The sequence below is a fragment of the Bos javanicus genome, chromosome 25 (genome assembly GCF_032452875.1).
Source record: "Bos javanicus breed banteng chromosome 25, ARS-OSU_banteng_1.0, whole genome shotgun sequence".
NCBI lineage: Eukaryota > Metazoa > Chordata > Mammalia > Artiodactyla > Bovidae > Bos > Bos javanicus.
Genome location: NC_083892.1, coordinates 38,529,467 through 38,600,612, shown reverse-complemented (window position 1 = coordinate 38,600,612; position 71,146 = coordinate 38,529,467). Strand labels below are relative to the sequence as shown.

At 44.9% G+C, this 71,146-nt stretch overlaps 3 protein-coding genes and 1 long non-coding RNA gene across 11 annotated transcripts; 2 read left to right on the top strand and 2 right to left on the bottom strand.

Moving 5' to 3' along the window:
* The first annotated feature begins 7,215 nt into the window (after positions 1–7,215).
* On the top strand, positions 7,216–28,214 carry LOC133238773 (zinc finger protein 182-like). Of its 4 annotated transcripts, none has more exons than XM_061402245.1 (6): positions 7,216–7,564; positions 16,900–17,028; positions 19,816–19,858; positions 22,149–22,275; positions 22,697–22,792; positions 24,303–28,214. In XM_061402245.1, exons 3-6 carry the CDS (start codon positions 19,850–19,852, stop codon positions 24,884–24,886), a joined length of 816 nt encoding a protein of 271 aa, XP_061258229.1. In that variant the 5' UTR covers positions 7,216–7,564; positions 16,900–17,028; positions 19,816–19,849; the 3' UTR covers positions 24,887–28,214. The 4 variants fall into 4 exon arrangements, with proteins under 4 accessions (XP_061258229.1, XP_061258230.1, XP_061258228.1 ...); XM_061402246.1 differs by lacking the exon at positions 7,216–7,564 and adding an exon at positions 11,585–12,745; XM_061402244.1 differs by lacking the exons at positions 7,216–7,564; positions 16,900–17,028 and adding an exon at positions 17,080–18,380.
* A 2,681-nt stretch (positions 28,215–30,895) lies between these two features.
* On the bottom strand, positions 30,896–31,873 carry LOC133238312 (olfactory receptor 10AC1-like). Its single transcript, XM_061401241.1, has one exon. It carries the CDS (start codon positions 31,871–31,873, stop codon positions 30,896–30,898), a length of 978 nt encoding a protein of 325 aa, XP_061257225.1.
* Positions 31,874–39,422: 7,549 nt separating this feature from the next.
* On the top strand, positions 39,423–46,691 carry LOC133238777 (uncharacterized). Its single transcript, XR_009733625.1, has 2 exons — positions 39,423–39,882; positions 44,661–46,691. It is a non-coding gene; the product is annotated as an uncharacterized LOC133238777 (long non-coding RNA).
* An 8,559-nt stretch (positions 46,692–55,250) lies between these two features.
* RBAK (RB associated KRAB zinc finger) lies at positions 55,251–70,782 on the bottom strand. Of its 5 annotated transcripts, none has more exons than XM_061402233.1 (7): positions 70,699–70,782; positions 69,672–69,729; positions 64,171–64,297; positions 63,808–63,903; positions 56,258–63,642; positions 56,039–56,178; positions 55,251–55,572 (listed from the first exon to the last, which is right to left on the bottom strand). In XM_061402233.1, the coding sequence occupies exons 2-5, from the start codon at positions 69,684–69,686 to the stop codon at positions 61,739–61,741; spliced, it is 2,142 nt and encodes a 713-aa protein (XP_061258217.1). In that variant the 5' UTR covers positions 69,687–69,729; positions 70,699–70,782; the 3' UTR covers positions 55,251–55,572; positions 56,039–56,178; positions 56,258–61,738. The 5 variants fall into 5 exon arrangements, with proteins under 5 accessions (XP_061258217.1, XP_061258216.1, XP_061258215.1 ...); XM_061402232.1 differs by having other exon boundaries at positions 56,301–63,642; XM_061402231.1 differs by having other exon boundaries at positions 56,039–63,642.
* Between the last annotated feature and the right edge of the window lie 364 nt (positions 70,783–71,146).

The window sequence follows — 71,146 nt, the reverse complement described above, 5'->3', positions numbered from 1 at the left end:
CACTGCAGTGGTAGTAAATACATTTATAATGTTGCGCATCACTGTCACCATAACTTTTTTTAAAAACCAGCGTTCTATACCCATTCAACAATCACTCCCCATTCCCCCCCAGCCCCTGTCAACCACCATTCTACTTTCTGTCTCTAGGATTTTGACAACCCTAAGTGCATTGGAGAAGGGAATGGCAACCCACTCCACTATTCTTGCCTGGAGAATCCCAGGGACAGAGGAGCCTGTTGGGCTGCCGTCTATGGGTTCGCACAGAGTCGGACACGACTGATGTGACTTAGCAGCAGCAGCAGCAGCAAGTACCTTGTTTAAATGTGCTCATGCAGTATTTGTTTTTTTTGTGACTGATTTATTTCACTTAACACGGTGTCCTCGAGTTTTATCCATGTTGTAGTATGTGTCAGAATCTTCTTCCTTTTTACCGCTGAATAGTAGCCCATTTGTATGTTACCACGTTTTGCTTATCCAGTCATCTGTCAGTGGACACGTGGGTTACTTCCATGTTTTAACTATTGTGAACAATGCAGCTGTGAGCATGGGCATACAAATATCTCTTTGAGATCCTGCTTTCAACTCCTTTGGGTGTATGTTTACTATTCAGAAGCGGAATTGCTGGGTCATATGATAATTCTGGTTTTCATTTTTAAGGAACATACTCTTTTCCACCATTTTGACATTCCCATTAACTGTGCTCAAGAGTTGCAACTTTTCCGTATCTTTGCCAATATTGTTATTTACTGTTTTTTTAAAAAAATATTTCCCATTCTAAGGGAATGAGGTGGTATCTCACTGTAGCTTTGATATACGTTTCCTTAATGATTATGCTTTTGAACTGTGGTGTTGGAGAAGACTCTTGAGAGTCCCTTGGACTGCAAGGAGATCCAACCAGTCCATTCTGAAGGAGATCAGCCCTGGGATTTCTTTGGAAGGAATGATGCTAAAGCTGAAACTCCAGTACTTTGGCCACCTCATACAAAGAGTTGACTCATTGGAAAAGACTCTGATGCTGGGAGGGATTGGGGGCAGGAGAAGGGGAAGACAGATGATGAGATGGCTGGAGGTCATCACTGACTCGATGGACGTGAGTCTGAGTGAACTCCGGGAGTTGGTGATGGACAAGGAGGCCTGGTGTGCTTCGATTCATGGGATGGCAAAGAGTCGGACACGACTGAGCGACTGGACTGAACTGAATGATTATGATCTTCAGCATCTTTTCAGGTGCATGTTGGCTATTTGTGTATTTTCTTTGGAGAAATATCTGTTCAGTCTTTTGTCCATTTGTGAATGTATTTGTTTCTTCATTATTGAGTTTTAGGTGGTTTCTATATATTCTGGATACTAATTCCTCATAAGATATATGATTTCTATATATTTTCTCCCATTCTGTGGATTGCCTTTTTACTCCATTGCTGCTGCTGCTAAGTCACTTCAGTCGTGTCCAACTCTGTGTGACCCCATAGACGGCAGCCCACCAGGCTCCCCTGTCCCTGGGATTCTCCAGGCAAGAACACTGGAGTGGGTTGCCATTTCCTTCTCCAATGCATGAAAGTGAAAAGTGAAAGTGAAGTTGCTCAGTCATGTCTGACTCTTCGCGACCCCATGGACTGCAGCCTACCAGGTTCCTCCGTCCATGGGTTTTCCAGGCAAGAGTACTGGAATGGGGTGCCATCGCCTTCTCCGTTACTCCATTGATACTGTCTTTAAAATTTTTTTAAATTTATTTTATTAATTTTATTGTTTTATTTATTTAATAATAATACATTGGGTCTTAGTTGTGGCAGGATCTTCACTGCAGCACTGCACTTCTCTTTATTTGTGGCACCTGGATTCTGCTGCCCCAAGCCATGTGGAATTTTAGTTCCCTGATCAGGGGTCGAATCTGCAGTGGAAGGCAGATTCTTAACCACTGGACTGCCAGGAAAGTCCCTACATTAGTGTGGTTTAATTTTTGTTTCCCTAATGGTGAATTATGTTCAGCATCTTCTCCTATACTTATTGGCCTTTTTATTTCTTCTTTTGTGAAATTTTTGTTCAATTTTTTTGCCCATTATTTAAATTGAGTGCTTCATCTTCTTACAATTGTTATGAGTTTTTTTTTTCAATGAAAGTCCTTAGTATTGTGCATATTTTCTCTCAAATCTCTTGCCTTTTTGTTTACTTGATGGTGTCTTTTGAAGAATAAAAGTTATTAGTTTTCATGTATTTCTTAAAATTTCCATTCAATTCAAACATTTTGTTATTTCCCTTGTGATTTTTCAATTGACTTACAGATTATTTAGGATTGTGTTTTAAATTTCTTTATTATTTGGAATTAAATTTCTTTATTATTATTAGATATCTTTCTCTAATTGACTTCTAATTTAATTTTTTTGTGACTAGAGAACATATTCTACATGCTACCAACTCAAAAACATTTTTCAAGAATTGGCCAATGATGTTACAGGGCCAATGATGTGGTCTATTTTAGTGAATCCATGTACATTTGGAAACAAAGTGTATTCTTTTGTTCTTCGGTAGAATGTTCTGGACAAGTCAGCAAGGTCAGTGTTACAATATCCATCTTGATTTTCTGTCTCTGTTCTTCCAGTGAGAGAGAGGGGAAGTCTTGAAATTTCCAACTAAAACCTTAGGTTTGTTGACAGCATATAGCTGGGTCTTGCATTTTTATCTAACCTGACAACCTTTGTCTTTTAATTCAAGTGGTTAAGCCATTTTGATTTAATATAATTATTTATACGACTGGGTCTAAATCTGCTGTCTCATATTTGTTTTCTATTTTGGCCCTTTTATTCTTTGTTCTCTTTTTCTCCCTTCTGGATTTAACTGAGTAATTTTGAGATTTCCATTTTATCTCTACTGTTGGCTAATCAACTATTCCTCTCTGTATTAATCTTTTAATTATCTCATTAAGGTTTCTAACATGAATACTTACCTTATCATAACCCATCTTCTTATAATGTTATACCCTTAAATGAAAAATATACTTTCATTCGGAGAAGGCAATGGCGCCCCACTCCAGTACTCTTGCCTGGAAAATCCCATGGACGGAGGAGCCTGGTAGGCTGCAGTCCATGGGGTCGCAAAGAGTCGGACACGACTGAGTAACTTCACCTTGACTTTTCACTTTCATGCATTTGAGAAGGAAATGGCAACCCACTCCAGTGTTCTTGCCTGGAGAATCCCAGGGACGGGGGAACCTGTTGGGCTGCCGTCTATGGGATCGCAGAGAGTTGGACACGACTGAAGTGACTTAGCAGCAGCAGCAGCAGCAGCATACTTTCATTTCCCCCTCTCCCATCTTTTATGCTTTTTTAAAAGTCTTTATTGAATTTGTTACAATATTGCTTCTGTTTTATGTTTTGGTTTTTTGGCCACAAGGCACTTGGGATCTTAGGTCCCCAATGAGGGATCAAACTCTCACCCCCTGCCATTGGAAAGCAAAGTCTTAACAACTGGACTGCCAAAGAAGTTCCCACTTGTATGCTTTTACTTCCACATATAATTTGAACCACAATTCTACTCTTTCCATAATCGTGTCCTACAATTTCTGGCTGCCTGAGTTTCCCTGAGTTCTGATCTCTATCTTCTCCACTCAATAAGGCTCCTGAGTTCTGATTAGGTCTCCCCTCCTTGCACCTCTATTCCAGAAATTGCTTCTGGGCAGAAGTTAGGGTAGTTATAGGCCTCATTTCCTTTGTCATCTGTATCTTGGGCATCCAGTCCTGTGCTTCATGCTATCCAATGTTTGCAAACTGCTGTTTCATATATATGTGTGTGTGTGTGTTATATATAATATGCATATATTATATATATATGCTATGAACCATAAGAGGTTCTTGCCATTCAAGGGATGCCATCCAAGCACTTACAGTACCATAAGAGGTAGAAGGCTCAGCACTACTTACTTGAATCTTCTCCTGAGCAGTAATGTTTTTGAAATCATGGGGGTTTTATGGTAATTTTATTGTTTGTATTCAAATGAATACAAAGTTCTGTATAGTCAAAGCTATGGTTTTTGTCCAGTAGTCATGTATGGATGTGAGAGTCTGGACCATAAAGAAGGCTGAGTGCTGAAGAATTGATGCTTGTGAACTGTGGTGTTAGAGAACACTCTTGAGAGTCCCTTAGACTGCAAGGAGATCAAACCAGTCCATCCTAAAGGACATCAGTCCTGAATATTCATTGGAAGGACTGATGCTGGAGCTGAAGCTCCAATACTTTGGCTACCTGATGCGAAAAGTCGACTTATTGGAAAAGACCCTGTGATGCTGGGAAAAACTGAGGACAGGAGGAGAAGCCGGCGACAGAGGATGAGGTGGTTGCATGGCATCAACTGACTAAATGGGCTTGAGTCTGAGCAAACTCCGGGAGACAGTGAAGTGCAGGGAAGCTGGTGTGCTGTGGTCCACAGGGTTGCAGAATCAGACAAGACTTGGCGACTGAACAATAACAACATGCAGGTATGTATCAGTTAAAATGGTTTTGTTACTGCAACTAGAGAAAGCCTGAGTGCAGCAACCAAGAGCCGGTGTGCCATGAGGAAGATGCAGCGCAGCCCAAAAATTTTTTTAATGTTTTTGCTTAGCACAGTGATACATGTACCTGCTTGAGAAAACCCTGAGCCAGTCTAATCTCAAAGTGTTATAACAGGTGGGAAATAGAGAGTGAGTGACATGCCCAACATCACACAGGTCGTCAATGTCAGATTCTGATCTGAAACTCCAGAGATTTTTGGGAATTCCCCGGAGGTCCAGCGGTTAGAACTTGCCACTTTCACCGCCATGACCTGTGTTCAGTCCCTGGTTGGGGAAATAAGATCCTGCGAGCCACAAGGCACAGCCAACACACACACACACACACACACACTATTTAGGAAGTTTTTCATTTTTCTATTTCTAGATGATTCTTACTGTACACTTTGCCTCCATTGCTTTTTCTTCTGCTTCCTCTATCTCTTCCCACATTCAAATTTCAAAAGGAAGCATCTAGGGAAAGAATCAGATTCCACAAACACGTACTGAGTGCCTACCGTTTACTTAGCCATAATTCAGTTGTCAGTTCAGTTCGGTTGCTCAGTCGTGTCCGACTCTTTGCGACCCCATGAACCGCAGTACACCAGGCCTCCTTGTCCATCACCAACTCCCGGAGTCCACCCAAACCCATCTCCATTGTGTTGGTGATGCCATCCAACCATCTTATCCACTGTTGTCCCCTTCTCCTCCTGCCCTCAATCTTTCCCAGCATCAGGGTCTTTTCAAATGAGTCAGCTCTCCGCATCAGTTGGTCAAAGTATTGGAGTTTCAGCTTCAACATCAGTCCCTCCAATGAACACCCAGGACTGATCTCCTTTAGGATGGACTGGTTGGATCTCCCGGCGGTCCAAGGGCCTCTTAAGAGTCTTCTCCAACACCAATTCAGTTATCAATCAAATGCTATTTTTCTGACAACTTTCTTTGACAATTAGGGTTAGATCAACCTCTTTGAATTATTCCTTTATAGCCCATTTACAATTTGTAGTTATGTATGTATACAACTAGCTGTGCTCTCCTGGTGGCTCAGTGGTAAAGAATCTGCCTGCCAATGCAGGAGACTTGGATTTGATCCCTGGTGGGGAAGATCCCCTGGAGGAAGAAATGGCAAACCACTCCAGTATTCTTGCCTGGGAAATCCCATGGACAGAAGAGCCTGGCAGGCTACAGTCCATGGGGTCACAAAAGAGTTGGACATGACTTACTGACTAAACAAAACATTTGTATCAACACTCCATTATAAACAATAAAAACAATGGATATGCACAAGGATATGAAGGCTGAGTAGTAAATAATATTTTTTTAAGGTTTTGTTTTGTTTTCATTTCTGTTTTAGAAAGGGGTTAGTTAGATCAGTGAGCCCTTTTGCCACTGGGCTTCAAAGGATCAAGATTCTGTGATTCTGTGTTGCTATGGGGATGAGAGTACATGACTCAAATGCACAGCATGTTCCGTTGCTAAGGTAATTATGAGCATCTTCACCCTCTCAATCAGGGCCTGCTTTGTCACAGATATTAGCCATGGGATAAAATAAGCCTAGGGCTTCAAGTGCCATGAAACAGAAGTGAAAAATCAAAAAAACCTGTGGAAGGTTTTAGAGGAAGTGGAAAATTCCACTTGCTGGTAGACTTGGCTGGCCTCATGGTGACAGCCAGCAACATGGATGGCATCGTTACTGCTGTCTTCAGAAAGCTAGCTCCTGGGTAGAAGGGGGATTGCCATTTCACAGGTGCCTGGTGGTGTGAGGGTTAGATGGCTTGTTCAGAGACACACCAGCAAGTAGAGAGACCTACCAGCAAGTAGAGAGACCCAGAAAGCTTGAGTGCTCCAAAAAATGTCAGACTTGTGATGCAAAGAAGGGTGGAGATCGAGTCAAAGGGATCTGAGGGAAACCTCTGTACTGCTTGTTGTTCAGTCACTAAGCCACGTCTGATTCTTTGCGACCCCATTGCCATAGCACACCAGGCTTCCCTGTCATTCACCATGTCCCGGAGTTTGCTCAGACTCACGCTCATTGAGTTGGTGATGCCATCCAATCATCTTGTCCTCTGCCATCCCCTTCTCCTCCCACCCTCAGTCTTTCCCAGCATCACAGGGTCTTTTCCAATGAGTCAGCTTTTCGCATCAGGTGGCCAAAGAACCGGAGTTTCAGCTTCAGCATCAGTCCTTCCAATGAATATTCAGGACTGATTTCCTTTAGGACTGACTGGTTGCAGTCCAAGGGACTCTCAGGAGTCTTCCTCAGCACCACAGTCTGAAAGCATCAATTCTTTGGCACGCAGCCTTCTTTATGGTCCAACTCTTATGTCTGTACGTGACTACTGGAAAAATTATAGCTTTGACTATATGAACATGATATAATGGGTTAAAAAAACCTGCTGTAAGGAATTCTCTGGTGGTCCAGTGGTTAGGACTCTGCGCTTTCACTGCCTAGGGCATGAGTTCGACTCCTGGCAGGGGAACTAAGATCTCACAAGCCCTGAAGCATGGAAAACAAAACCCAGAAAACCCTGCTATAAATTGGCATTTAATAATATAATAATTCGTTGTTCAGTCACTAAGTTGTGTCTGACTCTTTGCAACCCCATGGATTGTCGCACACCAGGTTCCTCTGTCCATGGGATTTCCCAGGCAAAAATACTGGAGTGGGTTGCCATTTCCTACTCCAGGGGATCTTCCCGACCCAGGGAAGCCTGGTGGCTCAGATGATAAAGAATCTGAGTTAACTATTTTCTCTGGTTAACTAGTTTCTCCTGAGGGCAGACCTTGTTAAGAAAACCAGAATGCTCTGGTGTATTTAAAATGGCCATGTCACTCCCCTTCCCCTGCAGGAGGTATGAGGCGATTTTTCTCCTATCTTCACCTTGAGAAACTGGTCAAGCTCTGGAGGTAAAACTCACAGAAGTGTGGGGACCTCCCTGGAGACTCTGAGTTCCACACTTGTCCCCACTAAGCCTCCAGCAATTTATCAATTACGGCTCAGGTTTTCTTACCCTGGATTGGTCCACATGGAGATTTCTGCTCTGGTAAGTTGTGATTCTCTATATTCACCTGTTTTTCCAATTTTGGGGGGCAGTTGTTTGCCCTGTGACCTCATTTTTCTGATGACTCTAAGACTGTTGATTTATCAGTTTGTTTTGCTTTTTAATTGTGTGGATAGAGTGGTGACTTCTAAGCTCCTTACAGCTGCCATGTGTTTTTAAGATAAACAGTTGACTTGTTGGGAACACAAGTGGGAACACAAAGCTTGGGGGAGAATTAGTCCACCTCTGGAGATATTGAAGAAAACATTAATTTTAATGGAAGACAGGGCAGGTTTTAAAAGAAGGAATACAAATTTTATCTAGGCACCTGAGACCCACATGAATGGGATTTTGCAGAGTTTTCTTTGAAATTAAGAATAAGAGATTTAGTCATTTCAATTTTTCTAAGAGGAGATTTTATTATGGGACCTTGATTTCTCTGTTGAAGCTTAATGATAACAAGGAGTCATATTACTGAAGTCTGGGACTTTTTTTTTTATAGTGTTGGCATTGTATTAACTGTGCTGTAATTGGTTAACTGTTAAATAATGTCTCAAGACCAAAAAATCAGAACATAAACAACAGAAGTAATATTGTATGTAACAAATTCAATAAATTATTTATTAAAAAAAAGATTTACTTATTTTATTTTTTGGTCCCTTCCCCATCTATTTTAAACTACTTTCCATGGAATCTTGATGTGAGAAGGTGATAGCTTTAACAGGTTTATTCTCAAAAGAAAAAAATAATAAATCTAATGTTATCTCTTTGGGGAAAAATAAGTGATAAATCTCTGGTTGTGTTGATCAATACAAAAGAGATACTAATTCTTGGAAAACTCTCTAGAAATACATCTGGAAATTTTAAATAATTCAAAGTAATAGAAACGGTAAATAACATAGTAAAAAACTTGAATGTACTGAATTAAAAGAAGTTTGGAAGGAAAAATATATTACCGAAGTCAATTAAACAGGAAGAGAAAAACAAAAGACATAAAACCCTCAATTATCCTGTAAAAGGTTCTGTACTCAGAAGGCTTGCAAATGAGTCTTTTCAAACTTTTTTAAGGAGATGATTTCTATTGTTTATAATTCTCCCTAAAACAAACCAAAAGCTATTAATAGAAAGCTATGTAGCTGAATCTGCAAAGGACTCAAATCCCTGATGTCCAAATCTAATACAAGAATTAGAAACAAAAGGAAAAGCAATTCCATGTTACAAAAGAATAAGATTACTTTTCTCTTTTTTTTCAAAAAGAGCATGAACTGAATCTAATGATATATTTTAAAAGTTCTTATGCATTTTATTCAATAATAAAAACAGGCTGATATGAACCTTACTATTTGAACATATTAGTAAGTAGCTTAAATGATAATTAATAGGTTTTTCATAATCACATCATGACATTCCTTACCCCTAACATCCTCCTCCAATACATACATACTTACAAACACACACACACACACACACACACACACACACACACAGAGTATATGTGTCATAGAGAATATCTGTTTTAGACCAATATCATATTTGGTTTTTCAAACTCTACAGGCAATTCTAGCAACACTGTAAAATAAGTCAAGTTTATTAACACTATTATGTAATACAGGATACCCTAAAATTTTAAGATTTGGTGACTTTAGCAGTATAAATGTTAGATGCATATGAAAAGCATCATTTTATTTTTATTTTTCATTTTAGTAGTTTTATTTAACTCGGTATGTCCAAAACATTGTTCCTTCAGCATATAGTTATTATAAATATGCTAATGAGATATTTTCTATTCATATTTTTCATGCCAAGTCTTCAAAATGCATGGTATTTTACAATTAAAGCACATTTTAATTTAGACTTGGGCTTCCCAGGTGGCACTAGTGGTAAAGAATCTCCTGCTAATGCAGGAGATACAAGAGATGTGGGTTCGATCCCTGGGTCAGGAAGATCCCCTGGAGGAGGAAATGGCAACCCACTCCAGTATTCTGGACTAGCCACCTTTCAAATACTCAGTAGTCAAAGGTAGTTAGTGGCTACTAGTGCTGACCAGCACATAACTACACAATCACAAAGGAAAATTTTCTTCCAAAATGACCCTCCACCTGAAACGCATTACACTTTTCAACAGCTCTAGGAATCAGAAAGCTCTTCTTTCTGAAAAGCATCATTTTAAGTTTAAATTCTTCTTACTTTCACTTAGCAAATTTTGAATAATACATTTTAATGGAAAATAATGAGGGAAGCCACACAATACAGTAGCTAGTCAAAATACGCAGAATGTACAGAAAAGTATTTACCATTGACTGCATCTTTGAAAATAAATGAAGACCAACTAGATAAGAGCAGGCCAGGCTGTTTATTCAGAGCTTATCAGAGGAAAGGAGTATAGACTTAGATTACCATGATGTTGAATGGTTTGCCTTGGAAATGAACCGAGATCATTCTGTTGTTTTTGAGATTTCTGTGGGGACAGGACTGGAAAAGATCAGTTTTCACTCCAATCCGAGCGAATGGTAATGCCAAAGAATTTCAAAATACCATACAATTCTGCTCATTTCACATGCTAGCAAGGTAACACTCAAAATCCTTCAAGCTAAGCTTCAGCAGTATGTGAACCGAGAACTTCCAGATGTACAATCTGGGTTTAGAAAAAGCAGAGGAACCAAAGATTAAATTGCCAACATTTGTTGGATCATAGAGAAAGCAAGGGAATTCCAGTAAAACATCTACTTCTGCTTCATTGACTACACTAAAGCTGTTGACTGTATGAATCACAACAAACTGTGTAAAATTCTTAAAGAGATGAGAATACCGGATCACCTTACCTGTCTTGTGAGAAACTCGTATGCAAGTCAAGAAGTAACAGAACCGGACATAGAACAATGGACTGGCTCAAAATTGGGAAAGAAGTACAACAGGCTGCATATTGTCACCCTGCATACTATTTAACTTACATGCAGAGTACATCATGGGAAATTCTGGATTGGATGAATCATAGCTGGAATCAAGGTTGCCAGCAGAAATATCAACAACCTCAGATATGCAGATGATACCACTCTGATGGCAGAAAATGAAGCGGAACTAAAGAGCCTCTTGATGAGGGTTAAGGAGAGGGAAAAAGCTGGCTCGAAACTCAACATTCAAAAAACAAAGATCATGGCATCCAGTCCCATCACTTCATGGCAGATAGATAGGGAAACAATGGAAACAGTGACAGACTTTCTTTTCTTGGGCTACAAAATCACTGCAGATGGTGACTGCAGCCATGAAATTAAAAGACACTTGCTCCTTGGAAGAAAAGCTGTGACAAACCAGGACAGCATATTAAAAGGCAAAGACATCACTATGCTGACAAAGGTCTGTGTAGTCAAACCTATGGTTTTTCTAGTAGTCATGTATGGATATGAGAGTTGGACCATAAGGAGGGCTGAGTGCAGAACTGATGCTTTCGAACTGTGGTGCTGGAGAAGACTCTTGAGAGTCCCTTGGACTGGAGGAAGATCAAACCAGTCAACCCTAAAGGAACTCAACCTTGAATATTCATTAGAAGGACAGATGCTGAAGGTGAAACTCCAACACTTTGGACACCTGATGTGAAGAGCCAACTCATTGGAAAAGACCCTGATCTGGGAAAGATTTAAGGCAAAAGGATAAACGGGTAGCAGAGGATAAGATGGTTAGATAACAACATCAACTCAATGGACATGAATTTGTGCAAATTCCAGGAGATAATGGAGGCCAGAGGAGCCTGGCATCCTACAGTCCATGAGGTCAGAAAGAGTCAGACAGGCCTTAGGGACTGAACACCACCACCTGCAACAACAAAAGCTAGGGAAACTCAGTAATTGATGAAGTCCTGGTCATTTGGAGCTGACTTCTATAAAGTTACCGCTTAGCTTCCTGGAGGTTGGCTAGAGGTAGTGGCCTGGCTTCCTAGGCTTTTTACTGTAGTTCAAGGAGTTGATTTCTTGGGTAGATCATGGGGATGGTAGGTCAGCATTCCATTTTTTTTTTTCTGGCCCGCCATGGGACATGTGGGGTCTTACTTCCTTCACCAGGGATAGAACCTGCGCCTCCTGCATTGGCAGCAAAGAGTCTTAACCACTGGACCTGCCACGCGACATGCCTCCTCTTGCCACGCGTACCTGCCCACGCCAGCCACCCCCGTGCGCGAAGTGCCTCACTCAGGCTGACCGGAAGGGCCTTGCCGCGGAGCCTGCCGGGAGTTGTAGTTCCATCCTTGTCCGGGGTGCCTACGCAGTGCAGGGGTAGAGGGGCGGGGGTCGACTCAGATCTGCACATTTTCGGACATGGGTGGTCTTGTGATCTTCAGACTTGAGAGCACCTCGGACCTGGCCGGTTTTGAGGTCTCCGCGGCACCTCGGACTGGTGTTTCCCTCGGCTCCTGGCTGTAGAAGGGACTCACGTGACGGAATCCACGGTTGCAAAACCAGGCGGGCACTGGGAGGGGGTTCTCCGTGCGGGGTCGCTCCATCCGATGTCTTCTTAGGAGGGTCAAGGTTTCTGTCTGGTCCGAGGTAGGGGCCGCAGGCTGGCTGGGTTTCACTGCTTCTCTGATCTCCAGCAGCTCAGCCTCGTCTGAGCCCACCATCCACAGGGAGCTACTCTAGGACACAGTAGTGATAGCATTAGCTCCCAAAAGAGCTGGGGACTAGCTCTCCCTCGCACGGTCGCCCCTTTTTCCTGACGGTGGATTTGTTTCTGATGTTTAACTTGGAGTTTCTCTGCCTACCCAGATCCCTGAACTCCACTTGGGTGCCCAGACCTAAGTCTCTTCTGACACCGCTCCCCCGCCCAACTCCTGCGGACCCTACATCCAGCCGAGGGTAGGCGCTGAGCTAGGAGGGCAATTAAGGAAGGCTATGAAATGACTGTTATTTCAGAAGTCTACAGTGTCAGTCTTTAGAGTGTCTGGCCCTGGGGGAACACCGGGTCCCATCCGCGGCCAAAGACTTATGGACATGTCAGTCAGGTAGACAGATAAAGGTCCCTCTGGGTGTGAGTGCCCCGATATCTCTACTGAATGAACGGACCCACCTCCAACCCCCACCGGAGGGAGGGAGGTTCCTACTGGGGGAGGCGGGGCTAAAGACCAGACTTCAGTAGGGTCTGCTAGGTGGAAAGATGCAAAAGGGTATTCCCAGATGAGGGAACAGCATACCAAAGGTAAGAGGCTTAAGCCGAGAGGGTACTGCTAGGTTGGGTGCTATGGAGGAGCCATTGCAAAAATCTTGACTGGAATTTGATTGGATCTAATGTTTCTTTGATGGGTGTATTTTTGAGTATGAATACATTTCATGTAAAGTTTAGTGGTTTATTTGGTTTTCTGTTGCTTTGTCAATTTGAGTAATTTATATATTTTCTGGAAAGTTGTCCAATTTAATTTCAGTTTATGGCATTAATTTGTAGTACTCACCTGATTAAAAGAAAACTTCGGTATATCTGTAATTGTCTCCTTTTTCAAGTCCAAAAATTGTTTCTTTTTTGCCCACTCTTTTTTTGATCAGTCCTGCCTGCAGTTAGTCTTTTATTAGTTTAAAATACAAAACAATTATTTTATTAGTTGTAATAAATCATTTCCAAGAGTTGAATTTCGTTTTTTGTTTAATTTTTCATTTGGGCACAATTTCAGAATTAAAGTCATAATAGAATAGTACAAATAATTCCTAAATAGATTTCATCTAAATTCCCTAACATTTTGCCACGTTCGTATAGGAGGTTCCAGAGGGATTTCGGAGCCAGTTAAGGAAAAAGATGTAACCATGAATTGCAGGAGCACAATGACATTACTTATGCATGCGTATGAGGGATAAGGGGGCCTCTTTCAGCATGAGACCACCTAGAGGCTAGGGCCCAGAGGCCGTTTCCCAAAGGAGAGGAGAATAAGGGAACCCCTGGGGTATATAAAGCCACTTAGGGTTATTATATTTTTATAGCCACTCACACGAAGGAGTTTGTGTAACTCAGTGAAGCTATAAGCCATGCCGTGCAGGGCCACCCAAGACGGAGGAGTTATAGTGGAGAGTTCTGACAAAACATGGTCCAGTGGAGAAGGAAATGGCAACCCACTCCAGTATTCTTGCCTGGAAATTCCCATGGACAGAGGAGCCTGGCAGGCTACAGTCCATGGGGTCGCAAAGAGTTGGACACAGCTTAAGCAACTGAACAAGCACCACCAGAAACTGGGTGCGGTTTCACAGGGCAGGTAAAGTGTGCAGCTTCTAAATGACTACAGATGCGCTGGTATCTGGACTGTGTTTAAAACATTCACATGTGTTGATATCTGGGTTTGGGGCTGCTGGTCTTTTGAGCTAAAGATCTCGGACAGCTGTGAAGAAACAACCAACCCAGAGGCCAATCTTCAGAGGACATCTTTGGCTAATTTATATGACAATTTGCTTTATCCTGCTTTTCCTCCCTCCTCTATATATTTGTGTGTAAATACTTTAATGTGCATGTCCCCAAAACAAGGGCATTCTGTCACGTAACCACAGTATAATCAAGAAATTAGCATTGGTGTAATGCCATTGTCTAACCCATGGATCTTACATTTTACTAGTTGTCTCAGTAGTACCTTTTCTAGCTAAAGAAAGTCTAGTATCACACATTGCAACCCTCTCCCCTCTTTGGTCTCCTTTAATCTGGAGACTATTAAAGCATTGACAGTTTTGAAGAATACAGGCCAGTTATGATTGTTCCTTAATTTAAGTTTGTCTGATGTTTGTCATGATTAGATTCAGGTAATACATTTGGGGCAGGATTTTTAAAAAAATATGTGCTTGATTATTTTTCTTCTAAAATTTCTTTTCATACTTGTTAATTTCTTTTTTAAAACATCTTTTGAGTTTATTCTTTTCTGTGCTAGCTTCCTGCATTTGTATGTCATCCATTTCCATTAATTTAATGCCTGTCTTAGGGTTGTAAATTTCCTTTAAATATGTGTTTTTAAATATCCACCAATTTTGGTATGTAGTATTTTTGTAGTCATTGTTGTAAATATCTTTGCATTCTTTTTATTTTCTAATTTTATTACTTTTTTGTTTAGAGAGTAGCATTTATGCAATATTGATTTTTAAAAGGTTTGTTGAGGTTTTTTTTTTTTAGCTTGTCAATTTTATGACTATATCAGATGGCACTTTTAAAAATGTATATTCTCTAACTATTGAGTTCACTGTCTGATCCAATGTCAAGCTTTTGTGTATTCATATCGTATGCTATTTTTTTTGTATCCTAGATCTTCGTTTCTAAAAGTATATACTAAAATCTTTTTGCTGTCACGACTTGTCAGTTTCTCCTCGTTGCGTCCAGTCAGTGTTTTTGCGCATTTAACCTGCATCTTGTGCATTTGCTGGGGCGCACTGGACCCGGGATCGAGCTGGCTTCGGGTCATTGCTATATCTCATTCTGGTGGGTTGTTCTTTCTAGCTTTTTGTCTGTCTCCTAATTTTTTAAATGAATGCCAGACATTGTGTGGGGGAGACTTCTGCTGGGCTGTTTCTGTATTGGAGCTGGGAGGACAGGAGTTGTGAGTTGCGCAGAGCTGGCATTTCCTGTTGCTATGGTTATCGTGGGTCTCTGCTCTGGCTTAGAGCTGGCTGGTTACTTACTGGTTCCCCACTCCACCCACCGCCGGCCTCCCCACCTTGACTCTCTCCTCCTGCTGGTGCTCTCCGTCTGCTCCTTGTGCTGGCTGACCGGGGAGGAAGGGCAGGGTACTCTTTCCCTCTCAGTTTTAGGAGGGGCCCTGGGCCCTGGGGATGTGTCTCTCCCACGGAGGTAGTGTAATAGGGAGTTACTGGTTCTGCTCACCCATTGGTCAGCACAGCAGTGGGCCCCGCCTCCAAGCAGCCAGCTTTCAATGACGGCAGTGTTAGGGGGTGATTCAGCCAATGGTTGGTGGACTGATGCTCATCAGGTAGAGTGAGGTAAGAGTGTATTCTCGCCTTCTCCAGGGGGCCGTCCAGCTCACCCAAGCTCAGACCCGCAGGTGAACCGGGGGGCCCAGGGAATAGGCTCCAGGGCCCTCCCCAAGGCCACCCCCTAGCCAGGCCCAGGCCTTGAGGTGGCAGTGACCCTCTCCCCCATCCCCAGCTCTGACTGAATAGCGTGAGACACAGTCTTCGAGACGTGGTCCTTGCCAACTGGGCAGCTGAGGGCTTGCTGGGTCCTGGGCGCCTGGCATCTTCAGCGATGACAGCTGGGCAGGGTCTGAGGCTCTGGCCCTTAGGGGGCCACCCTCTGAGCTCTCTCTTCTCCTTAGCCAGGACTGAGACCTCGGAGGGCAAGCATTGTGCCTGGTTACCCGGCCTTTTCTTGTCAGGACAAAGAGTAACATACGTTTGTTAGAGACTTAGAGGAACATGGTTACCTGACCTCAAGGACAAAGGATGTGATGCCGAGAAGTCTGCATCAACTAACCGTGCTCCTTCCTCACCTTTCCTAGGAAAGGGCTTTGCTGAGAGCTTTTGAGGAGTTTGGGGTTTTTAAGGCATAAGCCACCCATCTCCTTGAATGACTCTTCTCCGGGGCTTCCTCAGTTCCAAACTCTTGACACTTTGGGATTGTTTGCCTCATTGTGTGTTGAGGGCATGGACTTGTGTTTCAGTAACAGTAGGAGGTGCTAATAGTCTGAGCCTAGGACCTATTTCTGCCCCTCGCCCACAGGGATAGGGTTTTCTTTTCCTGCTGCTGCTTCTTCCTGCCACATGTGGTAGGTATTACCCATGATCTGGGTGCAACAAAAGGGTTTTACTAACCCTTCCTCCAGCAACATAGGACTTTTGTTCTTCAGGAGAGAAATTTCTGGAAGGATGGGGCTTCCTGTGTTCCCACTGCCCTCCTCTGGCCCAGGGGAGTCTCCGTGTGATCTCCAGCTCCTCCCTGTGTTCCTCCTCTCTATCTGTCACAGATCACCACCAATTCAGTGATTTAGAGTAGCTCACAGTTCTGAGGCCACATGACCCGGTGGAATGGCCATGCACTCTGCTCGGGTTTCCAAAACAAAATCAAGATGCTGGACAGGCTGGCCTCTTCTCCGGGGCTTCTGGGGAGAGTCCGCTCCTGGTATGCAGAGTCAGGGGAAGTGGGTTTCTGGCCGTCTGGGCTGGAAACCCTGCCCTGCTGCCTGCTCTGGGCTGAGGTCGTCCCTCAGCATCTTCTCACACTCACACCTACCTCCAAAGCCAGAGACAATGGCCGGGCTCCTGGGGTCCTCCCTTTCATGTCTCTCCTCTCCTGCCCCCATCCATTGCCAACTCAGAGATGAAGTGTCCTGCCGATGTTTTTACATGAGTCTCACCACCTCGTTTGTTTATTTCCAGGTTTTCTTAGTGTCTTTGCAAAGGCTTAGAATCGGACTGTAGCCAAGGCGGCTTGGTCCTGTCTGCATAGTCAAGCTTGTTTCTACCACTAGAGAGTCTCGGAGGCCAGAGCTGAGCCTCCAGCTGACGGTAAGTTCTCAGCAGGAGAGCAGAGCTTTAGTGCTCAGAACATGCCCCAGGCCTCAAATGCCAGGCGTCCCAAATTAGAATAACTCTAAGAAAGGTGACCCAGGGAGCAGCCTTCTCCTTGGAAAGAGGGATCCCCCCCCTTTTTTTTTTTGAGGGATCCCCTTATTATCCCACTTGGTAGCTTAGGGCTGAAGTTGGAGGCTCACCATGTGGGGCAGCCGCTGAACCCTGAAAAGGGCCCCTAAGAGCAGCCTGGGACCCTCCTGCAGGCAGAATTGGGTGATGTCATTGCCTTAGGGGATCACCTAGGATTCGGTCTGGGGGGAAGATTTCCAGGAGGAGAGGGGGTCTCCTGCCTTAGCGTGTGAGAAGCATGAACTTGGAGGGAAGGGCCTCCCATGGTTCTGAGAGTGACAACCCACCCCCCTCCCACCCCAGCCACCAATTTCTCTCCACTTATCTGCGTTTACTTCATTGTCTGCTGTCCATCCAGCTAGATTTCTAGCTTGTCATCTGATGTCACCTCCATACCTGACTTCTCGTGACCCATAACCTTCCCTCCTAGTTGAGTCAAGGCCCAGACTTTGCTTTCTTAAATGTATTTTCCTTCTCCTGTTAAAGACGAAAGGAAATAGGCATGAGAGGGGTGTTCAGAGCCACCCAGCTCACTAGAGGCCGAGCCAGCACTAGCACCCAGGGCTCCTGTCCGGAGGAGGCCTGGCGGCGCCCTTGCTAAACACTGCCCCTCCCCACTCTCCACCCCTTCAGACTGTCTCAGGGATTTCAGCTCCTCTGGGTGCAGGACTCTGATAGGAGGTCATGGAGAGAGGACCCAGTAAGATGACACATGTAAATTTTTATGAAATACGTAAGTTTTAAACAATGAGCACATTTTACTGTTGAAAAACTTAGAAAACAAATCCTATGATGCAAAGGTAACCACTGTTAACATTTTGCCTGTTTTCTACAGAAGTTTTTTCTTGATGTGTTTATGAAAACCCATTCTATGATAAAGAAGCAGGAAATGGGGTAGCAGGTCACAGGCCACAGAGCATAGAGGGTTTCTGACCCAGGCTTTTGACCCAGATGGTCCTGCCTGCCTTTCCCAGTGGGCTTCCTGGGGCTGCCATCACAAAGCATCGCAAGCCTAGTGGCTTACACAACAGACGCTGAATCTTGCCCAGCGCTGGAGGCCAGCGGGACCTGCCCCAGGCCTCTCTCCAAGCTCCTGGAGGCTTGCCGGCCGGCCGTGGCATTCCTCGATTTCTGCTGCGTCATCGGACCTCTGCCTTCCTCCTCTGTTACCCATCTCTGAATCACATGCTATGTGCCCTGCTTTTTTCCACTTGCTGGTATTGTTGGAAGATCATTCCATCTCAAATATTTATACTATTTTATGTTGATTCATAGCTTTAGCATGCTTTAATTTGTATCATAATTTATCAACCATTCTCTTATTTTTCAGCAGTTCAGTAGCCTCCATTTATTTAAAAAAAAAAAACACCCTCAGAATTCTTTATGGAGTTTCCAGTCATTCTAGAGTTTTAGTATCTCTGCAGAATTCTTGGATCAAACTCCAGTGTGTCTCTGTCCTGAGTAGGAACATACGTAGCACCAGGAGAGAGATAGGTGTGGGGTCCAGTTGATGCTTCCAGCCACAGTAAATTTGCTCCTGAACCTTCGTGTTCCTGTTCCCTGGGAAAATGAGGAAAGGAGGAGGAGGGCTCAGGAGAAGCCATCAGATCTTGTCCCGTATTTGGTAAGTGGCAGAGCCTGACCAGGACCATTTCCTGTGCAGGAGTCAGCACAGGTGAGCCAGGACAGGTCTCAGTAATAAAAGTGACTGTTGACAAACTGCAGCCATGAGAGGAGAACCGAACAAAATGTAGCAGGATCCACAGATAGAACCAAGCACCCCAGGTTAATAGACTTCCAGTTGCTTGGCTGAGTGATACTGAATGGACTCTGCCTTCTAGTATCCATTTCCATTTTTTCCCTGTGGATTTCCTCAACACCCGGTGATACAAGCTTTGGGTTAGGAGATTAGTAGGCTACAGATATTTTTAGAATAATAATTTAAAAGATATGATGATATACGAAATGCCTGTTTGTCATAGAAAAGCTTAGAAAATTCATCAAAGTAAAAAGAAAAAGGTAAAAATGGTTGTTATCCAACTATACAAAGCTAACTACTACTTGCATTTTGTCCTACATCATTTCAGAGATTATTCTGTGTGTGTGGGGTGCGGGGGAGACAGAGAGAGAGTTCAAGATGCTTTCAACCACCTTTTTCAGTTGCCAGTATACTATCATAGTCTTCTATGATTTTATTAGCTACATCATGTTTATTACCCTTTGGCTGTGGTATATTCATTTAATTAGTACTCTATAGTTGGATATTTAGTTATGTCTGCTTTTTTGGAGTTTTACCAAATTGTAATAAATATCTTGGCCGCTAAATCTTTGCCCAAACTCATGACTGTTTCTGCAGAATAAATTTCTATGAATTAAATTTCTGGGTGATGGCGGGGGAGGGTAGTAAACTGCATGGTGATGACTGCGACGCAGAGATGTATATTCTGTTAAGCAGAAGAAGAGTTCAAATTCAAACCTCAAGGTCAGGTCCCCATCACATTCCAAGGTGAAGGCTTCGCTCTGATAAACGGGGTTCTTGGGAGGAGCCCCTGCCACCCTGTGGTTGGGGTGTTAGAGCAGTTGATTCTGAGGCTGGAGGCAAGGCTGGCCTCTCATATCCTCTCCTCCCCACCCCGATCTCTGCCTCCACAGGTGTCTGCTTTTCCCAGACCCGCAAGGAAGGACCATGTGCCAGGTGAGTGTGGCACTCCTTTACACCGTGCTTTTCGTTTTCCTGTGGACTTCAGGATGCTTAAAAGAATTCGTCCAGTAAAACACAATGCCAACAGAAATCAGGACCAGTGAAAACAGGAAGATAATGGAAGATCAAGGCCATGGGGAGGGCAGGACAGGCACACTACACAGGCTGCTGGAGTTATTAGCTGCCCTCTAAACTTGCGTCCGACATGTCTGTCACTTTAAAAAGACAGATTCCATCCAATACATGACTTGTGTTGTCTGGGACAGACATATCACCCTCTCAGGGAACATAAAGCTTTCCAGGGTATTTAGACATTTATGTGATGGGTCTTCACACGTCAGATGTAATAGGCAGGGTCCCCAATAACAACAACATTCAAATAAATGCAACAGCAGATCTCCTGTGAGTTTCCCCTGCCCTCACAGTATCAAGTATGTACTATATCAATATAGAAATTCTGTGATTACAGTTGTTGCAGGGAGTCAGAATACTCAGGTCTACATAAACAGCCTTGTTAGGGTTCACACTGACCTAGATAAAACACTCCATGATCCAGAGGAACAAACGGATGAGTGGTATGTTCTTTGAACTGCTGTTGCTGATAATTCTGGACACAGATAGAGCCTGAACAGCTCCAAGCTTCAGCAGGGGCGGGGGAGATGGTCTGAGCTATCCTGCCTCCTCTCTCTGTGACTTTAACCTCAGCCACTGCCCTTAACCCCACTTGTGTCCTTTCTCAGTGGCCATCCATATCTTTCTTCAGACATCACGACATCATGTATTCTATTGCCAGTCACCATCAAATGCCTCCAGTCCTAAAGGGCCTCCCTCTTTACCCCACGCTCCGAGGATGCTGGTCAGAGTCCCGGAAGTTACAAAGCCTGAGACCCAGAGCTAGTTGAGGACAAAGACAGGCTCGAGGCAGCACCCCAAGCTGTGGGAAGAGCAGGCGTGCCACTAGGACTTGGAACGTTCTGCCCAGGGACCCAGACCTCACTAGGGGTCTCCCTTGTTTCCATGACTCCTTTTCTCATATCAACTTATCCCCATGACCAGAAATAGGGCTCCCACAGCACACATTTATGAATTCTGCCACAGAAAAAAATAGTTTTTCAGGAAACACAACTTTGTTTTCATAGGACTATATTTCACCAAAGTGAAATTGAAAACTGTCTCTAAATGAGATGTACTTTAAGTGGAAAATACACACCAAGTTTTGAAGATGTGATATTTAAAAAGGATGAAAACTGGAGCTTCCTTGGTCCAGTGGTTAAGACTATGCTTCCAATGCAGGGGGTACAGGTTCCATCCCTGGTCAGGAACCTAAGATCCCACATACCACGCAGTGCAGTCAACAAATTTTAAAAATTAAAAAAGAATGAAAACTATACCTGTATACATGGACTCCTTTCTCTGCTTTCCTCTTGTTACCACCTTAACTTTGCCTGTATCTCATGTTGATGATTATAACTGTGCCTGAATTTTATTTATTCTCTCCGTGATTCCCACCTCATGATACAGCAATCATCTACATCAGATTGTCTTTTGTAGCTCCCCTTCTTAAGTGCTATGATGGAGACCCTCTTGCTTGCAGGAAAAAAAACATCATTTTGTTCCATGATCTGATCCCTCCGCCCGCCACCCCCCAAAATATCCCCCTTATACACACACCTTTACACTATCATTCCCAATTTATTCCTACTTCCTACAAAATTTCCCCATGACTTCTTGGGTCATGCTTCTTGATAGGAATATCTTTCCAACATCAGAACACACTTTATTTTTCATGATTCTGTTCATCTACAAACGCCAATGAAGCTTAACATCAGGATGTTGAATCTGGCTGCTGTCTTCATGTCCTGTACTTAAATGTCCTTACATCATAGCCTTCAGTGTATTATTACCATACAGCAGTCTCTTACATTCATCTCATGCCACCAGGCAACAAGCGCCCTTGAACAGGAGCACTGTGGCATTCAGCTTTCAACCCCAAGCATCATGCAGAACACCAGTAACATACCTGGTCCCCCACCGATGCTTGCTCTCTAAATGGAAGGATGGATGGATGGATGGATGAATAGAGATCCAAAAGGCAGACACTTTCTAATGATTTTTTTTTCTCTCCCACAAAATGCAGTACCAAGTTAGGGGCATGCTAAGCTTCCTATGTAACTGAACATGGGGAAACCTGCCCTCTGAAGGTGGTAAGATCTGTCTCCTCTACACCTCTGCCATAATACCCTGTGCCGAGCACTCCAGATTAATCAGGAATGTGCTGTTCCAGGGGTCCTTGTCATTCAGAGACGTGGCTGTGGGCTTCACCCGTAAGGAGTGGCAGGAGCTGGACCCTACACAGAAGACCCTGTACCGGGATGTGATGCTGGAGAACTACAGCCACCTGGTCTCCGTGGGTGAGGAAGGTTTCCAGTTCCCCCCATCCCTGCTTATGTCTGAGCTCCTTCCTTTCCAGTTACATAAGACCCCTTAAGTACTCAAAATGTTTGTCCTGGGGTTTCAGTCATCAACAAGTTCTGTTCTAATCTCACCTGGATTATTGGTGAATTTTCCTCCCAAGTGAAACAGCTATTCTTTGGCTGAGAGGTAAATATTCATTGTGCGGCCTGAGCCTTCAGCTTCCTTGGGTGTCCCAGATGGCTCAGCATAAAACTCTTTTTAAAAATAATCTTTTGGCCATGCCACAAGGCATGTGGGATCTTAGTTCCATAACCAGGGATCAAACCCATCTCCCTGCATTGGCAGCATGGAGTCTTGACCACTGGACCGCTAGGGAAGTCCCTCAGGATAAATGTTGTAACTGTTTCTCATGAACAGGATGTCAAGTCACCAAACCAGCTGTGATCTCCAGGTTGGAGCAGGGGCAAGAGCCGTGGATGGAAGAGGAAGAGATCCTGAGATGGAGCTTTCCAGGTGAGAAAACCAGTGTGCAAGGGGACAGAAGACATTGGGGTCTCAGAAGGTCACAAAGCAGAATCTCTGATTTTTTTTTATTTCAGGCAACTGTGTTAAAAGCCTTGAATCTTTGCAAGGAACTGTGGACAGCTGGCCGAAGACCTTGAGATGCCCAAGTGATTTCTGCTACCTGTACCCATCACGTCACTGCATGATCACTTGCCCTCCCATGGATTTTAGAGAAAGACATTCTTTTAAAATTTATTATTTCTTTCTACTCTGCCACCCTCTTCTAAGACCTTGCCTTCTCAGTCTTTCTCTAGAATCTTTAGGCTTACACTTTCCCTGGTTATGACACAGTCTTTCTCAAGCTCTCAGATATGTGTAGATTTGCCCTATTTTAGGAGAAGGCAATGGCACCCCACTCCAGTGCTCTTGCCTGGAAAATCCCATGGACAGAGGAGCCTGGTAGGCTGCAGTCCATGGGGTCACTAAGAGTCGGGCACGACTGAGCGACTTCACTTTCACTTTTCACTTTCATGCACTGGAGAAGGAAATGGCAACCCACTCCAGTATTCTTGCCTGGAGAATCCCATGGACGGGGAGCCTGGTGGGCTGCCGTCTATGGGGTTGCACAGAGTTGGACACGACTGAAGCAGAGTCTTCACCACTGGACTGCCAGAGAATTCCTGTACCACTCATTTTTATTTTAGTTTTCTAAAATAGTTTTCTCTGCTTCACTTTGAAATGCCTCAAAAAATGTATTTGCTATCTTTTATATGACTTTAAATTCATCTTTCAAGACCATGTATGTAATGATAACCTGTCCCCATTTTGTCCGATAGGTTATAACTAAAGCTTTTCCCCCATCTCAGTGTATTCCCATGGGGAGCCGAGCCTTTGTTTTATCCACCCTTGTTTCTGCAGGATACACATAATGTACATCAACTAACCCTTTCTCCCTTCTAGGACAAGGATCCTTTCTCAAGTATCCATTCAGGGTGGTTGTTTTTAATCAGGGGTGTGCAGCAGAATCACTGGGGAAGCTTTAAAAATGCCCCTGGCTGGTCCCAGCCCAGAAAATTCTGCTGGGAAAGATCAGCCAAGGGAGTAGGAAGTGTGTGTAGTAGGAATAGGATTATCATAATTTAATATGGGCACTCAGGTTTGAAACCACAGTTAATCCTCCTTCCAAACACTACTTTTTTAAAAAAGTTTTACTTTTTATTTTTTCCCAAACGTTTCTGAAATAGTTTAGTCCTACCGTGTGCTCCTGAAGGCTCAGTTGGTAAAGAAACTGCTTGCAATGCAAGAGACCAAGGTTCGACCCCTGGGTCGGGAAGATCCCCTGGGGAAGGGAACAGCAACCAACTCCAGTATTCTTGCCTGGAGAATCCCTGGACAGAGGAGTCGGGTGAACTACGGTAGTCCATGGGGTGGCAGAGTCGGACACGACTGAGTGACTAACACTTTCATGGTGCTCCTGGAAAGATAAACACGTCTGTGACCTTGTTGTTTTTTTCCCTAGAAGTTTCCCAAGTTGATAGGCAACGGGAACACGGAGAGGAACCTCTGAAGCAAGTAGAACTCCCAGACAAGAAACAACTGACCCCGGAAGGGCACCACGCACCTAACACGGTTGGAAAAAACACCTCTCAGGACACAGACGTCGTCCCTTCAGAACAACAGGCCCCTCGGTGTGAGTCGTGCGGCGCCGCCTTGCCGGGCAAGGCGGACGTCACTGTCACTCCCAGCGCGTACCTTGCGAGGAGGAGGTTCGAATACGATGCACAGGGGAACCTATTTCTCTACTCGAAGCTGGACCCTCCCCGTGCCGGGGCGCGCCCACGCCACTGTAACCGGTGCCGAGAAGCCGTAAGCCGTGCCCAAGCCCTTCATGCCGACCAAGGAGCCCACAGTAACGAGGAACCCCGCAAACGCACCGCAGGCGGGAAGGGCCTCTCCCACAAGTCAAGACTCATTGCCCGTCACAGAGTCCGCAGAGAACAGCCACCCTCAGGGCGGAAGTTCCGGGGGGGAGGCGGTCCGCCCCGGCAAACATCCGGGAAATCTGACGGACCCGAAACGCCGCCGAAACAGGAAATGCCTTAGAAAGCTCTTAGGGGAGACGAACTTGTGCATCCCCCAGACCGTTCTGACTGGAGAGAAGCCTTTCAAGTGTTCCGGCTGTGAGGAGATCTTCTCCCACAAGTCGCGCCTCATCGAATACCACAGATGTCACACGGGAGAGAAGCCCTACGGTTGCCCAGAGTGTGGGAAGTACTCGTCCCAGATGTCCTGCCTGATCATCCATCAGAGAGCGCACACCGGGGAGAAGCCCTGCGGGTGCGGCCGGTGCAGCAAGGCCTTCTTCCGGAAGTCGCACCTCATCCTCCATCAGAGGATGCACACGGGAGAGAAACCCTACCAGTGCGCCAAGGCCTTCTTGCAGAACTCTTGCCTCCTCATCCACGAGAGGACCCACATGGGCAGGAGGCCCTACGAGTGCTCTGCCTGCGGGAAGACCTTCGCCCAGGAGGCAAACCTCCTCCGACACCACAGGATTCACACCCGGGAGAAGCTGTATGGACAGGGTGAGACAAGGCTTTCATCACGAATTCCCAGCACACTGAGGAATGAAGACCCTGTGGACTTTGTGAAGGTGGAAAACCCCTTCGCCGGGAAGTCCAGGGCTAACTGTGGGCAGAGCGTCATACCAAAGTGAAACCCTAACAATTTAGAGAATCAGGAAAAGCTTATTATTTTTTAAATTTTTAAATCTTTTTGCCACACCACCATGGCATGTAGGATCTTAGTTGCCTGACCAGGGATCAAAATCGTATGTCCTGCATTGGAAGTGCAGAATCTTAACCACTGGACCCACCAGGGAAGTACTGAAAAGCTTATTCTCTTAAAACTAAGAAGGGTAATGACTCTGTAGAGGGATTTAGTCTTATAGGATAAACTTAATTATGAAGTGTATCTATGTCTCATAGTAACTATGGCTGTTGAGCTCTGAAGTCAATGAATAAGTTAAACTGTTAAGACAGCATATTGAATAAGGCTGAATGAGGCACAGAACAATCCCAGGGGTATACAGGGGCTATGTTCCTGGACATGTTCCATAAAAATAATTTTACTTATTTTTGAATTGCATTTATATTTGAACACAATTGTGAACTTGTAGATGTAGATACCATAATATGGAGGATGACATCTATCAAGAGTTTCCACACTAATTACACCCTTTTGTCTTTAATATATGTTATAACTGGAACATTCCAAATTTACTACTCAACCAGAAGTCTATACACAGTACCACATACCATTTGGTTTTTTGTTTGCTGGCAGATATTACAGAGCACCCCTTGGATCAGGAAGCCAGCAACTTCATGAGGTACCCTCATCTCTGTCATCTAGTTCATAAGTCATGTTAAATGTGCAAGGTTGGGGCTCCCTTTTCTGGCATTATAGTGGACCATCTAAAGTGAAAAACGTTCCACTAAAAGAAAAGTGAGACTTCAAATATGTATTGGCTCAGATTTAACAAAAGACATGCATTAGCATGCATATATGCGTGCAGTATATATGTGTAAATATGCATATGTATATACATGCAATATATGCCTAGCTGAGTAATTAGAAATATTCACATCTAGATGTACTCGATGTATATCTGTTGAGAGTTTAGCTACATTGCTCGCTGGTATTGCTGCCTCGTCATCCATCATATTTGGTCAAGAGGCTGCAGGGACCTTAAGCTGATAATAGTAGCCCCTCAAACAAGGACATGCCCAATGGCAGCGATAGGCCACAAGCAGATATAAGTCCCTGGTGTGACTTCCAGCCCTTATGATCAGCAGCCTGCCTCCCAATGTCTGTGTGTCAGAACCCTACTCTGTGGGTTTGAATTGACTGATATGGTCCTAACCCAGCAACCCCAGAGCATGTCTCCTGTGGGCCCAATAAAGGCCTGTGTACCAAGTCCAGTCTGTCTGCACTCCATCTTGACCTCCCCTCCAGGCATGCTGTGGACTCAGTCCAGGCCCTGTGAGTGTTAAACGAGTCTATTTCAATTTCTCTGTGGTCTGTTCAACACACTCATCGTCTTGCACCCTGTGCTGCACTTAGTGAAGTCTCTTAGTCGTGTCTGACTCTTTGTGACCCCATGGGCTGTAACCTATCAGGCTACTCTGACCATGGGATTTTCCAGGCAAGAATGCTGGACTGGGTAGCCATTTCCTTCTCCAGGGGATCTTCCTGACCCAGGGATCAAACCCGGGTCTCCTGCATTGCAGGTAGATGCTTTACCATCTGAGCCACCAGGGAAGCCCCTTAACAAGTGTTAATTTAACAGAGTCTTGACACCTGGGAACAAGATGGTAACAATTGACAATGGGAACAGTCTTGCAATTGGGTACTGGAGAAATGCCTTTCAGCTGTGAGAGCTCCAGGGCTCCCCCAGCTGGTATGTTCCATCTGGGGAGCCCCCTGTGCTGCCATCTCCCAACCCCCAAGTGCAGGCGCCCCAGAATCCCCCTGGAACGCTGCTCTTGGGGGCTGGTTTGAGGGGCTAGGGGTGTGTCTCCTGCCTGTTACCGCCCCACAGAGGGTGAACTCCCCCAGCGAATGTTAGACTTGTAGTGTGTTGCCCCGTTTCAGGCGCAGACCCAGCTGTCGACTAATAGCAGAGCTGGCCTCGGTTTTCCGAAAGGTCCTGTCGGGACAGGTGAGGGCTGGAGTGCTCAGTGCCTAGAACCACCAACTCACCAAAGCATGGGTTCCAGGCTCTGAGGTCCTAGCTGTGGGGACCCTGTAGCCTGTGCCCTGGTGGGGGTGACCCTAATCCTGCTGGGGCTGATGGGACCACCCTGAGCGAAAGCGGCCGCCTACGAGTCTGGTTGCCAGGGACCCCACTGCAGACCTTTATGGCAATATGTGTCACCCAGTTGCTCAGCTGTGACTCTTTGGGATTGTACCCTGCCAGGCTCCTCTGTCCATGGGATTCTCCAGGCAAGAATACTGGCATGGGTTGCCATGCCTTCCTCCACGGGATCTTCCTAGGGATTGAACCTGAGTCTCTTGTGTCTCCTGCATTGGCGGGTGGATTCTTTACCACTAGTGCCATCTGGGAAGCCCTTTGGTAACACCTCTAAGGCCAAATCGTGGGTGGGGAGTGGGAGTGGCAGGCAATAGAGAATTAGAAGCCAAAATCTGGAACTGGATTGCATCTTTGAAAGCTGCTAAGAGAGTAAACCTTGAACATTCTCATTACTAGAAAATAAAATTTGGCAGCTACATGAAGTGATGTTAACTAGAGCTATTATGGTGATACTTCCTCAATGTATACAAATCTCGAATCATTGTATGCCTGAAACCAATGTGATGTTATGTGTCAGTTATCTCTCAATAAATAAATAAACTGAAAATTGAAACCTGATGTGTCTCAAGATTCAAAATATTCTGAAAGACTTTGTACAGCAGGAGGGGGAGAAGAGGTGCTGCTACTCTGCACCATGGAATTCAGCCAAAGACCCACGATGCATAACCTTCTTAAAGAAATCAGGGGACCTCCTGGTGGTCCAGTGGCTAAGACTCCGAGCTCCCAATTCAGGGGGCCCGGGTTCAATCCCTGGTCAGGGAACTAAATCCCATATGCTGCAACTAAGACCTGGTGAAGTCAAAGAAATAGATATTAAAAAAAAAAAAAAAGAAAGAACCTAGGGATGGAGGACCACCATTAGCAAACGCAGGCTGGCTCCCCACATGGACTCATCTTGGCTCCAAAGCAGCTGCAGCCACCCGTGCTCAGCATCTATACAGCTCCAATACCCTTGACCCCCTGTCAAGGACCCAGGCTTCCTTGGCGGTGGCCAACACTCTCATCTCATGCAGCCTGGATAACAGGCCCGCTGGTGGCCCTTGGGACTAACCCAGTCCCAGGAGATGCACTGAAAGCGATCAGCTGCAGACACCAGGCTGTTAGAATGGCCGTCCCTCAGCATCTCTGGAGTGAGGACCTCCTCACAGCTGTAGGATTTGGGGAAGAATTGTGGGAGGGGGCTTCCTGTGTGCCTCAGGTTCCTGAGCACTGGCCTCAGAGAAGCAGAAAGTAAGAATGGAGCTGGCACAGACAGATGGCCAGGGAACCCTTCCATAAGATCGTTTTGGTTTTTTTTTTTTCTTTCTTTTTCAGTCTCTTCCTCATGTCCTCCTCTCTTTTTTAAATTGAAGTAAAATCAGTTTACCATGTTGTGTTTCAGGTGTATAACAGCGTGGTTCAGTTATAGGTCTATTTTTCAGATTCTTTTCCCTTATAGGTCATCACAGAATGTTGCATTGAGTTCCCCTGCTATACAGTAGGTACTTGTTGGTTACCTATCTTATGTATAGTAGGTGTGTGTTTGTTAATCCCAAACTCCTAATTTATACCCCCCACTGCCCCCGCCACCACCTGCCCTCTGCTTTTCCCTTTGGTAACGTTGTTTTCTGTAATCTAGAGATGATCATACTAAGTGAAGTAAGCCAGACAGAGAAAGACAAATACAGAGCTCTTCGGGGTCTCTCTCTCTTTTTTAAAAAAACATTTTATTTTAAAATTATTTTTATTTACTTATTTGGCTGCATTGGGTCTTCATTGCGGCATGTGGGATCTTCAGTTGCAGCACGTGGAATCTAGTTCCCTGACCAGGGATCGACGAACCTGGGCTCCCTGTATGGGAAGTGTGGATCCTTAGCCACTGGACCAGCAGGGAAGTCCCTGGGTCTCTTTCATAAAGGCACTAATCTGACTCATGAGATTAGTGAGGTCTCCACCCTCATGACCTCATCAACTCTAGAGATCCCCCACCTCCTAATAACAGACTAATAATGGGGAGCAGTTTTCAACATGTGAATTGCAGGGTAGGGGGGACACATTCAGTCTACAGCAGGTATGATGATGGGACTTACTGCTGAATTATACAAGGGATTTTCATAGATGGAAAAAAGCAGCACGAAGCAGTATGAGTACAAGTGTGACAGTTTGAAGCTTATTTGGGTGAATGGCTTGAACCAGTCGCAGTTCATCTCACATAAAACAAACTCCGCAGATCTTAAGGACGCATCTTGATGAAGTTTTGCACATACATACACCCATGGAATCACCACCCAAGTCGACATATAGAATGTTGCCAGCATCCAGGCAATCTCCCTGTGCCCTCTGCCAACCCAAACCCTTCCCCCAGTTAACCACCACCACGACATCAAAAGCCACACAAGAGCTTGTCATTGGCCTTTACTTAAATGGGAGCATCCAGTATGTGTTCTTTGCGTCTTGCTCCTTACACTATTACATCTGTGTTGTTCTCATTTTTTTGTCAATAGCAGTACCTCATTCTTTTTTGTTGTTTGTAGTATTCCACTGCATGAACATGCCACAGGCTGGGTTTTTTTTTTAAACATTTTTTTAATGTAGATTATTGTTTAAATTCTTTATTAAGTGTTTTTTTTAATATTGCTTCTGATTAATGTTTTGGTTTTTTGGCCACAAGGCATGTGGGATCTTAGCTCCCCAACCAAGGATCAAACCTGCACCCCCTGCATTGGAAGGCAAAGTCTTAACCACTGAACCGCCTGGGTAGTCCTGCCACAGGCTGTTTATATCTATTCTGTGTTCATGAACATGTGGATCATTTCTAGTTTTTGTCTATTATAAACAGTGCTGCCATAGACTTCTCCTACGTGAGTACTCACTCCTTTTCCAAAGGTACCGTGTGGCTATGACTCAGAGCAGTAGTTCTCAACCAGGGATGACTTTGTCCCCAAGGCATGTTTGCCAATGTGTGACAACACTTTGGATCATCACATCTTGGGTAGGGGAGTGCTGTGTGCCACGTGGGTAGAGACAAAGGATGCCATTGAGGGCCCTATAGTGCACAGGTCTGTACCCCCCTCAGAGAGATCTATCCACTCAAAATGTCCATAGAAGCAGAAGAACTAGGCTGGAGCCTGATTTTGGGGTCCTTGTCTGCTGCCTCCAGGTTGTGTCTAGTGGGCCTTGGGGAATCATAGATGGTTCTGGAATGTGAGGTTTCCATCCAGGAGAGGGGATTTCAGAAGAGACCCCTCCTGGCATCAGCATTAGGTGACATTGGCCTGGTGGGCAGCACCTGGCGTCCTGGGGCCCACGGCCCGCCACAGCGCCCCCTGCACATCGCGGTTCCGCAGTGTGTAGATGGCCGGGTAGAGCAGGGGGGTGAGGTTGATGTAGATGAGCGAGACTAGCTTGTCCTCCTCCAGGGAGCGGCTGCGCAGGGGCCGGGCGTACATGGCCGTGGCACAGCCGTAGTGCAGCACGGCCACCGTCAGGTGGGACGCCACGGTGCTGAAGGCCTTGCGGCGGCCTGTGGCCCCACCAACCCCGAGGATGACCGCCAGCACCCGGGTGTAGGAGAGCAGGATGAGGGCCAGCGGCAGCACCAGCAGCAGCAGGCAGGCCGCCAGCAGGGCGCGCTCCTGCAGGTCCCGGTCCCCGCAAGCCAGCACCAAGACCGCCGGGAGGTCACAGAAGACGTGGTTGACCAGGCCCCCGTGGCAGAAGGGCAGCTGGAATATGGCTGTGGTGAGGCCCAAGGCCAGGAGAGAGCCCCCCAGGCCACAGCAGGCCAGGAGGCACCAGCAGAGCCCCATGGTCATGAGCTGGGGGTAGTAGAGGGGGTGACAGATGGCCAGGTAGCGGTCCAGGGCCATGGCTGCCAGCAACAGGCACTCGGAGCCCCCCAGTGCCACAAAGAGGCCCATCTGGGCAGCGCAGGTGGAGAGGCCCACCGCCTGGCCCCCGGGCGGCAGAAGGAAGCCGGCCAGCATGGGTGGGGTCAGCACCAGTGTATAGGCCACCTCCACGGCAGACAGGGCCCCCAGGAAGAAGCACATGGGGGTGTGCAGGGCGGCGTCCACCACGGCCAGGCCCACGATCAGCAGGTTCCCCGTCAGTGTGGCCAGATAGAGCGGCAGGAGGAGGGCAAAGAGCAGCGCCCGGAGCTCTGGGGGCCACCCCGAGAAGCCCAGGATCACGAACTCCCATGGGGCGCTCCAGTTGGACTCAGGCCAGTGGCTCATCGTCAGAACCTGGGCAAGAAGCAGTGGGGCCTTCTCTTCTCCTTGGCTTGTCTCACTGCCTTCCCTGGCCCGTCCATTGCTTCCCCTTCCTGCACCCACCCTAGGGATGCAGCGCTTTCTCCCCAACCCAGTGTTTCCCACCTCATTTCCTGCAGCCCAACGTCCTCCAGGAAGTCAAGACACTTGGAGCCACGATCCACCCTCCCTTCTGGCCTCCTGCGCCCCACTGCATTTCCATGCACCCAGGGGTCTCCTTCACACCTGCCCACTGCCCTCTGGTTCTATCCAGACTTATAAACCCCACACCATCTGTAACCCAGGGCCAGCCTCCTGGGTTCCAGCCTATGGTGATGACAACTCATATGGGGGGGCTGAACCCTGGACCAGAAGACTGAAGAGGCCCCTGTTTCCACCTGCTGACCCTGAGCAGCATTAACATCTCTGGTTCTCAGAGGCCCCACCTTCCTCCCTTACATGAGGTCACAGCTCCTAGATCCCTGCTGAAAAGACTCACGTCCTCCTCTCTGACCTGCCACAGCCTCTGTGTTCTGTTGTCTTTATTTTCCATTCCTTTCTCTTGGCAGGACTCGGGACAAACACCTGGTAGCCCCGGGCCTGTTGTTTCCCTCTGATGCAGTTACAGGATATAAAACAAGCAGGGAAGATGGCCCATCCCCTCTGCACTGTGATGAGCCTTCCTGAGCGACAGCACCCTGTTCTCTGACTTGAGTGAGTCCCCGATCTCTCTCATGACCCACTCCCTTCTCTTAGCGTCAGGCCCTAGGCATTCCACCAGCACTTCCAACCCAACCAGTCCTGAACTCACTGCATTACTTCAGACCCAAACTCCCTCTCCTTCTGTGGATGGAGCTGGTCCAGCTCTGAAACTGGAAACCAGGAAGGCATGGCCGGTGAATTCCCTCTCCTGCTCCTTCAAGTACAACAGGGCATCGTGCCCTGCTGAGCACTACTGACAGCCTCCAGAATCTTTTCTCCCCGGACACCTGTTTTCTCTCCCTTGAATGATCCCAATGGAGCCTGCCTGGCCCTCCTGCTCCTGGCTGCGTCTTTCTAACCACTTTTTTGTACCACCAATGGGAATGACCCTTCGAAAGGATGGATACCAACTCTCCCTTCTTACCTTCAGGTTTAAGTCCACAAAGTCCTCAGCAGTGTGCCATCCAGCTTCACGTCTTGCTCATTCAGGATGCCCTGGAGTCCTGGCATCATCTTCCTAAAAAAGATGGGAGGTTCCATTCTTCCTTCAAGGAGGAACTCACAAGTCACGTCCCACGTGGGTGAAGACTCCTGGCCCCCAGGCAGGCTTGGTGTCATCCTCTCATTCCACGGCTGTTATGGCAACACCACTCAATTCAGCCTCCTGGAACCAAAGATTCGAGTTGTCCTTGTTGCTGGGCCGAACAATTGTTAAGTGATGGAGTTAGTTACTCAAGCCTCATTTCTCCCACACATTTGCTTCCGTGTCCCTACCACGTCCCTAACCTGGGTTTCTGACAGAGAGAGTCAGAGTCTCCACCCTTTTCACAACACCCATTTGCCCCAACTTCTGTGGCCTCCTCTCTGCAAACGCTCCTGGCCATTTGAAATCCACGTTGTGGTTCATCTCAGGTGGGGTCCATGCAGTCAATCATCTTCAAGGTCAATGTTGTCATTGTTGTTCAGTTGCTAAGTCGTGTCCAACTCTTTGTGACCCTGTGGACTGCAGCACGCCAGGATTCCCTGTCCTGCACTGTCTCCTGGAGTTTGTTCAGTTTCACGTCTGTTGATGAATTTGGTCCACTGATGAGTTGGTGATGCTATCTGACCATCTTATCCTCTGCCACCCTCTTGTCCTTTTGCCTTCAATCTTTCCCAGCATCAGGATCTTTCCCAATGAGTCATCTCTTCATCAGGGCAATGCCCCCCATGCCCCCCAAAAACCTACTAGAATCATTGTTCATCTCCCCACCCCGGTACCAAAGGTCAAGTCAGAAAAACAACCATTAATGCATAAAACAAACAAAAATGCATATATGTGAGATCTAGAAAATTGGTACAGATGAACCTGTTTGCAAGAAATAGAGACACAGATGTAGAGAACACACGTATGGATGCTAAGAGGGTAAGGGAGGTGGGCTGACCTGAGAGATTTGGATTGACAAATATACACTAATATGTGTAAAACAAAAAGCTAATGAGAACCTGCTGTATAGCACAGGGAATTCTACGCAGTGCTCTGTGGTGATCTAAATGAGAAGGAAATCCAACAAAGTATGGATATATGTATATGTATAACTGGTTCATTTTGCTGTGCAGCAGAAACTAACACAACATGTTAAAGCAACTGTAACTCATTTTTTTTACAAAAAGGGTCAGTTCTGCCATCTGAAATAGCTCAGCTGGAATTCCATCACCTCCATTAGCTTTGTTCGTAGTGATGCTTCCTAAGGCCCCCTTGACTTCACCTTCCAGGATGTCTGGCTCTAGGTGAGTGATCACACCATTGCGGTTATCTGGGTCATGCAGATCTTTTTTTGTACAGTTCTTCTGTGTATTCTTGCCACCTCTTCTTATATCTTCTGCTTCTGTTAGGTCCATACCATTTCTGTCCTTTATTGTGCCCATCTTTGCATGAAATGTTCCCTTGGTATCTCTAATTTTCTTGAAGAGGTCTCTAGTCTTCCCACTCTTGTTTTCCTCTATTTCTTTGCATTGATCACTGAGAAAGGCTTTCTTATTTCTCCTTGATATTCTTTGGAACTCTGCATTCAAATGGGTATATCTTTCCTTTTCTCCTTTGCCTTTCACTTCTCTTCTTTTCTCAGCTATTTGTAAGGCCTCCTCATTTTGCCTTTTTTGTATTTCTTTTTCCTGGGGATGGTCTTGATCCATGCCTCCTGTATAATGTCATGAATCTCCAGGCACTCTGTCTATCAGATCTAATCCCTTGAATCTATTTCTTACTTCTACTGTATAATCATAAGGGATTTGATTTAGGTCATACCTGAATGGTCTAGTGGTTTTCCCTACTTTCTTCAATTTGTCTGAATCTGGCAATAAGGAGTTCATGATCTGAGTCACAGTCAGCTCCTGGTCTTGTTTTTGCTGACTTTATAGAGTCTTTCCATCTTCAGCTGTGAAGAATATAATCAATCTGATTTAGGTATTAACCGTCTGGTGATGTCCATGTGTAGAGTCTCCTCTTGTGTTGTTGAAAGAGGGTGTTTGCTATGACCAGTGCATCCTCTGGGCAAAACTCTCGAGGAAACAATGAGAACGATGAGACACTTTATTTTGGGGGGCTCCAAAATCACTGCAGATGGTGACTGCAGCCATGAAATTAAAAGACGCTTGCTCCTTGGAAGAAAAGCTATGACCAATCTAGACAGCATATTAAAAAGCAAAGGTCCATCTAGTCAAAGCTATGGTTTTTCCAGTAGTCAAGTATGGATATGAAAGTTGGACTATAAAGGAAGCTGAGTGCCGAAGAATTGATGCTTTTGAACTGTGGTGTTGGAGAAGACTCTTGAGAGTCCCTTGGACTGCAAGGAGATCCAACCAGTCCATCCTAAAGGAAATCAGTCCTGAATTTTCATTGGAAGGACAGATGCTGAAGCTGAAATCCAATACTTTGGCCACCTGATGCAAGGACTAACTCATTTGAAAAGACCCTGATGCTTAGAAAGATTGAAAGCAGGAGGAGAAGGGGACGACAGAGGATGAGATGGTTGGATGGCATCACCGACTCAATGGACATGGGTTTGAGTAAGCTCTGAGAGTTGGTTATGGGCAGGGAAGCCTGGTATGCTGCAGTCATGGGGTTGCAAAGAGTCGGACACGACTGAATGACTGAACTGAACTCAACTGTCCTGCCATCTCAACAAGAGACACACTCTTCCTCCCCTCTTCTCTCTCCATACACTCCCAATTCTTAAAATGTCACCTCTTTGAAGGCCAATTCAAGCTCACCTTTCCCAAGGAGCCCTACCTGGCTGGGTCCAATCACTGCTCCAAGGCAATGAAGTACATTAACAGCACAGCAGACATCCGTTGACACATATCAAACCACCCAGTCAGGCTGATCCTGATGTGGACACTCCAGCATCCCTGAGCTGTCTCTTCATATCTAACCAGTGTTTCCTCTCCTCCTGCCTGAGGTCACTTTATAGAATCCAGACCAACAGCCAGCACGCTGTGAACCATGAAATCCATGGCCATCCACTAAGCTGGTCACAACACGTCCTTGTCTGTTTCCTCACCCCTAACATAACAGAGTTGGACCAGATGGTCTTGAAAGTTCCTTCCTGTTCTGATACTATATGGTTCTATCAAAAGATGAGTTTGTGCTTATGCTTTTACTCCCAAGCAGAGCCATATTTTGAAAGATATTTTGATGTTTTAGGAATCCATAAAGAAGTTGTAAGAGGTCAGTCTAATTTAGGATCAGTAAAGGAAACATAATAATGTCCCTTTATGGATCTTAGAGGGGCCTGAGGCCAGTGTACTCATCAATATAGCTTTACTTAGCTACACCCGTGTGTTTGTGTGTCCATTTGCACACTTGTGTGCCATGCCTTTTTGGACGTGTTCTGCCTCATCATTCAATTTTGGGGGGCGGTGCTCAGATAACAGGGGTGTGGGGGGGAGAGGAGGGAGATCTGCCTTCTAGTCCTCTCTGTGATGCTGCCCAAGTCACGTCTTTTCTCTGTGGCCCGAGTACCCCCAGGTATCAGGGTCTAGTTCCTTTGTCCTCCTGAAGCCAGGATGGTGTGAGGACACACACCAGGCTTCTCGTCTCGCCGGTGGAGAGAGCCCAGAGACAGTTTTGAGCCTCTGGGAGCCCCAGCAGCCTTCCCCAACCCCAGAGAATGGTTTTCATGATGGATGTCAAGTGTCTGGCACAGCAGCCTCTGCCATAGCAGGTGGCATTGGAAAAAATACCAGAACATCAAGACAAGCTTCGTCCTGTTATTTGCTTCCTGCTGCCTGCGTATCTGGCACGTTCAGCCCTGCTGAAGCGCTCTGGACGGGGAGTTACCTGGACAGGTGGGGTAAGCCGTGGAGAGAGGAGAGGCCGCGTGTGGACCGGGGCGGCAGCGCGTGCCGTGGGTCGGTCAGCATTGCCTCTGCCATCTGCTCTGGTTCTGATTCTGAGGCGGGAAATGCTGGCAAGCTGGGGCCCGGGCCTCTCTTCCCCACCCCCTGGCTCCAGCTCTTCCTCCACCATCTCCTGGGAAGTTGTCCAGAGACCCTGACCCTACCTGACTCTTCACTGGCATTGCCCCCTCCCCCCGACACCATTCCCTGCAAACACAGATGGGCGTGAGGGACAGCACTGAAGTCACCACTGCGGGGGCAATGTTACTGCTATTTGTTGAGTCCTCGTGAGGGGCAGGCTGTATCCTCAGTGCTCAGTGTACACCGTTTAATATTCATGAGACCACCATGGAGCCATAATCATCATCATTACTGCTTATATACAAGGGAGGAGGCCGAGACTCACAGACACTGAGCTGCTGAAGGGGGTCACACAGTGTCCTCTGGAATCAGGATCTGTCCCCCGGGGCTGGCTGGTTGCAGTCTGTGCTCTTCAATGGGGGCACCTACTCTTCTCTGGGGCTCTCACCTGTCCCCCATCCCGCCCAACGAGGGGAAATAGAAAGGCACGGAAGGAGGAAGAAAACAGCAGACCCAGAGGCTAAGAGGCAGCCGCAGAGTGAGACGCAAGACCAGAAATGGGCAGGGCTGCACCTGCTGAGGGGTCACAGACGGGTGAGCGGTGAAAATGTGTCGCTCGGCCATGTCCCCAGCTCAGGGTGTTCACCAGGCTCCGGGCTTACAGAGAGAGAGGGAGCAGAGAGAAAGAGAAGGGGAGAGTCAGAGAGAGACAGAAAGGAGAGAAAAAGAAGGAGTGATGGGAGGAGACACACAGAGACAGACAGAGGAAGGGAGAGATGCTAAGAGAGATGGAGCAGAGAAAAAGAGAGGGAGAGGTGGAGAAACAGAGACAAAGAAGAAAGAATGGGAAGAGACAGAGAGAGGGGAGAAAAAGAGAGATGCAGAGACAGACACAGAGGGAGGCAGAGTCAGAGACAGGGAGAGACAGAGAACCTCCTACATCCCCAGCTTTCTGGACCTCAGATTCACCTCCTCACCACCCCATCAGGGTTTTCTCTCCACTGCAAGCATGGATTTCAGGTGAATTCTAGCACGAGCTTGGCACTCGGTCCCCACCACCTGCACCCGTGAGGTGCCCTCTTCCCTGGCATCCCAGGAGAAGAGACCAGAATGTGGAGACTGATCTAGAGGGGAAGCCCAGACCCCAAATTCCAGCTGCATTCAATCCTTAGCTCCTTGGCTGGCTGGGTGTATGGCCCACCCTCTGATCCTTAGCCATGATCTTAGCCATGACTCCTGACAGAGGGAGCGATCTAGTTGGGATCGTGCAGAAAGTGGCTCAAATTCTGGGTGGAAGAAGCACAACTTCCAACCATCACAACGTGGACCCAGCACAACTTTCTGGCCTCCTCTCCACCATCCTTTGTCCCTGCCCCTTATTCACAAGCTCCCCCCCAGCCACCTTCACGTGCCCCAGCCACTCCGACCTCCCTGACCTCATGCATCCTTCTCCGTGTCAGAATATCCTTTCCCCACCTGGAAATCTACTCATTCAAGGCCAGGATCAAACAGCAGTTCCTCTGCAAATAAAAATGATGGGGTAGCAGCAGAGACTGTAGAGGGGTTTTGTAGGAAGTGAGGCACCTACAGCTTCCACCTCCTCATTTTCCCTCTTTGCTCGTCATCATCCAACTTCTGTTCCCAGGGACTCTCAGCAAGAAAAGGGACGCTTAATAGATCTCCTAGGGCCCACTTAAGGATCTGGCTGGATCCAAAGCCCCAGGGCCTCATTAGTGATCTTCTCTGCCTGCTGGGGCACCTAAGGAGCCTGATGGTCTCAGAAGGCTGGAGAGGGAATTGGGACCTGGGACTGGGGTAGTCCTGAGACAGGCTGAAACTGTTGGGCCAAGGGGACAGGAAGCCACCACCCTGATGCGATCAAGAGACTGTCTGCTGCAAGAACTGGGGGTAGACTTGAACCCGGCGGGATGAACAGCCCAAAGCAGCTTGGCAGACGGCTCCCTGGAGAGAAGAGAGGGAGGTTCCTGCTCCCTCCATGTTTCCCCAAAGTTTGAACCAAGGGGCGGCCAGGAGACTGAAGATCTCAGGATGGGCTGACTGGTGTAACTGGTGGGGGTAGACATTTTCATCCTTATCCACATCCTCAGCATCACCACCACCATCCCATGTTCAGCAACAGAAGCTCTGGACAGCAAAATCCAGCTACACAGACTTCTTGTGTTCTTCTGCCCACTTACACAGAAAATCATAGCATTGCAGAATACATGGTCTTCTATCCTGCTGTTCCCAATTAACACTGAGTTACATACACTTCCCATGTTGCTACCTATTTTTGTAACTAAGGGTTAATTTTACTTCTTTTTAAAAATACAAAATACTTGGCTCAAATTTCAAAGGGTATACAATGTTGGGAAGCGTAGTGCAAAATAGCCGTAAAAGGAGAAAGTCCTTGGGAAAATGGTGAAGGGCCAGAAGTACGCGGCTTTGCACTACGGACAGAAAGACATCTCCTGCCTTTGGTTATGCTCGTCGCCAAGAGTTAATAATAATTAGGGATGTTACTTGTGAGAGCAGGTTGTGGGAGAAGCCCATGAGTCATTTAGAGCGCACTGTCCTTGAAATGGTTCTACTGATTATGTGTTAACTCCGTATGCGCTCTGCTGGCCGCATACTTTGAGCTCTTTGTTCCTGCTTCTATAAAAAAGCTTGACTGCAGAAATCAACTTGTCAGTCCTTGCAAGAGACTGTCCAAGTGTCCTTCATTCAAGTTCGTCGCTTCCAAGTCCCGGGGAGAAAAACCCCAACAAGGGGTGCCCGAACAGGGACATGAGAGAAAGGCTGAACAAAGCGACCAGCCCCTGCAGAAAGAGGTAAGCAGGATGGGACAACATAGCAGTAAAATTCCTTTCATTTCTATAATGCATCATTTTTTGAAACAAAACGGTGTTAATGTTTCAAGAGATCAGTTGAATGACTGCTATCATATACTAGTGGAACATAAACCATGGTTCCCGGAGGAGGGGACGCTTGATCTTGATGTATGGAAAAGGGTTAAAAATAATATTTTGTGAGCATATCGGCAAGGGTTACATGGTCACTCATACAGGCTATCATAGAACAAATTGAAGGGCATAACATTGATTTGGAAGTAAAAACTATTCGATCTTTACATGAATATGAGCTTAAGGAAGAAGATATGCAAGGTGCTTTGAAATATAAGAATGTTATGCTCAATCAGACACAATCCTTAGAAAAACAACTTAGAGACATATATATACAGGATATGTCAAAACTGAAGCCACTTGGAATGGAGGTCATTTCATTCAACGGACAGCCCAAATCGAAGGTTTTTCCTTCTGCTCCGCCTGTAACAGCAATTGCTAACTTTGCTCATACTAATCATTTCACTCCTCCTCGGGAGATGCCTGCTTGAACTTTCGCTTTCCCAACGTAATTTAATCAACCTGCCCAAGACCAAAATACTTGGGCTAATCTAGATTTTGGCATGTTGTCTAGCTTTAAGAAAGCATGTACCTACTTGTACGGTACATGGTAGGTACATACGGAAAGTATGGACCTACTTCTCCTTACTGTATAGAATTTCTCAGAGGATGGGCTGACTGTTGGATGCCATATGATTTTTTTCAAGTAGCAAAGATGGTTTTAAATCCTCACCAATTACTGCAATGGCCAATGTGGGTTAATGATGAGGCCTGACAGCTGATGATTGACAAGCAATCTCATGGTAACCCTGCCAATTTAACCTATGATATACTCACTGGAACAAGAGCCATGGCGGATATGATTGCGCAACTAGCTAATATTACCCCTTAGATGTTACATTTCATTAAAGAAACTGCCTGCAGGGCATAAGCAAAGGTTGATAGCACTAACTCTGATGGTTCATTTGTTAAGATTATTCAAGGACATGAAGAGGAATATTCTCAATTTATAGGAAAATTAAAGGATGCAATTGAGAAATCTATTAAGGATGTGACTTTACAAAATATTATTTTAAAACAACTTGCTTTTGAAAATGCTAATGAGGAATGTCGATCCGTGCTCAGACCTATTCGAGAGACTGGCTCTCTTATGGAATATTTGAAAGCATGTAGGGACATCGGGTCTATGTCCCATAGAGCAAAATTGGCAGCATTGGAAACCTTTAATGTACAAAAGGCTGCTAATACCAAATGTTTTAACTGCGGGAAGCCCGGCCATATGAAAAAACAATGTCGCCTGCCAACACAGGCCGGAAAAAATAATACTACTTCTAATAGGAAGAGACCCCCAGGAGTATGTCCAAGATGTAAAAGGAGGTTTCATTGGCTGAATGAATGTCATTCTAAATTTGATAAGGATAGAAACACTTTGAACCCCGGTGCACAGCAAAAACAACAGGGAAACTGATAAAGGGGCCATCCTCTAGCCCCACTACAAAAGGAGGACCTAGCGTTATGACGCTACAAGCAGCTACATCTAAGAGTGCTTGCATTGATATACCTAGTCCTTATGATATGGAACTAATAGAATTATACAACCCCCACAAAGTTCCCACTGGATATTATGGCCCGATTCCACCCGGGACAGTGGGACTGATTTTGGGACGTAGTAGCTGCACAATGAGAGGTTTAATGGTTTTGACCGGTGTTGTGGACGAAGATTATGAAGAGGAAATACATGTTATGGTAAATGTTGTGAAAACAGGAAATGCATACTTACAAAAAGGGGAACGTTTTGCACAATTATTACTTTTGCCATATGTTAAACCAATGAAGGCATCTGATAAAATTCGGCAGGGAGGCTTTGGCAGTACCAACCTTACTGCTGCACTATCCACCTTATTAAAGGAACATCAGAAACCCATGCTTACTTTACGCATACAGGGAAAGAATTTCACAGGCATGTTAGATACTGGAGCTGACATTTCAATCATTAGAGCTGCAGAGTGGCCCCTCGATTGGGGTAAGGTTATGGCTCCTTCTAGACTATTAGGAATGGATAAAACTGATGCCACACAAACTTTCATCAGTGCATCCTATTTACAAGTGTATGGCCCTGATCAAATTGTAGCTTATCTTAAACCATATATTACTAATATCCCAATCAATTTATGGGGACAGGATTTTCTTGAACAAACAAAAGCCACAATTTCTTTAAATGAACCTTTTTAATGGGGGCCATTGAGTTAATAACGCTGCGCCTCAATTGGGAATCTGATACTCCAGTATGGACACCTCAATGGCCCCTAACTAAAGAAAAACTGGCAGCTCTTATGCAATTAGTTAATGAACAATTACAAAAGGCTCATATAGAACCTTCATTTTCCCCATGGAATTCCCCTATTTTTGTAATAAAAAAGAAATCAGGAAAATGACGAATGTTAATAGATTTAAGAAATGTTAATAGTACCATGTCACCTATGGGACCCTTACAACCCGGATTGCCCTCCCCTTCTATGGTACCAAAAGGATGGTCTGTAGTTATTATTGACTTACAAGACTGCTTTTTTACTATACCTTTTCACCCTAAAGATAGAAAACATTTTGCCTTTTCAGTTCCTTCTATAAATCACATCCTCCTGTTAAAAGATTCCAATGGAAGGTGCTACCTCAGGAAATGATGAACTCCCCTACCATTTGCCAATATCTCATATCTGTTTTATTACAACCCATTAGAGACAAATATCCTACTGCGTTTATAATTCATTATATGGATGATATACTTCTTTCTATGGAATCTGAATTCTGTTTGCAACAGTTATATAATGAAGTTACTACTACTTTTCAAAATCATGGCCTGCTTGTAGCACCAGATAAAATTCACTGGAAAGCACCCTTTAATTATTTAGGACATGTTATGGAAGAATCTAAAATCCAACCTCAAAAAACTCAAATTTCTGTGCAATCTCTACGCACGCTGAATGATTTTCAAAAATTACTAGGAGATATTAATTGGCTACGGCCATCTGTTGGCATCCCCACCTATGCCTTACAAAATCTATTTAAAATTTTAGAGGGATCCCCTGACCCTAATAGCCCTAGGCAGCTAACAAAAGAGGCCAAAGAAGAACTGGCCTTAATGGAGAAATGCATTCAACAATCTTTTTCAACTCGGCTAGATTATGATCAACCAGTTTCTTCATATATATTCCCTACTGGACATTTGCCCACTGCAATTATAGCTCAGCGTAGCCCAATAGAATGGGTATATTTACACACTTAACAGTCTAAAAAAATTGTATCCTATATTGAGAAAATAGGGCACTTAATTGTGTCAGGAAGAAGCCGTGTACAAACTTTGACTGGATTTGATCCATATGCAATACACGTTCCCTTGACAAAAAAGGAATTGCAAAATGCCTTACAGTATAACCTGACCATGCAAATGGCATTAAGTGATTTTCAGAATGTTATCTCATTTCATCTGCTGAAAGGAAAATGGTGGGACTTTCTACAATGTACTAAATTCATTGTAACTAATATCATTGCATCCCAGCCTATTTCCAATGCACCCACCTATTTCATTGATGGCAACAAGAAAGGCATAGCAGGGATTGTCGGCCCTGATATCAAAGAGAAATTACCCTCTACCTATTCTTCAGTACAAAGAGTTGAGTTGTATGCTTTATATGCTCTTTTGTCGCTTCAACCATTATCCTTCAACATATATACTGATTCCAAATACCTTGCTTCCCTTTTTCCTGATTTTGTTACGCCTTTTCATACAACCTAGATGAAGAATTATATACTCTCTTTTCACAGACTCAAGCTTTAATTCGCTCACGTACGGAACCTTTCCTTATTGCACATATACGTGCTCATTCAGGTTTACCTGGCCCTCTGGTCGCAAGGAATGATGCTGTTGACAGGCTCATAGCTCCCATTTTTACATCTACCAGTGACGAACATGCTAATCTTCATACCAATGCTAACAGATTGCACTCTAAATACCATATTCCTCTCACGGAAGTGTGGCATATTATTAAAACCTGTGATGTCTGCGCCCCTCTGCACCTGCGTACTACGATTTCAGGAGTTAATCCCCGAGGGCAACAGCCTAACTCCCTTTGGCAATCTGATTTCACTCACTGTTCCTTAGGAAAGTTTTCTTTGCTTTTTGTCTCAGTTGATACATTTTCAGGCTTTATCTGGGCAGTACCTGTCTCTTCAGAATCCAGCAAACACGCCATTTCTGCACTCTTACTCACCTTCCCTGTTATGGGGATTCCTTCTGTCTTGAAAACAGACAATGGACCTGCATTCACCTCGCATTTGTTTCATTCATTTTTATCAGAATGGAACATAACACACATTACAGGAATACCCTATAATCCTCAGGGTCAAGCCATTATTGAAAGAGCCCACCGCACCTAAAACTCATTTATTAAAACAGAAAGGGGGAATATGGAAGAGGAGATACACTTCTTACCCCATGAACCCTCAATTACGATCATCTTTAACTTTTTATTCCCTGAATTTTTTAAACTTAACAAAAAATAATTCTGACACTCGTGCAGATAGACATTTTGCAGAAGACAAAAACAGCAAATTAAAAATCAACACACCAATATGGTATAAGCAACTTAATCAGTGGCTGCCAGGAATCTTACGACTCCTAGGCAAGGGTTATGGTCTTGTCATTGCAGATGGAGAGGAAATCTGGGTTCCCCTTCACCATGTCCACTTCTGAGAAGGACCCCAAGACCGGACTCCCTCGGGAAGTGACAAAGTTGACGCAAAGGGTCTTGTCAATGACCCTGTTGGAGCCAATGAGGAAACGCCATCGTCTGAATCCTTACCCGACATGAGCTCAAGTGAAAACATGACTCGTCAGGCTGAGCAGACACTGAAGAGTACTGGAACTCCTATGACTCCAGATAAGCTGTTTCTGGCAATGTAAACTGTTCTGAAGAGCAGGAGGAACATCACAATTGCTCCTGGTTTAATAGATCAAGCATTGGAGGCTTTCATAAATCTAAGACAAGTTTCTGGACTGATAAGGACATATTGCTGAATTGGTATAAAGGGGGCTTATCACCCCCACGACCCAGGATTGTCATCCCCATTGTGGGGCCAGAGCAATGGCACATTTGGAAAACTCCAGCAGCCTTAGAGCACTTCGCTAGTGTTTATGAGACTATGGGTGTGTTTTGTCCTTCTAATTATACCTTCCTATATAATAGTACTGGCTATATTCAATCATGTGTTCACCTTCCGTACTTGTTTATTGTAGGGCATTTTGATATTGACTTATCAGCCAAGATTGTCAATTGTACTGCATGTGCATTGTATACCTGCCTTAATCACATCATTTCATATCACAATGCTAGCATTGCACTAGTTAAACAAAGATCTGAGTTATGGCTTCCCGTAAACTTAATTGAGCCTTGGACTGATTCTGTATTTCCTTCTGTATTGTTGAAAACTAGGCTTAGGTGATCTAAGCGCATCATTGGGTGGATTATTGCAGGCATCTTAAGCCTTATCTCCATTGTGACTGTAGGAACTTTGTCTGGTACGGCTTTACATAATTCTATACAAAATCGTGATTTTATTACTGCTTGGCACAAAGACTCTCATGATCTGTGGACTCGACAAGCTCAAATAGATCAGCAGTTACAAACACGAATTAATGAGTTACAAACTGTGGTTATCTACTTAGGAGATCAAATGCAGCAACTGACTTTCCGAACACGTATACGCTATCACTGGAATTTTACTTCTTTTTGTCTGACTAACATGCCCTATAATAGCACTGAATATCCTTGCAGTAAGGTTAAGGCGCATTTGCAGGATCTCGCAAGTAACTCAAGTTTAGACATCAATTTGTTGAAACAACAAGTTGCTAATTTTCAAGTTAGGGTACCTAGAGAATTGTATAGCACTCAATTCTACAATACTTTAACCAAAACCCTATCGTCTCTAGACCCTAGAGCTTGGCTTTCAGGAAGCAATATTTTCATATATGTATTATCACCCTGCTCTTTTTGTCCTTGATTATAGGATACAGAAGTCTCTAATCAAGACTCCGTGCCTCCCACAATGGAGTCCAACTAGCCGCCGCAGTGCTTAATTTAAAAACAAAAGGAGGATATGTTGGGAAGCGTAGTGCAAAATAGCCGTAAAAGGAGAAAGTCCTTGGGAAAATGGCGAAGGGCCAGAAGTACGCGGCTTTGCACTACGGACAGAAAGACATCTCCTGCCTTTGGTTATGCTCGTCGCCAAGAGTTAATAATAATTAGGGATGTTACTTGTGAGAGCAGGTTGTGGGAGAAGCCCATGAGTCATTTAGAGCGCACTGTCCTTGAAATGGTTCTACTGATTATGTGTTAACTCCGTATGCGCTCTGCTGGCCGCATACTTTGAGCTCTTTGTTCCTGCTTCTATAAAAAAGCTTGACTGCAGAAATCAACTTGTCAGTCCTTGCAAGAGACTGTCCAAGTGTCCTTCATTCAGGTTCATTGCTTCCAAGTCCCAGGGAGAAAAACCCCAACATACAAGAATACAGTCTGCCCCCTGCAAGAACCCTGACTCCAAACTCACCCAATGGCAATGGATTTTTATCAGATTCCTATTTCTCCTCATAGAGATCTAGGTACATACACATACATGTGTGTTATTTACTCTTTAAGATTTTTCTGACCATTTAAAAAATCTCTATTAAATTTATTACATTACTGCTTCTGTTTTATGTTTTGGTTTTTGGCCACGAGGCATGGGGGATCTTAGCTCCCAGATCAGGGACTGAACTTGCATTGGAAGGCAAAATCTTTAACCACTGGCCCGCTAGGGGAAGTCCCTGATTTACTCTTTCTGATTGACAAAACACGAGCGCTGTCCCCAAACTATTATGTATTTGTCTTCTTTTGTTTAGCAATTATCTTGGAAATCATCCTGTATTGGTAAAATTTTAGTTTATTAAATAAACACTGTTGCTATTGCACAGCAACAAAGACCAAGAACAGCCAAAAATAAATAAAATTAAAAAAAAATTTCTTGCCTACATTTTCTTATTAAACATTTACAGTTTGGTTTAAAAGAAACAGTTAAATGTTTAATCCATATGCAATTGATTCTTAAATTCAGCACTATAAATACAACTTTATTCTATTTTTACCAGATGTTGGCCATCATTTAAAATGTACATTATAATCGATACATAACAGACCTACAGAAAAGTGCACAAAACAATGGTAGAGTTGAATGAATGCTCACAAAGTGATAAAATGGAATATTGCCAGAATTCCAGAAATCCTTCTTACCCAAGGAAGACAGTAGTCCAGTTTTTAGCACCTGATATTAGTTTTGCTTGTCTCTGAACTCTACAGTACATATTCTTTTGTGTCTGACATTAAAAAAAAACTTAAAAAAAGACACTTGGTTAGCTATCAGCATGCTGTTTACTCATATACAACAGAGATCACAACCATGGATTGACTTCTAAGTAACTAAAAACAAAACCCACCAAGATTTAAATTAAAGAAAGAGGGAAAGGAAAGAACAAATGCTGCAGACAGTCTTGGAATGGACACTTTTTTTTTTCAGACACACCAATTTGCTGTAATCTAGCAAGGAGGTCAGAAAAATCTGTCATTCATTAGGTGGATTAATGAGTGGTATCAGAGAAAACAATTTCAGTGGTTTCTAGATTCACCAGAAAACCTTGAGAGTTTAGCTATGGAAAATAAGTACAAGCCATCTTTCTGTAATGCCTTATCTGCAATCAAAAATTACTCAGCATTCAAAGAAGCAGGAAAATATCCATAATCAGGTGAAAAATAAGTCAGAACCGATCCAGAAATAACACAGATGATAGATTTTAGCAGACAAGGACATTACAAGTTATAATAACTGTATTTCATACATTCATGAACTAGAGGAAAAACTGGACATGTTTAGGAGAAACATGGTATATATTAAAAAGGTGAAAAAAGAAACTTCTAGGAGGAGAAAATAACCATGTCCTAATGAAAAATTACACTGGATGAAATTAACAACAGATTAGACAATGCAGAAGAGATTAGTGAACTTGATATTGAGATAGAAACTATCCAAAATGAAAAGAAGAGAAAATAAGGGCTAAATAAACTTACAAATGTAAAAAAACAAAAACAAAACTAAGTCCACAGATCCAAGAAATTAAAAAAATCCCAAGCACAAGAAATATGAAGAAAACAATGAAATATCTTTAAATCAGTGACAAAATGAGACTTCCCTGGAGGTGCAGTAGTTAAGACTTGAGCTTCCCATGCCGGGGGCACAGGCTCAATCCTTGCTCAGGGAACTAAGATCTCACAAGTCGCACAGTGCAGTCTAAACATCCGTCAATCAGTGACAAAAAGAAAACATATAAATATCTATAGTGAAGTTGCTCAGTCGTGTCTGACTTTTTGCGACCCCATGGACTGTAGCCTATCAGGCTCCTCTGTCCATGGGATTGTCCAGGCAAGAATACTGGAGTGGGTTGCCATTTTCTTCTCCAGGAGATCTTCCCGGCCCTGGGATTGAACCCAGGGGTCTCCCACATTGTAGGCAGACGCTTTACCGTCTGAGCCATCAGGGAAGTAAATATCTATAAAGATCCATTATATACAGAGTAATAAACACAGAGTTACGGCCAACTATTTGTCATAAACAATGCAAGGCTGAAGACAGTGGAACAACATTTTTAAAGTACAAAAAAAATCCATACACAGTAAAAATATCTTTCAAAAAAGATGACAAAAATTTCAAATTTTCTCTGTGTAAAAAAAAAGCAGAAAGAATTCATTACCTGCAGTAAATCTTTTAAGATGTGTTGCAATTGATGTTGGCAAAAGTATCTGTAGAGCAGGAAAAGGCTCAGCTTGACAAATATACAAAGCATGTGAAAATATAAGACATTTAAAGTCTATGGTCAAACCCAAAGCCAACATAATACTCAACGGTGAAAAGCTGAAAGCCTTCCTGCTAAACTTTGGAATAAAACAAGAATACTTTTTCTTTCAACACAGTACTGGAAGTCCTAGGCATAGCAATAATTTAAGAAAAATAAATAGAAGGTATTCAAATGAAAGGGAAGAGGTACAATTGTCATATCCAGGTGAGATGACACTCTATGCAGAAAACCCTAAAGACTCCACACAAAAACTAATACAGCTAAGAAATTAATTCAGAAAGTTAGTAGGATACAAGATTGATAAATATAAATGTTTCATTTCTTTATACCAACAATGAAATATCAAAGAGAAAGAAAAAAAAACACCACCCATTTAAAATACCTAGGAATAAACCTAACCAAGGAGGTGAAAGATCTACATCCCGAAAAGTATAAAACACTGATAAAGAAAACTGAAGGTGATTCAAAGAAATAAAAAGATATACCATGCTCTTGGATTGGAAGAATTAATATTGTTAAAGTGGCCATACTATCCAAAGCAATCTACAGATTTAATGCATCTCCTATCAAAATAACCCATGAAACTTTCCAGAGAACTAGAACAAATAATCCTAAAATGTATATGGGACCACAAAAGATCCAGAATTGCCAAAGCATTCCTGAGGAAAAAGAACAAACCTGAAGGCATAACCCACCAAGATTTCAGACAATACTACAAAGCTATAGTAATCGATTTAATTTGTATTTAATACACCTAACCTACCAAACTTCACAGCTTAATCTAGCCTACCTTAACATGCTCAGAACACTCACATTAGCCTACAGTTGGGTGAAATCATCTAGCACAAAGTTTATTTTATAGTAAAGTGCTGAATATCTCATGTAATTGATTGAATGCTATACTGAAAGTGAAAAACAGAACGGTGTCTGTGTCCAGAATGGTTGTAAGTGTATTGGTCATTTACCATCACGATTGTGAACGCGTGGCTGACTGGGAGCTGTGGCTCACTGCCACTGTCCATCATCATGAGAGAGTATCACACTGCATATTGCTAGCCTGGGAAAAGATCAAAATTCTGCAGACTGGGTATTGTTTTCACACCATGGTAGAGGAAGAAAACGGTAAATCAAACCATGATGTGTCAGAGACCATCTGTAAACCTACAGTTAACATGTTAATTTAAAACAATCTAGCTTGGATTAGGAAAAGGAGTACATCAAGGCTGTATATTATCACCCTGCTTATTTAACTTATATGCAGAGTACATCATGAGAAATGCTGGACTGGAAGAAACACAAGCTGGAATCAAGATTGCCGGGAGAAATATCAATAACCTCAGATATGCAGATGACACCACCCTTATGGCAGAAAGTGAAGAGGAACTCAAAAGCCTCTTGATGAAAGTGAAAGTGGAGAGTGAAAAAGTTGGCTTAAAGCTCAACATTCAGAAAACGAAGATCATGGCATCCGGTCCCATCACTTAATGGCAAATAGATGGGGAAACAGTGGAAACAGTGTCAGACTTTATTTTTTTGGGCTCCAAGATCATTATAGATGGTGACTGCAGTCATGAAATTAAAAGACGCTTACCCCATTGGAAGGAAAGTTATGTCCAACCTAGATAGTGTATTCAAAAGCAGAGACATTACTTTGCCAACAAAGGTCCGTCCCTCGGGAGAGGGAGAGGGAGAGGTCCGTCTAGTCAAGGCTATGGTTTTTCCTGTGGTCATGTATGGATGTGAGAATTGGACTGTGAAGAAGGCTGAGCACCGAAGAATTGATGCTTTTGAGCTGTGGTGTTGGAGAAGACTCTTGAGAGTCCCTTGGACTGCAAGGAGATCCAACCAGTCCATTCTGAAGGAGTTCAGCCCTGGGATTTCTTTGGAAGGAATGATGCTAAAGCTGAAACTCCAGTACTTTGGCCACCTCATGCGAAGAGTTGACTCATTGGAAAAGACTCTGATGCTGGGAGGGATTGGGGGCAGGAGGAGAAGGGGACGACAGACGATGAGATGGCTGGATGGCATCACTGACTCGATGGACATAAGTATGAGTGAACTCCGGGAGTTGGTGATGGACAGGGAGGCCTGGCATGCTGCGATTCATGGGGCCGCAGAGAGTCGGACACGACTGAGCGACTGAACTGAACTGAACTGAGCTTGGATTACTACCAACCTAATTCGGCAGGATACAAAAACACTCTGACAATACACCTGCCTCCTCTATCACATCCTTTGTGCTATTTTTTGCCAAACAAATTACATCTGGAAGGAAATCTGTCCCTACAAATTACCGTCTCAAGTTCCATGTTCGCCTGGTGGATCCTGTTGGGCCAGAAATTTTATCAGATCAGTGAGGGAGCATAGTCCTCCCAGCCCCCAGTGGGTCATGGTGGAGATCACGATGCTGGGAAAACTCAACTCCACACTTTGACACCAAGGGCCGGAGCTCTGCGCTGTTCTTGGGGGAGGAGGCATTTCCTCCAGATGTGGAATTTAGAGACCTGGAAGGATCCCATTGCTTTAAAATGTACCTGGAGGACTTCCCTGGTGGTCCAGTGGCTAAGACTCCACGCTCCCAATGCAGGGGGCCTGGGTTCCATCCCCGATCAGGGAACTAGATCACACATACTGGCACTAAGAACCTGCATTCCACAACTCTCACGCCACAACTAAAGATCTGCAGGCTGCAAGGGAGATTGAAGATCCTGAACTTGCTGCAAGTAAGACCCAGAGCAGTCAAAATAAATAAATATTTTTAAAAATCTTGCTACAAATAAATAAAATAAAATAATTGTATCTGGGATTAAACTGATAGGTATGAGTGAGTGATAACAAGGAGAGGTCAATGGCATCGACTGGGTTTATTACTCGAAGTTGCCCTCTAAACCAGAGGGACATCTTGCCTTCCCAGGGCAAACCCCAGAACACCTTTGGCGGGTAGTTTAGCCCTACAGTCAGCAGAGGCCAAATCATCTATGATAAAACCTACAAAAGCTGATTAGCACACCCCTTCACGCTCCCAGACTTCAAAATCCCATCAGACACAGCAGCCCAAGACAACCGGGATCTGCCTCTTGTGGGAGGAGTCACTCCTGTTCCCATTTTGCAGATGCGGAAATGGAGACCCAAAGTTTGAGCGGGAAGCAGTTAATCTCAGCAGAGACCATCCCGGGGGAGGACCGGAGCCAGTTGTCTGTGCCTGAACTCTCACCTTCCACTTTACTCCTGAACTGTCCATGTTCTCCAGCCGGCGGGGCTTCCTCAGGCTCCCAAGTCTTCCCCACGCTTCTCAGGGGGACACCGCCACTCCCCTCAGCCCCCCAACTCAGTCCTTCCTTTCCAGGGGCTTTGGAATTCTCTCCAGGGCGGATTGACCTGGGGGTGACATAGAGATCTCCCGGGCACAGGTCTTGAGGCTGGAACTCTAGCCTTCATCTCGGTCTTGGGGCGGGTCTATGGCATCAGGGAGAAGAGGGTTCAGTCCTTTTGAAACCGAGAGCAGTTTTCAGATACATTAAACTATAACTTGCTTAATAAATAATCAACTGTGTCCTGACTTCAGCATCCAGCTGGCTTTAACTGTTGCTACAAGACATGAACATCCTCCAAGCGGCCTAAACAATAAGATGTTTGCCCAAGTTGTTTCTCAGGGACTTGAAGCCACTGGTTAAGAGCGTTGAGCCCGCGTACCCTCCACGTGGGCACGCAAGCGTGCCTTCTGACGTCAGAGAGCCACGAGCTCCACCTGCAAAACGTGCTGGAGCCGCCCTTCGGCTTCCGGGAAGCCAGAAGCTCAGCCGCGCCTGCGCAGTACTACGATGATCTCACCTTTACCTTCTCTCCAATCACCTTCCCCCACGTGCCTCCCCACTCCGCAGCTTTATCCCGCAAATATCCCAAGCCCCTCCCCTTCAAGCAGGCAGGTCGAGATTTGTTCTCTTCTTCCCCGGAGGCCTCGTGAATAATAACACTTTGCTGTGTGCCTCGCACGTCGCTGTTGGGCCTGTTGTGCATCCGGAAGACGAAGAACTTCCCCCAAGACCCTTTGCTACCTGAACCCTGATCTCTTTCTGGGGAGAGAGGAGCCCAGGCCTTGGGCAGGGGCCGCCCAAAGGCCCCAGCACCAGGGGGGCCACAGCCCAGCACTCAGCCTGGGAGGAGGAGGAGGAGGAAGCCAGCATGGGGAGCCCAGCGAGAATCCCTGCTCTCCAGCCCAGAGTAGCCCCGAGGGCAAAGGTTCCAGTCCCTGGAACCCAGAGGCCAGCTTGCAAACCTCATTAATGTCCCTGGTCTTCAACGGCCCCTCCCTTATCACCTCCTTCAGAACCTTGGTTCATTCACAGCAGTAATTGTTTTAATCAAAGTGTTGTCTGTCTCCTTATTAGGTTGTTAGCCCACAGGATGCTCACGACTGGGGTGTCCCCAGGTCCCCAACATGGAGGGGGCCCACCTGGAGAGGGGGAAAGTGAAAAGGGAAAGTGAAGTCACTCAGTCGTGAAGTCACTCAGTCACGTCCGACTCTTTGCCGACCCCATGGACTGTAGCCTACCGGGCTCCTCCGTCCATGGGATTTTCCGGGCAAAGGTACTGGAGTGGGTTGCCATTTCCTCCTCCAGAGGATCTTCCTGACCCAGGGATCGGACTCAGTTCTACCTGCACTGCAGGCAGACGCTTTACCCTCTGAGCCACTAGAGAATCTCGCTAGAGAGAGGGGGAAAAATTCCGTAAAGAATGAACGCGAGGTGGCGGTGCAGTTCCGAGTTCTGCCGCCAGAGGGCAGGGCTGCCCGCAGGTCCCGGGGGACTGCGGTGGTTTCCGCCCCAGGAAGCCCGCCTTCCCCGTGGGCTCATTTCTCCACCGAGAATCCTTCGCAGTCCTGCCCAGGGTGATCGGCGAGCCGCTCTGGAGCCTAGACGTGCCAGTCACAGGTGACATAGTGATAGATGTCTTCTGTGAGGGGAAGAAGGACCTGAAAAGAGGGGACCCCGAAGAGACCCGGTCGGGTCTGCTCAGTGCACTCAGTGCTTCTTCAAACTCACAAATACTGTGAGTCTAGCTGTGTATGTCTGTGTGTGCTCAGTCGTGTCCGACTCTTTGCAACCCCATGGTCTGTAGCCCGCCAGGTTCCTCTGTCCATGAGATTCTCCAGGCAAGAATCCTGGAGTGGGTTGCCATGCTCTCCTGCAGGGGATCTTCCCGACCCCAGGGACTGAACCTAAATCTCTTGTATTGGCAGGCGGGTTCTTTACCAGTCCAGGTGAGCAGGGGGCAAAGGAGGTGGGAAAACATCTTGTGCTTCCTGAGAGGTCTTTCTGGAAACAAGGAGAGAGGATTCCTGCCCAGAGCATAAAATTTTTTCACATTTCAATTTATATCCCATGATGGTGAAACCCGCTTTTGGAAATAAAATAATAACATCCTTGGCCTGTCCTCCTCAGATAACTGGGCATCATGCATCCCAAGTATGGTCAATGGAATTGATGGGTAGCAAAAAGTACTGCTCTAGTGAAAAAAGCATACAGAGATCGCTGAAGGCCCAACTGCATTGAAGAGCTGCTGGCCAGGGACCTAAAAATCATTGATTGTGTGCACCAGGAGGCTCACGGGAAAGACAGAGTTGTCTTTTCTGAGAAGCAGAATGTACAGGTCATATTGGTATGTTTAGATCGGCCAGTGTAGGATTATTTACACCGTAAAAATTGGCAGGACTTCCCTGGTGGTCCAGTGGTTAAGACTCTGTGCTACTACTACAGGAGACACAGGTTTGATCTCTGGTCAGGGAAGATCCTGCATGCCACGCAGCCCAGCCAAAAAAGAAAAGAAAGTTAGCAAGCATTACCAATCAGGGTTGGGTTTATTCAGAGTCAGTTGTTGACACTCGGTGTCACGCCACGGCCACAGTGCAGGCGTGGCAACCATCCCACCTCCGGTAGGCTTCCCTGCTCCACCTGGGACCCATTCTTGCTGCCCGAGATCTCTATCAGGCATGGTCACTCCAGGCCCCTGGTGCACCCCACCTGTGCAAGCTACACCCCTACCCGTGCTGGGCCACTTTATATTCACCCATCTTGCCTTCTGCCAGCCCCAGGCTCTCTTCCCTTTCTGGCCTCCAGCTCCGTCCCGGGCTCTTTTCCTGACGCTCAGGCATTCCCCCTCTGACCACCTGAAGGCAGATGTCACTATGGGCCAGCGGCTCCGGCTTGGATGGAGTAGAGGGTCTCTCCAGACAATAGTTGGTATCCCCAGAGGTGGAGTTACGGCTCCTGCTGCCTACAGGGCCCAGACAGCCCCATGGCCTGTGCCCCCCACACTGGACCCCAGAACACAGAACAGAGCTGTCAATGAACACATCGCCTTAACCTCAAAACAATTTTAATAATCCAAAAAGAAGCAAGAGAGGGTACATGCCTGCCAGTGCTCTGATGCCCATGCCCAGCCCCTGGTGCTGAGCCTGGGGAAGGGGGCCTCAGAAGTGGGTCTTGGGGGTGTTCACTGGGGTGGGGGAAGCCCCAGGTGCCCCCCGTAACCCTGGATGCTTCTCACAGAGCCACAGTCCTGCCTCCTGGGCTTCAGGGCTGCACCGCGGTGGCAGCCACCTCATGCCACAGGAGGACAGCCAAAGTGAGGGAGGTGGTTTGCAACTGCCCGCTGGCCTCTGTTTCCTCCAGCTTGGGGACCTGGGGAAGAACAAGCAGGCTCCAGGTGTGGCTGGAAGGGTGCCCTCCCCAGCCAGCGCCCTGGTTCTCTGTGCAGTTCCTGGAGAGAAGCCACAGGCAGATCCCCCGGGCTTGGAGCAGGTGTGGGGTTGGATCTCCGATGCCCCTCCAGACCTGTTCACAGCTCCCTGCCACCCCGTGTCTCTCCATCCTCTTGACTCTCAGGGCCGGACCAGTCCACCCTCATCCTGTCCCCTGTTCTTACCCGTCCTTGCCCTCTGCCCCACCTTCTTTCTGTCCCATCATCTCTTTATTCCTACCCCTCATCTGTCCTGCCCAATCGCCTCTGTCCCTCAGGCCCCCTCCCTGTATGTCATGTCTATGTCTTTCCCTTCTTGGTGTCCCTCTGGCTCCCACCCTTGCTGTCTGCCTCCGCCCCTCTTCCCTGTCCTCCTCTCCCCAACCCCCAATGAGAGGCTGTGGTGACCTTGGAGGAGGCTCTGCTGCAGGCTCTCCTGGGCTTTGGTTTCCGGGATGGGAGCGGCAGTGGCAGCGGGGCCGGGGGCAGCCGGGAGGAGCAGCAGCAGCAGGATCAGCGGGCACCACATGGCTGGGCAGGCGGGGCGGCTAGGAGGGGGCGAAGGGTGGGTGGTCAGAGGCCCCGCCCTTTGTCTCCCCGCTTCCACGGGCCTGGCGCCTCACTCACAGGTGTCACTCTTCTCCGGCCCACAGGCCTGAGCACTTCTCACCTGTGGAGCCGATGCGCCTCTGAGCCCAGGCCGAGCTCCACTGACCACGCCCCCGCCTGGCCCCGCCCCTCAACTGTTACGCCCAACTCCAACTTGTTATGAATGCCACGCCCCCAGGGCAAAGCCACGCCCCAAGCCCGGAAGCCCTGGTTTCATCTGTAGTGTCCAATTTTTCTGTTGTTTAGCATGAGATTAAATCTGTTTCCTGTTACTGCATCGTCGAAGACACAGCTGTACTGTCTCTGTTCCCACTCCACAGCCTTTGCTCACAAGTCAGCGATTCAATGGCCGTTCACCCGTCTGGAAGGAACTATAAGGGTTTTGAGTTCTTCAATATGAACCAGAGTTTATTTTTTATCTTGATTACCTGTGGTGACTGGGGAGTCATCTTTTTCCCTTATGGCCTCATAGAACTTAACTTGGGAAACCTGTGACATTATCACCACATATCATGTGTCCCCTCTAAACGGCTCAGATGGTTGGACAACAAACCTGGACATAATTTGGATGGAATAAGGATACGCTGGTAAATTTTGCCCTCAGGTGTAAGTGGTCTTGCTTTAAGGTCTTTTGACATACTTAAGAGAACTTAGAGATAAAGTCTGGAGTTAACGGGCTCCAAGTTGAACATGGGTAAATATATGAAGTGGGCTTATGATGCAAGGGGTGGGCGTGACCTAGCTTGACCACATACCTAGTGCTTGAGCCCAGGAGACAGAGTGAACAGTGAGCCCAATGTGAGGGTCACACCTCCACTGGTCACACCTAACTCCTTGGTCACACCTCCACCAGCAAGCAAGGCACAAATAATATGCAGTGCACTCCATCCTGCAATGCGAAAGACCTGGGTTTGATCCCTGGGCCCCTGGAGAAGGCAATGGCACCCCACTCCAGTACTCTTGCCTGGAAAATCCCATGGATGGAGGAGCCTGGTAGGCTACAGCCTATAGGGTCGCAAAGAGTTGGACGTGCCGAGCGACTTCTCACTCCATCTAATGTCCTAATTCTTCATTGCTGTACCGTACTCCCAGCCAACCTCCCCCACTTCCCATGCTGAGGGTTTTTACGTTTTATGCTGCAAGGTCTTAATTAACTATATCCTTCACTCAGTAACATTTGCAGTTAACCGTGTATTTTACGTTCGTTGAAAGGATAACCTGAAAACTTAAATTTTTCATCACGTCAAACTCACTATTGTATTTGACCTTAAGGAAAGGCCACCTCTGTGACAAGGTGATGGTTAAGACGCACCCCAAATTAAGAAATATAAAAAATATTTCACCTGAGAAAACTGGAAAGGCTTACACACATCAGTTCTTTATTGAAGAGGTTGTCCAGACCTATTTATATGTTCCAGATCCCATTTACATATGCCAAAGGGGAGCATGACAATGTATGTAATAGCCCTGTTCCTTTCCAAATATTTACTGAAAATATACATTATACTAAGCTTTGAGGTCACAATGTAGGAAATCTTAGTAGTGACCCTTAAAACTATCCTGCACAGTTATGCAAAATCCACCATTTAGTTCCTGTTATGCAGCATATTCATGTACATCTACAAAAATATGGCTAAAGGGCTGAGCAACAAAAATGGTAGACATCTTTGACTTTTAAAAATGTTTTATGGAAGTGTAATATACATGCAGAAAACACACATATCTTTGAGTGCACTGAACACTCAGATAGTCAGCACCCAGATTTAGAAACCAATTATCACCAGCACCAGATAAATACTCCTTCTCACAAGCCTTTGCTGAAGCTGACTGCTATCCTGATTTCTAACTGCATAGACAAGTTTTGCCTGTTCTTATACTTTATATGGATGGGATCATAGTCTGTTTGCTTTTGTGTCTGGATTCCTTCACTCAGCATTCGATGTGAAACTGTTATTACCTGTGCTTATTGCTCATTCTCCTTGCTCCCTGGAGAAGGGAAAGGCTACCCACTCCGGTATTCTGGCCTGGAGAATTCCATGGACTGTATAGTCCATGGGGTCACAAAAAGTTGGACATGACTGAGCAACTTTCATTTTTCTCTTTGCTTTATGGTGTTCTCTGATGGAAACACCACTGACATTTAAGGTTCTATTGCACAGGTGCCTTCAGAGTTGTTTTTCAGTTTTATGCCATGAACATTCCAGGACACGTCCTCTGGTGGACACCTACATGTACGATGGACACGTGCATGCATGACTGCTGGGCTTGGGTTAAAAGGGTAGACAGACAGGTTTGGCTCCAAGTGCCAGCTTTCCCAAATGGCTCTATCAGTGGGCTACAGCACCAGCAGTGTAGATGGGTTTGTTACATCCTTGCCAGAGCTTGATGCTTTTTTATGCTTTTCATTTTAGCCACTTCAGAGGTGGGCAGCAGTGCCACATGGGGTTTTAAACCTGCCTTCTCCACATTAGGAATTCCCTGGTGACCCAGATGGTAGTCTGCCTGCAATGACGGAGAACCAGGTTCAATCCCTGGATCAGGAAGATCCCCTGAAGAAGGAAATGGCAACCCACTCCAGTATTCTTGCCTGAAAAATCCCATGGATGTAGGAGCCTGGCAGGCTTCGGTCCATGGGGTTGCAAAGAGTCGGACACAACTGAAGTGACTTCACTTCACTTCTCCAGATTACAAGCAAAAGTAACATACCTTTTCATGTGTTTATTCTCAGTGCAGATAGTCTCTTTTGTGGTGGTCAAGTCTTTCGCCCATTTCTTTTTTCTTGTAGATCTGTAGGAGTTCTTTTAATTTTAGATCAGGGGTCAGTAACTACAGCCTGCTGGCCAAATCCAGACCTCCACCAGTGTCTGCAAATAGTCTTACTGGGACATCTCTGCTCAATGTTGAGCAGTCGTAAAGGAAACTGTCGCCCACAAAGTCCCAAATATGATCTGATCATCTACCATGCATTCTTCTACACTAGATTCTGCTGCCAGGTATCTGAATTGCAAAGTTTATTCGTTTACATTTCATATGTGACTGCATTTCAACTGGTCTATTTTCTATTAAATTATAAAATTTAATCAATAAACCATTTATTGGAAACAATAGCCTTCCCCACATTACAACACATTATCACCTTTGCCAAAAGTGACTGAATTATGTACGGGTTTTCTGGAATCTCTATTATAGTTTCACTGATCAATTTATCTTTGTGCCAATACCACAGGATCATAATTCCTATGGCTTTCTAACAGCTCTTGATATCTGGCACTATAAGTCCTCTACTTCTATCTGTTCTAGAAGATAGCTTTGACTGTTACTGGTCTTTAAATTTTTCACATGAATTTGAGAATGCATTTCCATTTAAAAATGCTAGCATTTTAGGATCTCATTGAATATATGAATTAATTTGGGGAAAACTGACATCTTTTTAACACACCATTGACCAGGGGACTTTTGCAGAAACTAAAGCCTGTGGCATTAATAAGTCTCCAGTCAATAATGTGTTAAGATTGTCCTGGAAAGAATTAACAGTCTCCAGTCAATAATGTGTTAAGATTGTCCTGGAAAAGAATTAACAGGTGATATCCCACTGAATCTTCTGGAATTTTTTTTTCTGGACCCAATTATTAAAAATACAGTGTTATATAATTTCCCCCCTCAGGCACTTAAGGATTTCTGTTATTACTGTAAGTGGTATTGCTTTAAACTTTTCATTTTATATTTGTTGCTGGTATATTAAAAACCAATTTTTGCATAATGACCTTGTATGCAGGGATTCTGCTCATTTACTCAATTTTAATTACCTGAATATTCCCTAGAATTTTCCATGTACAAAAAGCATGTCATCTGCAAACAAGTTTTATTTGTAATCCTTATGCCTTTTCCTTCTTCTGCTTCCTTTGCTTCCCTGGCTAGGTCTTTCTGCACAATAGTGAATAAAACCAGGGACAGCAGATACCACTCTTTTTTTTTTTTTTTTAAAATCATCTTGGGAGAAAAGTCCCAATATTTCACCATTCAACATGCTGTTTGTTGTAGCAGAAGATATTCTTTATCCAATAAAGGAAGTTATTTTCTATACGTGGTTTGTTAAGAACACAAATGGATGCTAATTTCAAGAGTCTCCTGCATACTAGATTACTTTTCTTCAACATGATTAATTACACTGATTTTTTTTTTAAATTAACGTATCCTCACATTCCTGGAGTAAGACCCATTTGATCACTCTTTTGTTATCTTTTTTCCAGAACCGTCTCTGTTATGTTAGCCCAGGATTCAGTCACGTGACCACTATAAACAAGTTAACAATAATCAGAATGAAATTATCATGACTGGTTTAGATCACTCAGGATTCACCCTCTGTGTCATGTAAAGTAATAGTAGATACCTAACTTCTTCCAGTGAGTAAAGAGGGGAGAAGGGACGCTGCATTAATCAACCAAAAATGACTGCTAGAAAGTTGCATCAATTTGTTTTAAAAATTCTGGAATAAAAGTCAGTACAGAAAGTAATGACACCAGATTCATATCAAATAAAAGCACAGGCAGAATTTCTGGATTACATCATAGTGGCAAACTGCACATTCAAACCTGTGGGTTAAAAAATGAGTGGCAGGAGAGACGGGCGTATTTTATAGAGTGTGAGCAGTATACCTGTCCTTCACCAAACAGACTAGATTCCAAGTGATCTATGTATGGTTTATGAAAATAGTATTTTTAAGTCTTTTTTGCTCCAGTGCAGTTGGAAACTGTACAAAAGTCACTGGCTTCTTTGTTGATGAAGCACTCACTAAAAGCCCATTTGAAAATGCCTCAAAAGAATAGAAAATTATGAGTTTTAACTATTTAGTACCTGTAAAACATCTCAACAATATGCCTACGTTAGTACATTTTGCCAGCTTAATAATCAAATAAGAATACTGCCTTCTCACAAATTATTGAAACCCAAACTTGCATAGGGTTGCATAGAATTTATCACATTTTGGAAATGTAAGAGAAACTGCCATGTACATATTTAATGCTAGAGTCCTCATTATCAACTCCAGAATATTTTAAAACTTCATTTTCTGCAGTGAAAGTTTATTCAGAGCTGATAGCTTCCGATACTGTTTCTATAAACATTAGATTTTATGTCAGAAATATGGCTTTTAGTTTAACAAGTGCCAAGACAATGTATTTTCCACATTCATTGCTTCAACAGATTTTGCCTCAGTATGGTTCCCTGATATGTAAATACAATTGGAATCCAAAATAAATATTAAATATTTATAGAGTTTTACTCTTGTATAAACTGTCTAGTTGTCCAATGAGTTGCTGAAAGCTTTGCTTCTTGTGTTTTTAGGGATTGGTCTTTGTGAACATTCAGGTTAGAATCAACCCAATGCCTAAACGCTTTTCCTCATTCAGAAACAGGAACCCTCAGACAGTGGTATCTGATTCTCAGCTGGACTTTCCACATCCATTATGTGCAGAGGATTTTCTAGAATGAGAACTGACTTCAGAGGAGACTTCCCATGTCAAGTACATTCAAGTTCCCTCTCCTGTGAATTCTCTGATGGCTGTTGAAGGCTGACCTGTGGTGGAATTTTTTCCCACACTCATTACATTCATACGGCTTCTCTCCTGAATGAGTCCTGTAATGCACAGTGAGGTATGACTTCTGAGAGAAGACTTTCCCACATTCATTACATTCGTAGGGCTTCTCTCCCGAATGGCTTCTGTAGTGCACAGTGAGGTTTGACATCCGAGAGAAGACTTTCCCGCACTTGCTACATTCATAGGGTTTCTCTCCCGAGTGGATCCTGTGATGTATCGTTAGATAAGACTTCTGAGAGAAGAACTTCCCACACTCGTAACACTCGTAAGGCTTCTCTCCTGTGTGGACTCTCTGGTGTCGGAAGAGGGACGAGTTATGGGAGAAGGTTTTCCCACACTCGTTACACCCATAGGGTTTCTCTTCCGAATGACTCCTATAATGTATGGTGTAGTACGACAGCTCAGAGAACACCTTCCCGCATATGTTACATTCATACGACTTCTCCCCTGTGGGAAGCGGCTGGTGCCCATTGAAAGCTGAGTTTTCAAGGAAGGTTTTCCCACACTCACTACATTCATAGGGCTTCTCTCCTAGATGAGTTGTGTGAAGGCTGGTGAGGTGTGAGAGCTTCCCACACTCACTGCATTCGTGGGGCTTCTCATCTGTGTGTACTTTCCGATGTCTGATAAAGGCTGAGTTGAGGTTGAAGGTTTTTCCGCACTCATTACATTCATAGGGCTTCTCTTCTAAGTGACTCCTGTAATGGATAGTGAGGTATGACACCCGAGAGAAAAACTTCCCACACTCACTGCACTGGTAGGGCTTCTCTCCTGTGTGTGTTCTCTGGTGTGTGATGAGGGTGGATTTCCGGTAGTAGGATTTCCCACATTCATTGCATTTGTAAAGCTTCTCTCCTGTGTGGGTTCTCTGGTGGTCGCTAAGAGCTGACTTGCGGGAGAAGGATTTCCCGCATTCGCTACATGGATAGGGTCTTTCTCCTGAATGGTTTCTCTGGTGTAGGGTGAGATGTGTCTTTTGGCAGAAGGTTTTCCCACACTCATTACATTCATAGGGCTTCTCTCCTGAATGAGTCCTCAGGTGTTGTGTGAGGTGCAACTTTTGACAGAAGGTTTTTCCGCACTCATTGCACTTATACGGTTTCTCCTCTAAATGTGATCTCCGATGCACGGTGAGGGTTCCTTTTTGGCTGAAGGATTTCCCACATACATTACATGCGTAAGGTTTCTCTCCCGTGTGAGCCCTCTGATGTATAATGAATTTTGACTTTTTGCAGAAGGATTTTCCACACTCGCGGCATTCAAAGGGCTTCAAGTCCATCTGTGATCTCTGGTATATATTAAAATTTGACATCTGGATGAAGTCTGGTCTAGAATCATTCCACTCATAGCACTTCTCCCCCATATAAGTGCTCTTATGTGTAATATAAACGGCTTCATTGTCTAAGGCTTCTGTGCATCCATTATATTCAAAGGGTTTCTCCAAAATACTAATTTTCTGAATACTTTCTTCATTTTGAGAACAGGCTTCCCCATTTTGATGAAATTCATAGAGTTTCTCTCCATACATTTTTCCACATTCATTACACTCATCAGGTTTCTTTCTTGCATAGCTTCCATCACTAATAATTAATTCTGAAGTAGATTCCAAAGTCTTCCCACATGAGATACAATTATAAGACGTTAGATTTAACGGAGCGAGACTTGTTTCCACGTTACATGTTTTATCAAACGCATCCTCTCTCTCCTCAGTCAGGGTTCTGCTGTTGATAGAAACAGCTTGCCTTGAACATTCATCTCCATTTTCTTGGATTCTCTCTATCAGGTCACCAACTTTCCAGACTTTTTCTAAAAAAGAATAAAATTAAACAAATCTTGTGAATCTGAACACACCAAATTATAGGATTAGAGCAGTACTCAAGGGCCTACTGCAGGCTTGACTCTAGCTTTTGGGTCAATCTCCACACATAAAACTAAGTGACCATTTACAAACATCACATCCCACCACCTCACCTGAATGCTGCTGCTGTAGGAACTTGCTGTCTACTACCCATGGCTCTTCTCCTTGCTCCAACTTGATGATCACATTGGGTTTGGTGCTGTCATACCCTGTGAATGAGAAAGAGTCAACATGGACCAGCTGCTGGGTTCTGGGTCCCTAAACAGAAGCTGCTGCCTCAGGAGCTGCAGAATAAAGTGTCTATTTTTGCACTTAATCAAAAATAGAGCCTTTCAATGGAGAAGCAAAGATACAAATTAATCTAACTGGTGCCCAAAAGGAATTAAATGGTCTTACTGATTTCCTCAAAGTCAAGCATAAAGTCTTTAAACTGTAAGCCCCCGTAGAGCAGCAACTCAGAAGGCAGTTCTCCTCACCCACGGAGACAAGGTGGCTGTAGTTCTCCAGCATCACGTCCCTGTAGGTCATCTTCTCCTCGGGGTCTAGCTGCTGCCACTCCTCCTGGGTGAAGTCCACAGCCACATCCCTGAACGATACTGACCCCTGTAATGGCACCACGATGGGAACTGGGTGACATGGACCTGACACACAAGGACAGGAGCTCACCCAGCTCACTGGGAAAGGTAACTGTGAAGAGTGAAAGCCTCATTTGTGTTAACAGATGTTGAGAGGAAAACAAGCCATGTTAGAAACACACTACCTTTGAGTTCTTTAATGTGCCAAAAAACAAAACTTTCAAAAAACTCTCAAACTGAAAGAAATAAAAAAGAGTTCCAACTTTGTGTTTAAAGTATCTGAGTTCTCTATCAGAGGATGAAGAAAGATGAAACCCTACTCCGGCTCAAAACAGCTTACAGCCCATTGGGAGGCACTGGGTCAGTGAACATGCGCATTCCACTCCCTGTCGTTCCCTCGGTGCCGTCTATGGGCAAGGCCTCTGCCTCCCACCTCTTCATGCTGGTGCAGCCCAGCAGTCAGCCATCCTGGTTCAGTGCTTTCATCCTCTGGCCCCTCTGTTCTCACCAGTTACTTGGAGCCATCTGCTTGCCTAAGTTTTTTACTGCCTTCAAATGATATCTCAAGCATCTCATTCTGGGAACAATAAAATGTGTTGCTTGAATGACTGCTTGAGGTATTATTAGAGTGACACATACAAGGTGGAGAGTGGCCTACCAAGAGAGAAGTGAACCATTTTAATTATATGTTGGCAGCAAGGCTTTGCAGGTTCAGCTGAGTTCAGGGGGAATCCTCTGAATCTAGGGAATCCTCTACAATTCATAAGAAGTGGTGAAAGTGGAACTTCTATGCATTGTTAGTGGGAAGGTAAAATGGTGCAGCTACTATGGAAAACAGCATGGTGGCTCCCCCAAAAATGAAAAACAGAATTAACACATAATTCAGCAATTCCACTTCTGAGTCTCCACCCTCCAAAAAAAAAAACGAAAGCAAGGCCTTGAAGAGATATTGTACACCCAGGTTCATAGCGACATTATTTACAAAAGCTAAGAGCATGGGAGGAAAAAAAAAAGGCTAAAACACAGAAATAACCATCCATCAATGGATGAATGGTTAAGCAAAATGTGATAATACACACAATGGAATGTGACCCAGCTTGAAAAATGCAGGAAATTCTGACGCATGGTACTACATGGATGACCTTTAAGGATACTATGCTGAGTGAAATAAGTCAGTCACAAAAGAACAAATACTGCATAATTACACTTAGATGAGCTATTCAGAGTAGTCAAAATCCTAGAAATAGAAAATGGTGATCGCCAGGGGCTGGGGAAGGGGAATGGGGAGTCAGTGTTTAATGGGTACAGAGTTTCAGTTTTGAAAGATGAGAAACAGATGGAGACGGATAGTGGTGATGACTGCACAACAACATAAATGTCCTTAAGACCACTATCCTGTACACTTAGAAATGGATACCATACTACATTTTGTCATGTGTATCTTCCCACGATAAAAAATGTGGAGGAAAAAATGCAGTGATGCTAAGGACACACCCTCAACCACTCCCTTCCACAGCTCTGCAGCCACCCCCTCCCTGAAGGAAAGAGGAATGAGGTGTGGCCACAGGTTAAGTGTGTTCACATTGTTGGTGCTGTTTAGTTGTTGTGTCCAGCTCTTCTGGGACCGCATGGACTGTAGCCCACCAGGCTCCAGTGTCCATGGGATTTCCCAGGCAAGAGTACTGGAACAGGCTGCCATTTCCTTTCCAGGGGATCTTCATAATCCAGGGATCAAACCTGTGTCTCTTGCACTGGTAGGTGGATACTTTACCACTGAGCCATCACTGATTAGAAATTATTTTCTCAAAAGATGAAATTTTAAAAAAAATCAAGAATCATCAGCTGAGAAAAACAATATAAATAAAAAATAAGCATCAGGATAAACAACTCAACAATGATGAAACCAAATTCATAAAGGAAAACAACTCACACTGACTTATATTTTATAATTAATTAAGCAGAATATTGCTTCCAGAAAATGAGAACATTCTGCTAAGAAACAGCAACTGGAGATACTTAGAAATTGAAGACTGGATTGTGGAATTTAAAAAAAATCCTGAAGTAAGAAGCTTGATTATCAAATGTGACACAGAATATATAACTTAGAAAATTTCTCTGAAAATAAGAAATTGGAATGATGACAGAAAAATCATAGGTATGAAAGCCAGATCCAACATTTTCAGAAAGAGATTACAGAGGATGAACAATGAAAAATCATCAGAGATTCCTGAACCAAAGATCATAAAAATAAACAAACAAAATAAAACAAAACATCCTTAAAAGGGGCCATATAATCTGCAAAGAACAACACTGGGAGAAATATAGATCAAGAAATATTCAGATAAGATTTCTAAAATTTTATGATTAGAAAATAAAAATTCTAAAGTTAAATATTAAAAAAAAAAAAACCAAACACTAGTTACCCTAGTTTAACTATAGCCCACTCCAATATTTCTTGCCTGAAAAATCCCATGGACAGAGGAGCCTGGCAGGCTCCTGTCCAAAGGGGCTCCAACAGTTGGACCTGACTGAGCACACACATAGGAAGTAAAAATCTTCTGGGTTAATTTAGTTCAGAAGACAAGAAGTGGCAGGGGTTAGAAGACTGAGCAATCAAAAAAAAAAATAATAATAACTAAATGGGACATTTTCTAAGCATATCGTCTGGTTTAATATTTGGAAATTCATTAATACAATCTGCCATTGTAATACAGCGAAGAGGAAAAGCGTCACATTTCCAAAGGTGCTGAAAAGACCTCTGAAAATATTCAAATGCATCCTAATTTTTAAAAAAAAGACTCTCAAGAAAATAGGAATTGATGGATACTTCACTAAGATGAATACGTGTATGTGGTGGTGTTTTTCAGTTGCTAAGTTTTGTGGGTCTTTTTCGAACCCATGGGACTGCAACCCACCGGCTCCTCTGTCCATGGGATTTCCAGGCAAGAATACTGGAGTGGGTTGCCAATTCCTCCTCCAGGGGATCTTCCCAACTCATGTTGAACCCGAATCTCCTGAGTTGGCAGGCAGGTTCTTTACCACTGAGCCATTAGAGAAGCCCTGTGTATATATATACTCATACCCTACCATGCACAGTATGTGTGATATATACAAATACAATCACATGTATACACTTTAAGTTTATAAACACATATTTATGCTTCAGTTCTCTGAGTTCTACAGTCAGGACTAATTTAATGGGGAAACAATAGACACATTCCCACTAAGATTATACTAAGATTAGAAACAAGGCAAAACACTCATCATCTCCAATTAGAGAAAACAATTACAGGCCTAACAAAAGGTCAGTAAAAGTATTTCTATTCACAGATAATATATTATACCTAGAAAACTCAGAAAATCAACAATGGAACTAAATCAGTAAGAGGAACTCTGTTAGATAACAGAATTTATAGTTAACACACATAAAAGCAACAGCTCTCATTACATAAAAAGGAAAAAGATGTAATTTGGGCATACATGCAGTTTACAATAGCAACAGAAATGTACAAAATCTATACTAGAAAAATTTAAAAACATTCCTGAAAGAGAATGAATGGAATGATTCTCTTTGTTCTTGGACAGGCTGTGAGGCATAAAATAAGATGTGCCTTAACCAAGACACATCACAATCCAATGGCTAAAAACCAGTAATAAAGAGAATAAACACAGCAAGAGGAGGAGGGGAAAAAAAAGATTTTATATACAGAAGAACAAAGATAAGGATAACATCAGATTTCTGGTGGAAACCATATAAACAAGAAGCCACTGGAGGAACACATTTAAAGTACTGGAGAAAAAAAACAACAGCAGCAATGATTCCTTTAAAAGGGAAGGTAAAATAAAGACATTTTCAGACATACAGGAGCTAAAAGAATTCATTACCAACTAGAAGAAATACAGGGCTTCCTGGTGGTTCAGACAGTAAGGAGTCCACCTGCAACGGAGAAGACCTGGATTTGATCCCTGGGTCAGAAAGTTCCCTTGAAGAAGGGAACGGCCACCCACTCTGGCATTGTTGCCTGGAGAATTCCATGGACAGAGGATCCCAGTGAGCTACATTCCCTGAGGTCGCCTAGAGTTGGACATGACTGAGCAACTAACAGTATGGTATGGTCTAGAAGAGATATTAAAGAAAGTCCCCCAGGCAGAAGGAAAATGACAGCAGATAAAAATGTGGATCAAAACAATGCACCAGAAATGGGAACTATGCATTTTCTCTCATCACTTAAAACTCTTTTAAAAAGATAATTAAAAATAACAATGTATTATGGGATTGGTACAACCTGCAAAAATAAAATGCAACAACAGTGTAAAGACCAAGATGGGAGAAATGGAACTGAAGCTTCTTATACTCTAAGTGAAATAGTATATAACTTGAGTATAAACTATGATAAAGTTACATATTATAAACCCTAAAGTATCCAGTAAAATAACAAGTGTTCTAACAACCCAACAAAGGGTATAAAATGGAATCATTAAAAAAGTCAACTCAAAGGAAGGAAGACAAAGAAGATGGGATGAACAGAAAATAAAGACACCAGACTATAACCTAACTGGTTGTATTAATACTTACATTATATGCAAACTGCCTAAACACCCCAATTAATAGGAATTAATTGTCAAATTGGATAAAAAAGAAGGCCCAACTATATGCTGTCTTCAAATGCTGTATTTTGCATATAAAGATGCAAATAGGTTAAAAGTTAAAGGACAGAATAAGATATTGCACATCGCATGACTCAAAAGAAAACTGGAGTGGCTTTGTAAATATCAGATTCCATTTCACAGCATACATTCTTACCAGGATGGGAGGTCACTGAACAATGACAAAGTGGCTAATGAATCAAGAGAACATAACAATCTTAAATGTTTAGGTATCTTTTAATGAAATTCATGAAGCAAAAACTGACAGAATTGCAATGACAAACAGACAAACCACAACCACAGATTTCAACAGCCCTCGCTCGTGACTGATGGGAAAACTGGCAGCTCAGCAAGGACACAGCACACCTGCACAACACTGACAACCTGATGTGGGTGACATTCACGGAACACTCAGAGCACAACAGGCAGCCTTCTCACGTGCACATGACATTCTCCAAGAAATGGTTTCCCCTTGTCGTCAACACAAATCACAGAAGGGGTGGATGGTATTTTCCTTTTTCTATAAAATCGATCATATTTGCAGCTGGATTCCAGGAGTCCTAAAGCATCATACTACTATACATGTGAATTAAACAGAGTCTAGATGCCAATCTGTCTCTGTAACGTGTATTTTACACGACAGTGTCTTTTATTTATTTCTACCTGCCCATTTGAAAAATGTGGATCCTTATATACTTCCTTAAAGGCATTACAAAACGAAGTGTGAGTATATATAAACAAATAGGAAAACTCACCTGGGATTCATTCATGTTCTGCTGCTCTTGGAAAAAGCTAGACTGTGAACCGGTGTACCTAGAGGAAGGGAAGCAATTACTTGAAGCCGTGAGTAACCTGGCCTACCTAGGCAGGAACCTCCTGGGAACATTCAGAAGAGGCTAAAGGGGTCCTACAGGAGAAACACACATCTGAAGCCCTGTAACTCCATCAGGTTACTCTCACTGGTGAGTGTTAACAGACTCACTTTTCAAACAGTTTGCCAGCATTAAATAAAAAGTGCAAGAAACAAACAAAAAACCACCAAAACCCCTCCCTGTGGCACTGTTTAAATACTCCGTTGTCTCTTTAAACTGATTAAAATCAAACATTCCATGGAAATGGGGAATGTGAAGCTCTCAAAAGTAGGATAAATGCGCATGAAGGCATGGCATTATAAATGAGCTGACTCAACCTGGTTACCGCTGTAGAGTTTTTGTTTGTTTTTAATTAAGAAAGCTGCAATACAGTCGGACAGAGCACTTGCCCCTGGAGTCTGATCTTGCTAACGATCCCACCTGCAGACCCAGTGACCTGGGACAAGTCACCTCCCCCCTCAACTGAGGCAGCAGGACAGACGCCTCGACGCACTAACTACACGGTGCGAGTCCACCAGGCAGAATCCGCGGAGGAGGGGGGCGTGGCGTGTCACCAGAGGCTTAGATTACAGGACCAAGTACTGATGAGTCTTGAGAGACACGTGCAGGATCGCCAGAAGGCGAGAGAAAGAGGAAGGGCGCCGGGGACGGAGGGAGGCGTGGACGCGGCACGTCCGGGCCAAGCCTGGGGCTCCCACTGCCCCAGGACACCCAGAACTCACAAGCCCTGGGGAAACCCAATCTCCGGCTGGGAGCAGCCGGCCCTGCCCTCTAGCCCGGGCCCTCGACCCCCGCAAAGCGGTCAAATCTCAGTCGCTTTCTCGTGGGGTCCGGAGCGGGCTCCCCAAGCCCTGCTCTCCGAGAGGAGCAGGATCAACAGCCGCCTGGAGGCCGCAGACGCACCACCTACCTCGTCGGGACTCGCTGACCGGCCCCGGGCTCCCCAGGCTCTGGCCGGGGGCTGCTGCTTCGGCGCGCTCTTCTCTCCGAGTCCTTCCTCTCCGCCTCCCGAGGCGGCTGCGGGCGAGGAGATGGCTTTGGGCCTACGGGACAAGCTCCCCTCAGGCCAACGTCCCTCCCAGGGCTTCACAGTTCAGTGCGCAGCAGACGATCGGGCCCGAGCCCCGCCGCTCCTTAGCCGCCGCCGCCACCTGTCCGGCCTCTCCGACCCAGCCCGAGGGCTCCGGGGCTCGAGCTTGAGGGTCTCCGCTCCAGCCTCTGCCCGGCCCGCGAGAATCCTCGCGCGCACAGCCCGCGCCCGCTGGATGCCGGCACGGCGGAACGGCGTTCCAGCCCCGCAGGCCCCGGAATGCCCGCCTGCCGGAGGCCAGAGCCTGGGAACGAGGGTGAGTGGTGAC

Excerpts from the sequence above, each read along its gene's own strand:
- RBAK (XM_061402231.1), bottom strand. Across the intron at positions 63,904-64,170 it reads CAGCCACCTTGTCTCCGTGG|GGTATGACAGCACCAAACCC; the intron begins GTGAGGAGAACT and ends TCTCATTCACAG. Across the intron at positions 63,643-63,807 it reads CCTACAGCAGCAGCATTCAG|AAAAAGTCTGGAAAGTTGGT; the intron begins GTGAGGTGGTGG and ends ATTCTTTTTTAG.
- LOC133238312 (XM_061401241.1), bottom strand. The coding sequence starts at position 31,873 with ATGAGCCACTGGCCTGAGTCCAACTGGAGCGCCCCATGGGAGTTCGTG.
- LOC133238773 (XM_061402243.1), top strand. The coding sequence starts at position 18,732 with ATGAGGAAAGGAGGAGGAGGGCTCAGGAGAAGCCATCAGATCTTGTCC. Across the intron at positions 19,859-22,148 it reads AAGGAAGGACCATGTGCCAG|GGGTCCTTGTCATTCAGAGA; the intron begins GTGAGTGTGGCA and ends GTGCTGTTCCAG. Across the intron at positions 22,276-22,696 it reads CAGCCACCTGGTCTCCGTGG|GATGTCAAGTCACCAAACCA; the intron begins GTGAGGAAGGTT and ends TCTCATGAACAG.